Source organism: Eublepharis macularius, chromosome 3 (genome assembly GCF_028583425.1).
Source record: "Eublepharis macularius isolate TG4126 chromosome 3, MPM_Emac_v1.0, whole genome shotgun sequence".
Lineage (NCBI taxonomy): Eukaryota > Metazoa > Chordata > Lepidosauria > Squamata > Eublepharidae > Eublepharis > Eublepharis macularius.
In genome coordinates, this window is record NC_072792.1 from 181,086,269 (window position 1) to 181,147,216 (window position 60,948).

General features: G+C 47.2%; 2 protein-coding genes and 2 non-coding genes across 5 annotated transcripts; 1 reads left to right on the forward strand and 3 right to left on the reverse strand.

Annotated features, from left to right (window-relative positions):
- The first annotated feature begins 16,213 nt into the window (after positions 1-16,213).
- Positions 16,214-29,209, forward strand: SERPINH1 (serpin family H member 1). 2 transcript variants are annotated; one of them, XM_054974351.1, is made up of 6 exons: positions 16,272-16,360; positions 19,149-19,192; positions 22,441-23,051; positions 24,070-24,168; positions 25,169-25,401; positions 26,311-29,209. In XM_054974351.1, the coding sequence occupies exons 3-6, from the start codon at positions 22,472-22,474 to the stop codon at positions 26,611-26,613; spliced, it is 1,215 nt and encodes a 404-aa protein (XP_054830326.1). In that variant the 5' UTR covers positions 16,272-16,360; positions 19,149-19,192; positions 22,441-22,471; the 3' UTR covers positions 26,614-29,209. The 2 variants fall into 2 exon arrangements, with proteins under 2 accessions (XP_054830327.1, XP_054830326.1); XM_054974352.1 differs by lacking the exon at positions 19,149-19,192 and having other exon boundaries at positions 16,214-16,360.
- An 8,860-nt stretch (positions 29,210-38,069) lies between these two features.
- RPS3 (ribosomal protein S3) lies at positions 38,070-48,275 on the reverse strand. The gene is made up of 7 exons (XM_054974151.1): positions 48,196-48,275; positions 45,825-45,955; positions 45,076-45,169; positions 42,787-42,881; positions 40,754-40,941; positions 39,564-39,765; positions 38,070-38,149 (listed from the first exon to the last, which is right to left on the reverse strand). Exons 1-6 carry the CDS (start codon positions 48,223-48,225, stop codon positions 39,572-39,574), a joined length of 732 nt encoding a protein of 243 aa, XP_054830126.1. The 5' UTR covers positions 48,226-48,275; the 3' UTR covers positions 38,070-38,149; positions 39,564-39,571.
- On the reverse strand, positions 41,100-41,246 carry LOC129326824 (small nucleolar RNA SNORD15). Its single transcript, XR_008596745.1, has one exon. It is a non-coding gene; the product is annotated as a small nucleolar RNA SNORD15 (small nucleolar RNA).
- Positions 44,883-45,031, reverse strand: LOC129326823 (small nucleolar RNA SNORD15). The gene has a single exon (XR_008596744.1). It is a non-coding gene; the product is annotated as a small nucleolar RNA SNORD15 (small nucleolar RNA).
- Positions 48,276-60,948: the final 12,673 nt, after the last annotated feature.

Below are 60,948 nucleotides of genomic sequence, written 5' to 3' on the forward strand. Positions count from 1 at the left end.
GCCAGGCACATGACCCTGGTTAAATTTATAAAGTGAATGCATGTTGTCTCTTTCTTACAGATATACACCCTTACATGCATATTTCCATGGACTTGAAATTGGGGAGGGGGGCAGGAAGACAAAGTAAAAGCCAGCAGTTCTTTCTGGGAATGCAGTCTTTTTTTAAAAAAAAAATACCCATCACTCCCTTTTCCCCGTTTTACGGTTTTCAGCAACCTCCCTTCGCATGACTGCTGTGCCACACACAGAGTTATGTAACTCACATGTGGGAGACGCCACCTCCTCTCATTGCTCAGAGCATGCTATAGCTGGAAGCATCGGATTGGTTCCTGGTTTCTTTCCTCTGACTGATCCCAGAAGCTTTGCCTCTTCGAGACACACACATAGCTGGAAGGAAAAGTGGTGTGTTCCCCCCGCCTCTTGCCTTAAATTAATTTGCAAGAGTTCCTCAGTGAACTGATCTGAAATGACAAACTTTGCTGGCTTGTATCCTACCACTGTTCCACTGGTGGTGGAGGAGTGATCTCTCCTGGTCCCCTCCTGCCTCTGTTACATCCCCTTCTCCACCTGTGGGGCCTGTGAGGGTCCCCCCCCCAATCTCTAACAATACCTTTTTTGCAGGTCACAGCAGGCGGCTGTGGGGAAATAAGGAAAAACCTATAGGATGTAGTTCAAGATGGGTAGCCGTGTTAGTCTGTCTGTAGCAGTAGAAAAGAGAAAGAGTCCAGTAGCGCCTATAAGACTAACAAAATGTGTGGTAGGGTGTGAGCTTCTGTGGATCACAGCTCACTTCTTCAGATCTAGATGGGTAGCTGTGTTAGTCTGTCTGTAGCAGTAGAAAAGAGGAAGAGTCCAGTAGCTCCTATGAGACTAACAAAATGTGCGATAGGATGTGAACTTTCGTAAGTCACAGCTGAAGAAGTGAGCTGTGATTTACGAAAGCTGATACCTTACCACAAATTTTGTTCATATTATAGGTGCTATTGGACTCTTACGCTTACCTGTAGGATGTAACCCCCTGAAACATATTTCTCACCACTAACACCTTCTCATGAAATGTATAGCCACAGAGGAAGATTGGGTGCGTTTTAGGGTTTCCTTTCAGTTTTGTGTAGTGGTTAAGAGAAGTAGGACTCTAATGTGGAGAGCCAGGTTTGATTCCTCACTCTGCTTGAAGCCAGCTGGGTGACCTTAGGTCAGTCACAGCTCTCTCAGAGCTCTCTCAGCCCCACCCACCTCACAGGGTTTTGTTGTTGTGGGGATAATAATAACATACTTTGTAAACCGCTCTGAGTGAGTGTTAAGTTGTCCTGAAGGGAAGTATATAAAAGTGAATAGATCCAGAGGAGTGAGCCGTGTTAGTCTGTAGTTGTAAAATAGTAAAAAGTCCAGTAGCACCTTTAAGACTAACAAACGTTATTGTAGCATAAACTTTCAAGAACCACAGTTCTCATCGTCAGATGCATCTGATGAAGAGAGCTGTGGTTCTCGAAAGTTTATGCTACAATAAAGTTTGTTAGTCTTCACAGTGCTACTGGACTCTTTACTATTATAAAGCGAATGTTGTTGTTGTTGTTGTTGTTGTTATTTGGGGTGATGGCAAAATCTAGGAAAACTGATCATTGCTTTGTGTGGAATGGATGGCGCACCTAACAGCATGGCCCATGATGCATGACTGAGTTCCATGACAGATGAGTAAGAGACGTTGGCAAAGTTACCCGTGTGGATAAATCCTAGGAGAAAATCTGAAAATCTCCGCATTAGAAGACTGGGGTCTATCTTGAAGTTAGTATGGGGAAACTCTGTTCGTGGCAGCTCCCAACCAATGGTATACATAGTAAGCACAATATTTAATTTTTAACCTTTAATCAGTGTTTAAACAGGAGCGAAAACACCAGGAAAAGAAGGTTTGGATGAAATTAACATAAGTAAGAAGGGACAAATGTAAAGAAGCTATGAGGCCGAAGGCAGAAAAGACTTTTTAAAAACCTGAAACTGTTATGAGAGGCTCTCATACATTTATTTTTGCACCTCTGAACAGGCTTGGTAGGTTTTGTAAAAAATGCACAAAAACCTGCCCAACCTGTTTACCAAAAGTAAAAGCAGGATGAACTGGGAACATTTCTTTTAGTGCCTCTGGTCAATCAGGTTTGATAGGTTTTTGAACAAACATGCAAAACCTGTTAAGCAAAACCAGGATATACAACAAGCAGTGAGCTCACTTTCAAACTCACGATATATCTTTCAAATTCTCTTTTAAAAGCCTGTGAGTCAATGGGAAAATTCATGGACCAAAGAAATTAAATTTATAGATTGTCCAATATTAAGAATTGGTATAAAAGATTTTTAGATGGCATATTACTCCTGAAGACATTGCAAAAGCTAATAAGGATTACAGCGGAAATGTCAATATATGGGCGCAACAGTCTATTATATGTGGTGGACATGTAAGAAGGCAAGAAAGTATTGGACAAAAATACATGAAGAGATGGAAAAGAGATTAAAGTTTCACTTCGAGCTGATCCCCAAAATATGTTATTAAATATTTTCCCTAGTAATATTATAAAAATATACTGTGAACTTTTTAAAAATATAGTGACGGTAGCGAGAGTAGTATATGCAGCAAAATGGAAGGCAGAATCTTGCCTAGATGTAGCTGACTGGATGAACAAATTGTATAAATATGCGTGTCCAAATTAACTTCTTATATACATAACAGACCAATCTTAGAATTTCAGAAAAAAATGGAAAGACTTTTTGACTACGTAGCTGAAAACTAAGAAAAAACTAGAATAGTTATTATTAAAGTAGATCTACTGTAAAATTAATGTTTTAAAACTTTGATTATAAATGCTGAGTGTATCTAAGTAAGGGGAGGGAGAGGAGTAATAGTTTTGTAGTATTATTGTTCTACTTTTGTTCTGTTTTCTTAATGTATGCCCTGTCAGGACACAGAAGCATTGCTGTTTGAAATGACAGAGGAGGGTCTTTGCCTACCCAGCATTCCCCAACGGGGACTCTGTCCAGGAGATTCATCTCAACAATTACAGTCTGTTTTAAGCTGGGAACACTGGAGGAATTTCCCCCAAGGCAAGATGGTGCCGTGTGCTGCAAAAATTGAAGCAGGGCCTTAAAGCTAAAGTGGACCACAGAGGGAACTGTTACCAAGCTAGAGCTTCCTCGGTTCCTTCCAATGCCCTGTGCCAGCAGCCCAGCTGGGGCCGGCCAGACACAGATGAGTTATTTCTTTAGGAAGCCCCCGGTAAGCCATCTGCAAACTTCCGCCCAGAATCTGAAGGCGGAAATCCACACCCTTTGTGAACATCTTGGAAATCGGAGAGCAAAATTAATACAGTTTAGCCTTCCTAGCCGGAGGCCAAAAAAAAAAAAGACTCATGTACTTTTAAAAACTGTAGAAGGAAGAGAAAAATCCAGCTTGCTTTGTTCGTCCCATCGTAGGCAGGGAGGGAAAAGTAACACCACATCTGCCAAAGTTCCTCTTCCTCCACGTACGTCCCCTGGGTTTATTTTCGTAGTTGGAGAAAATCACTTTGAGAGCTCTCAGTATCTGTAATTCATTGAAATGAGGCAATAGAGATAGTGATGGTATTAAAATTGGGTAGTGATGGTATTAAAAGTGGGAAATGGAAGGGGGGTGGTTAAGCAACACCTGTTTCTGCCCTATACTGCCTTTATGTAAAATCATAGAATCATAGGGTTGGAAGGGACCTCTAGGGTCATCTAGTCCAACCCCCTGCACAATACAGGAAATTCACAACTAACTCTCCTCCCCACACCCCTAGTGACCCCCAGCTCCATGCCCAGAAGAGGGCAAAACACCTCCCAGATCCCTAGCCAACTGGCCTGGGGGAAATTGCTACCTGACCCCAAGGTGGCGATCGGCCTTACCCTGGGCATGTATGAAGGGGCCACAAGAACTAAGCCCTGATGTAGCCCTTCCTGCCCTCTGTCTCATGAGGGAGACTTAGTACATTCTTATCCCCCCTTTTTAAAACTTACAACAGTCCTGTAAGGTAGGCTGGACGGAAAGTGAGTGATTGGCTCAAGGACGGCTAGATTCAAGGACAGAGTAGGTACTTGAACCATGCCTTCCCAGACACTAGTCCAACACTCGTCCCACTATACTAGTTCTCACAGGTTCACAATTAAATGCAAACAACTACTTGGTGTGCAGTGACGATGAGCGGGATTTGCTGGAATTATTTGCGCATGTGTGAAGGCGTGCGTGTGCTTAGCATCGTGTGTCTGGGCTGATACAAAAGCGAGATCCATTCCCCACCCCCAGCCACACTTCCATTTGATACACGCCATCTCAGCCTCACATACAGTTGCCAACTCCAGCTTGAAAATCCCTGGAGAATTGGGACCAGTGTCTGGGAAGGGCAGAGTTTGGAAAGCGCGGAGAGCTCGATCGAGATGTGATTCTGAAAAGTCCACCCTTCAAGGTTGTCATGTTCTCCGGGGAAACTGATCTCTGTAGCCTAGGGAACAACTGCAATCCCGGGACAACTCCAGGCCACCCCTGGAGGCTGGCAACCCTATATGGGGAAGGTGTTTGATGTATTTCTGAAATGGCAGAAACTGAACATCTCATAAGGGGCTTGTCGTGAGGCCAGCCCCTCTGGGATTTGGGACAGTGTGTCTCCCCCCACCCCATGTGTGTGTATGTGATCAGGCTTCTGGCAACCAAGTTCTGTCACTGGGAACAGGGAACAAGAAGCCCCGCCTTGCAACCCCCCCTCCCCCCAAATCCTCTTAACCTTCTGCAGATTGTCCAGCGTGGCAGGATGGGGGCGGGGAGCCAGCAGCCTGCTGGAGAAAATGCAGCCCTAAGAAAAGCACGCCCACCCGCCAGATCGCTCCGATTTCAGGCAATTGCACCAGAAATGTATGCAGCGGTTTTAAAACAGGCATAGAGAGGGTGATGATAACGTGTATTTTTAAAAAAGAAAAACAAATTGTCCCCAGATCCCATGCAAGACTTCGTTGCATACCCTGTCCTTAAATCTCAAGCAATGCCATTTGGCGCAAAGAAGGTGTAAAAATAGGAATTTTGTTAAAAAGACAGAAGTGGCCACTCAGTTTAGCCAGGCCCCAAAAATACTTCTTCTTCCAGCTCTTATATCTATATAGCAACATATATACTGCATTTCTCTGCTAGTGTGATGTTGGGTTAGGGTAGCCAATTCTGGCCTGGGAAATTCCTGGACATTTGGGGACAGTGGCTGTGGAGCGGGGAAATCTGGGAAGGGATTTCATTAGACTCTGTGAGAGACCATAGAGTTTTCCCTCTGGAATTGCCATTTTCCCCAGGGGAACTGATTTCCGTAGTCTGGAGATCAGCTGGAATTCCAGTAGAACTCCATGTGGAGGTTGGCAGGGCTGTGTTGTATAGCGGTTAGAGTGTCATGCGACAGGTTACATCAGAACATAAGAGCCCTGTTGGATCAGATGAGTGGTCCATCTATTATTATTGTTGTTGTTAATTCAATTTCTAGCCCACCCTCCCCACAAGCGGGCTCAGGGCGGGTTACAGTAGTACATAAAGATACAAAAAACATTTTTGGCGCAATAAAATTAAAAAATCTCAATAAACAGCAAATCCCAAGATGCAGCCCCCCTTCAGACTTCCCTACCCACCATATGTAGAGGAGATTGTAGTCATTGAGATCTGGGCCAGCATTTCTGTCTCATACAGTGGCCAACCAGTTATTCCAGAGGCGCAAGAACTAGAGTTGCCAACCTCCAGATGGTAAACCTAATAGAGAGGCAACGTCAGTCCAAGAACGATCCAAAAAAACAGAGGGAGACCCCCCCCCTCACCAAGGAAGAGCAATTAAAAACTTGCACACCCATATTAATATGTATAGAAATATATAGGATATTTATAATTGCTTTTTTATATATATATCATTAAAGTGCTCGTGTGCCACAAGTAAACCGCTTGGAGTCTGATTAGATCCGGCATGTCTATGAAAAACAAGAAACTGGTTTGTTTACATACAAACTTTGCAGCCACTATTTTTACTATTTATTGTAACTATTGCATTCATTGAGATCATTGTATTTATTGTATTTGTGCAAGAGTGAGTTGGATTATTGAATCTGTGAGATATTTTGTGACACTAGCAGTTTACTTATAGCACATGAGCCCTTTATGATATATATAAAAAGCAATTATAAATATCTTCTATATATATTAAGATATGTGTGCAAATTTTTGATTGCTCTTCCTCGGTCTTCACTGGAGGTCTCCCATCCAGTTACTAAGCAAGGCCAGCTCTGCTTAGCTTCTGAGATCTGACGAGATCAAGCTCACCTGAGCTATCCAGGTCAGGGCATACAGGCGATAGGGATGCACTATAACAGAATGATTCGAGGGAACAAGATTGTGGACTACACTACTTATCTATATTATCTGTTGCCATATATTTTATTTTGCTCTCACTGTATGATCAGCATACCTGAGGGACCGCCTCTCCCTGTATGTACCTCGGAGAGCTCTTAGATCTGCAGATAAACACTTACTGGTGGTCCCTTGCTCTAGGGAGGCTCAGCTGGCCTCAACCAGGGCCAGGGCCTTTTCGGTCCTGGCCCCAACCTGGTGGAACTCTCTGTCAGAAGATACTCGGGCCCGCCAATGTCTTGTATCTTTTCGGCAGGCCTGTAAGACAGAGATGTTCCGCCAGGCATATGGTGGAGGCCAGCACTGGATCCATCAAATTAGCCTCCCTGCTGGTCTGCTGCCAGTGCGGTGGGGGGAGCATATAGTCCATCTGCCCCCCATGCCTAAGGAGTTAGAGTTTCACCAACCCACGCCTCCACCCTTTTCTTCCCTTGTATATGGTGGGCACGGAAAGGGGGAAGGGTGCCCCACCTGGAATGCTGATATTTATGTTTGCACTGAGATGTTATTTTATTGGTTTTATCTATTGTAACTTATTTATGATTGTCACCCGCCCTGAGCCTGCTTGGTGGGAGGGCGGGCTAAAAATCCAATCAATCATTATATTTTGACTTCATACCTTACATGGTTTAACATGTCCTGTTTAATACATCGGCTTCGTTTCAGATTTCTGCAATCCTACTCCTATTACGTTGCTTATTAGGTATCTCATCCTATGGATTATGTTGATTTATTATTATGTAATCCTCTTTGAGTCTCAGTGAGAAAGGCAGACTAGAAATAACATAAATAAGCAAATAAAATAAACACGTGCGTTTTGCCTAGGTTCTATTCCCATCCAAATGAGACCCACTTAGACTAGATGGGTGAAGAGGTGAACTTACCTGTCGCCCTATGCTGTGGGTAGCAAAGATCGTTTAAAAAACAATAACCCTTTACAGTTCTGTTCTGCTTTCATCATGCATACACATTAAACTGTTGCAGTCCTTACAACAGCCCTGAAAGGTAGGCCAATATAATTAGCACTATCTTTCAGTGGAACCCACAATGACTTGCCTAAGGCTTAGTGAACATATTGGGGGTGGGGGCTCGAAACTGGGAACCTTCCACGTCTCACTGGCTCAGCCGCTACGTTACATCACCTCTGCATTTTACACCTATTTTTTTAGTACATAAAACTCATCTCCATAACATTAGCATATGCCAGGAAGAAAGACACTTTGTTCCCGAAAGTGAGATTGTTTCCTGCAGAGAGTAATTTGAACACTAAACAAACGTGATGTTCAAAGGACTACGTACACATCTCTTGTTATATTTCTGACAAGCCCTATAAGGTCGGGCTGAATGTGGAATGGAGGGAATGAAACTTGTCTGTTGTAATGTATAGATGAACTCTGTGTGTAGAGCAGAGGAAGGCCACGATATTGCTCCTTCCTCTACGGTCACCAGATATGTGGAATTTGGCCCAGTCCTCCTGTTCCATATCCCATGCCAAAGGCCTGGAGCATGGAGTGAAGGCACATGGCATGGGCTCCCTGGGTCTGTGCCATTTCCAAACACATGTAGGAGAGGCAGAGGGTTCGAGTGTTGGACTAGGATCTAGGAGACCAGGGTTCAAATCCCCACTCACCCATGAAGCTGTCTTGGTGACAGGGCTGCCAGGCTCCAGGTGGTGGCTGGAGACCTCCAGGAATTACAGCTGATCTCCAGGTGATAGAAACCAGTTCCCCTGGAGAAAATGGCTGCTTTGGAAGGTGGACTCTGTGATATTACACTCCACTGAGGTCTCTCCTGCCCCAACTTCGCCTTCTGCAGGCTGCACCCCCAAAATCTCCAGGAATTTCCCAACCTGGAGCTGGCAACCTTACTCAGTGACCTCAGACTAGTCATATAATCTCTCAGCTGCACCTATTTCAGAGGGCTGTTTATAAGGATGAAATGGAAGAGCAGAAATCATGTGTTCTTCCTCGAACCCCTTGGAGGAAGGCTGGGCTAAAAATGGCTCATAGACAGGTTAGGATTTGAATAGTTTTTGGATTCGGATTCCCAGGACTGAGCAGGGGTGCCAACTCCAGAGTGGGAAATTCTGGAAGGCACTGCCTGGGGTGGGTAGAGAGCTCAGCTGACAATGTCCTCAGGATAGGGTTGCCAGCCTCCAGGTAGTGGCTGGAGATCTCCTGGAATTACAGCTGGTCTCCAGGCCACAAAGATCAGTTCACCTGGAGAAAATGGCTGCTTTTGGGGGTGGACTCTATGGAATTATGCCATGCCAAAGTCCTTTCCCTCCCCAAACCCCACTTTCTCCAGGTTTCTCCAGGTTTCACCCCCCAGATCTCCAGGAATTTCCCAACTGGGAGCTGGCAACCCTACCTCAGGAAGTCCAGGGTTCCGGGGAACCATCGTTGGGAAACAATGGACAAGATGAAGCAATGCTTGTAAAGAAAGGATAAAGCAGCTTTTTACTTTTGCACACAACGAGACAAAATTAAACAGGATTCCAGTAGCCCCCTTTTTATTATTCTTTTATTAAATTTAAAACCAGTAGCCCCTTGAAGACTAAGATAGCCTACTTCCAACACAAGCTTTGGTAAGATCACTTTATCTGATGTACGGTAAGACAGAAATGCTTTCGTTCAGACCAATTTGCATTGGTATGGGCAGGGCATTTGCCAGTCATACAGCCCCGGGTACCACAAAAAATGCAACAGTATGTGCTACTCAGCGCAATACTCTGCTACCCAAACTGGCACCCACCTGGATGTTGGCAACTGTAGGGGCCAAACTAGACATGATCCTGGAAGCTGCACGAATGAACTTCTGGATATTTTCCTCCTTTTAAAAACCAGAGGCACCGACCTCCAATTGGGATCAGGACCACATTTGAAAGGAAGGAGGGTTTAAGTCCCTGCTCCCCAGATGGCATTTTTTCTGGCCAGAAATGCCCCCACCCTCGACCTGCTCTTTCCCCCATTGGGATGAACCTACCGGCCAGGAAACTCATTGGGTGGCCTTGGGCCAGTCACATGCAGCCCGATCGACCTCACAAGGTCGTTGGGAAGGTGAAACAGTGGAGAGACGAACCACGTGCACCTTCCTGAGTTCGTGGTAGAATAAAACCACGTTAAATGAGTTAAGAAAAGAACCACAGACTTCTCCACTGTGTTGCCTTGCATATTACCTGTTGTCTTAAATATGTGCTGCTATGAGCTACCTGTGCTTCACGTGGTCTAATGTCAGCCCTAGAATTGCTTATGCTCTGTTTCAGCATTTATTCAACTCTGTATTGGATTCTTGTTAATGCTATGTCTTTGCAAAATTGTGTTCAGGGCTCATTTTGAGGGGGAACGCACAGGAACGCAGTTCCGGCAGTTCCCCAAAGAGGTCACATGGCAGGTGGCCCCGCCCACCTGACTCTCAGCCGTTTTGGCCCCGTTTTGTCCTGGATTGGGGCCAAAACGGCCCGGATCAGGCTTCTGATGGGTGGGGGGATCACTCTCCCGCTCAGCAGCGGCCCGATCCTGACCATTTGGGGCCCCTTTTTGGCCATTTTCAGCCCCTTTTTGCCATTTTGGGCCCAATTTTGGCCCTGAATGGCCAGGATTGGGTCCAAAACAGCCAGGATAGGTGATGTCAGGGGGTGTGGCATATGCAAATCAGTTATGCTAATGACACACTTCTGGTGCCGGCAAGGGGCGTGGCATATGCTAATGAGTTGTGCTAATGAGTTCCTCCAGCTCTTTTTCTACGAAATGGCCCCTGCTTGTGTTTATCTACCCTACAGCATAGTTTACGAAAATATCCTTGAAACTGACTGTACTAATCTCACACTGTGTACTCCATCTTGAGTCTCAGTAAGAAAGGCGGACTATAAATAAATAAATAAATAAATAAATAAATAAATAAGAGATAGACCAGAGATCATGTGATTGAATGCTCTTCCCCCACATCAAGAACTGTGGGAAACCAGCAGGAAGAAATGTCCCAGTCTGGGTATAATGTGAAGCTGCTATGCCAAAGCGTGCTACCTTTCTGCATGTGATGCTTCCCCCATGACACATGAAAGCTGCTCCGAGCCCAGTTTTTCCTCCAAGCTGTGTAAGTGGCTTCTTGTTTGCAATCACAGGAGGTCTTCTGTCCCTCTGCTTCACCACCACCCCAAACACCTATTTCCAAACAGTTGTATTTATCTGCAAATTACACCATGCCATCTTGACCTGGAGGTAATAAAACAGTTACAGAGAACAGATGAAACAAGCTATTTTGCTCCCAGCAGGGTGCTGAAGGCAGCCGGAGGCAAAGCAGCCAGCCTGCATCCGCATCTCTGCTAGATACGATAATAATAACAATAAAAATTATTAACCAGCCATATCGGCCCTTGCAAAAGCCAGGGAAAAAAATCCATGCAATACCTTTTTATTAGGGCCAACCAAGGAGAACGAATCATAGTTGTAATATTTTGGTTTTTGTCTGCAAACATTCTTTTAACCTTTGAGAAACATTTTCCCATTCATAGAAAGCTGCTCTGAGGGTAGAATTGCATATTGGCATGAAAATCCAAGAGTATCAAGTTCTTGTTTCCCTTGAAATACCTGAGCTGCTTAAGACAATGTGGGCACTATATCAGGACGGGGAGCAGGGAAGAGGAACCCGGCTTCGCTTTCTACCTTCCTGGCATGCGTTGGCCCCATCGGGCATGTGTTAGCCAGGACTCGCTTACACCTTTGGATTGTCTCCTGCATGGGAGAACCAGATATCTAACCTTTATTATTAAAGCCTACGTCAATGTTTCAATTTTACAACTGGTATTTTCTCTTGCTAATTGTTAATACTTGTTGGCAGATTTTACATTCCATTTATAGTTATGTGAATTGATGTAAGACTTCGATGCTGTATTATTGGTATAGTAGTATATTTAGAAATGATGTTAAAAGACATATAAAATAAATATACGTCCGAATATATTAATTGCATGTATTCTAAGGACGCGAGTTTGGGGCATTCGTGCATCCTCAAGCATCAGCAGGAATGCGAAACTCTACATCTAGGATAAGCAGATGTTTTCTTTTCCTCTGCATTATTGTTTCAAATGTTCACTATGACTGGCATGATGTTCTTCCAGGTTTCCAGTTTGGACCTGGAGAATTTGTAAAACTGATTTCAGATTTGGCACATGTACATAAGAACATAAGAGAAGCCATGTTGGATCAGGCCAATGGCCCATCCAGTCCAACACTCTGTGTCACACAGCGGCCAAAACCCAGGTGTCCTCAGGAGGTCTGCCAGTGGGGAAGGGACACTAGAAGCCCCCCCACTGATTGCCCCCCCAAACACCAAGAATACAGAGCATCACTGCCCTAGACAGAGAGTTCCATCTATACCTTGTGGCTAATAGCCACTGATGGACCTCTGCTTCATATGTTTATCTAGTCCCTTCTTGAAGCTATGTTTGAAGCTGCCACCACCTCCTGTGTTAATCACTCTTTGGGTGAAGAAGTACATCCTTTTATCCATTCTAACCCGACTGCTCAGCAATTTCATTGAGTGCCCACAAGATCTTGTATTGTGAGAAAGGGAGAAAAAAACTTCTCTACCTTCTCTATCCCATGCATAATCTTGTAAACCTCTAGTATGTCACCCACTCAGTTGTCGTTTCTCCAAACTAAAGAGCCCCAAGCGCTTTAACCTTTCTTCATAGGGGAAGTGTTCCATCCCTTTAATCATTCTAGCTGACCTTTTTTGCACTTTTTCCAGTGCTATAATATCTTTTTTGAGGTGTGGTGACCAGAATTGTACACAGTCAGGGCTGGGGCGCCCATAGAGGCCAGGTAGGCGGTGGCCTCAGGCGTGAGGGCACTGGAGAGGCGCCAGAGGGGGTGTCGGGGGCAGAGGCATGTGCCGCAGAGCTGGCTGGCTGCTGCTGCAGCCAGCCAGCCCTGTGCCGCCGCCACCGCCACACGCACTCAGCCGGGCGCAGCAGCCACGAGCCGCTGCCGGGGCGGCGTGCGGAGCGCGGAGCAGCCTCCGCCCGCCACCCGTCATCGCACAGTCAGTGGTGTGCACGCGCTGTGCACGTGCGGGTTGCCACAGGCGCAAGAAACCCTGGCGCCGACAGTGTACACAGTATTCCAAATGAGGCCGTACTATTGATTTATACAGGAGCATTATGATACTAGCTGATTTTTTTTCAATTCCTTTCCTAATAATCCCCAGCATAGCATTGGCCTTTTTTATTGCTGTCGCACACTGTATCAACATTTTCAGTGAGTTACCCACCACAACTCTAAGATCTCTCTCTTGGTCAGTCTCCACCAGTTTGGACCCCATCACTGTGTATTTATATTTGGGATTCTTGGCCCCAATGTGCATTACTTTGTACTTGGCCATGTTTAACCTCATTTGCCACGTTGATGCCCACTTGCCCAGCTTCAACAGATCCCTTTGGAGCGCCTCACAATCCTCCCTGGTTCTCACTACCCTGAACAATTTAGTGAGTGGTGCAGCTCAGTTTGCAGCTCTGATCAAATTTCAGTGCAAAAAAAAATCATAGAAAAATTCCTTTCTTTGTAGTGATTAATGCACATATGCGCTAGTGCACATCAGTAATCTGGTTATTGTCACAAAGTGCAAACAGTGGCAAACAGCACATGTATGGTACAAAAAACAAAGAGGAAAGAATGGCTGGTTGCTAATGCATCAGAGATATTCAAGTAGTTGCCCCAAATATTCTATAAATGCTCTTATTTTATTATAGGCAGAATGTAACTTATTAGACTTTGTAGTGTCAGAATGTACCGGCTCACACCCTGGAATCTGCCTTGAGTCTCAGTGAGAAAGGCGGACTATAAATGATGCAAATAAATAAATAAAAATAATTAAATATTTCCATGAAGCAGCCAAGCCTCCTGAGGGACAGTTGACACAAGAAGGAAATCCTTTTTTGATCCCGCGCAGCATGCACAAACACAGCCATGTTGTGGATTTGCAGCAGCAGTTAAACTGGGGGACAGGGGAACAGGTGTGAAGGGAAGGATCCCCGCCAGGGCTTGTGTTGACTTAATGAAATTGGAAGCTTAGATGGAAAGTCTTCAAACCAGCATGGCAAAACATCTCATGTTAGCGCAAAATATGAAGTCAAAAGGAGAGCAAAATAAAACATACAGCAACAGATAAGATAGATTAGTAGCAGGGCCCATTTCGAGGGGGAGCACGCAGGAACGCAGTTCCGGTAGTTCCCCAAAGAGGTCACATGTCAGGTGGCCCCGCCCACCTGACTCTCGGCCATTTTGGGCTCGTTTCAGCCTGGATTGGAGCTGAAATGGCCCAGATCGGGCCTGTGGTGGGTGGTGGATCACTCTCCCGCTCAGCAGTGGCCTGATCCTGACCATTTTGGGCCCCTTTTCGGCCATTTTCAGCCCCTTTTTGCCATTTTGGGCCCAATTTCAGCCCTGAATGGCCAGGATTGGGTCCAAAACAGCCAGGATACGTGATGTCAGGGGGGCGTGGCATATGCAAATCAGTTATGTTAATGAACCACTTCCAGCGATGGCAAGGGGTGTGGCATATGCTAATGAGTTATGCTAATGAGTTCCTCCAGCTCTTTTTCTAAAAATGACCCGATTAGTAGTATGAGTCCACAATCTCGTTCCCTCAAATTATATTGTTATATCGCATCTCTATTGCCTGTATAAAAAAGGCCCTCCTAATCTGTTCTCTTTTACAGTCTCTGGAAAGCCAAAAATGTTGGGAACCTTCCTGACCACGGCCATGGACTGAGATGTACCGTCCTTGAGATTTGAATACGATTCCCTCTTGGTATGTGAGAAAGTCAGGGTGGACCTAGTTCATTGCCCCTAAAGAAGTTTATTCATGAAACATGGGTCTGAATAGCCGGCCCCTTGTTGGGCTCGGAGTTGTGGCATCTTTTGTGCCCCCGGGTTTTATGGTCCTACCTACAAAGAAAATAACAGGATTTTAGACTGCTTGATTACTATTTGAGACTTACCTTTTCCAACACACCTACAGGAGAAGAAAAGATCACTTTATCTTCAAGATTTTGTATGTTATAGGTATTTACCTTCTGTGTACGGCCGACATCCTTTTGATATTGTATACGTACTTATGATGTGTGTTTTATCGATTGTTGCAAACTTGGGCATGTTGGAATGTTGACTGAATTTTGTATGAATTTTTAGAATGTGCAAGAATATTTATATGAGCACACAGGCACGTTGAATAGTTGAATGATGGTGGCGGTAGAGAATGCCCTCAAGTCATAGCTGACTTACATCAACACTTGGTAGGGTTTTCATGGCAAGAGACTAACAGAGGTGGTTTGCCCTTGCCTGCCTCTGCAACTCTGGTCTTTCTTGGAGGTCTCCCATCCAATTACTAACCAGGGCCGACCCTGCTTAGCTTCTGAGATCTGATGAGATCAGGCTCACCTGGGCTATCCAGGTCAGGGCATAGTTGAATTTTAGTATTCATAAATTCAAAGGCAGATGGCCTTTGATACCCCTTTTCCTCCGGTTGTGGGTTGCCCACTCCCTAGGTCAGTATTAACTGCATTGGAGCATTCTGTTGCCGGACTGTGGGGCAGCAGCCAGAAGAGCCCCGAACAACCCAATCTTGCTAGAGCATGGAAGCTAATCAGGGTCAGCCCTGGTTAGTACTTGGATAGGAGACCCCCAAGAACTCCAGGGTTGCTACACAGAGGAAGGTAACGAACATAAGAACATAAGAGAAGCCATGTTGGATCAGGCCAATGGCCCATCCAGTCCAACACTCTGCGTCACACAGTGGCCAAAAAACAGGTGTCCTCAGGAGGTCTCCCAGTGAGGAAGGGACACTAGGGGATGTTCTCAATTTACTGGGAAGTTAAAAATTCGTAGTCCCAACCTGGACAGCCCAGGCTAGCCCCATCTTGGAAGCTAAGCAGGGTCAGTACTCAGATGGGAGACGACCAAGAGAGAAACAGTTTGGTGTAGCAGTTAAGAGCGGCAGGACTCTATTCTGGAGAGCCAGTTTTGATTCCTCGCTCCTCCACTTGAAGCCAGCCGGGTGACTTTGGGTCAGTCACAGCTCTCTCAGAGCTCTCTCAGCCCCACTCACTTCACAGGGTGATTATTGTTGTGGGGATAATAATAACACACTTTGTAAACCTCTCTGAGTGGGCACTGAGTTGTCCTGAAGGGCGGGATATAAATCAAACGTTGTTGTTATAACCAGGGCTGCTATGCAGAGGAAGAGAGTGGCAAAACCATTTCTGCTCCATCCCTTTCTGGGAAAATCCTGGGGTCCACAGCACACAACTATAATGATTATAGGAGAAGAAAAAAACTTTACTTTCCCCATCTTAGAAAGCACTTTTCTTTTTGGTTCAGCAAGAAACTTCTTTGAATTGCTTCAAGGCCTAGCGAGGACTCCAGAAAGAGTCCTTGCAAAGGCAAGATTTGAGTCCAGTTGCACCTTAGAGACCAACCAGATTTCCAGGGTGGATCAAGATTCGAGTCCAGTGGCACCTTAGAGACCAACCAGATCCCCAGCGGGTACGCGTTGAAAGGAGCTGGGCCCTCGAAAGCGCCTGCCCTGCCAATCGAGGCGGCCTTGAAGCGGCCCCCGGCCCGGCCTCCCGCCCCTTGGCAAGCGTTCGGCGTGCCCGAGGAACCCGAGAGGCGGCAGGACCCTGCGCGGCGGCCGGCGGGAGGCGGGCTGCGGCGGAGCCTCTCGGGTGGGAGCCTCGCACTGAGCGACGCCTCCGGAGAAGTTTTTTTCCAACTTTCCAGAAGTTTCTCCGGCTGCTCTATATAGGCCCCTCCCGCGGGCCGGGGCTTTGCAGAAAGGGCAGCCGGTGGCAGGGGAAGCAGCTGCAGGCAGGACGCCCCCAGACCCAAATCCCGGCCCCAGCCTCTCGCAGCGCGCCCCGCATCTGTCGAGGTGAGGACCGGGCGGGCGAGCCGTTGCACGGGAGTAGACCCCTTCCAGCTCCGTGGGGCTTCCTTCGGAGCAGGGGCGCAGATGGGCATCGCCGGTCGGAGAGGCCCGAAGGCCGGTTCGGTGGCGCAGATCCAGCGGGCCCGTTCCGGCTGGAAGCGAGCGGGCGAGGCGGCCTTGCGCTGGAGAAGGGGGGCCCTTTGGCTCGGCGCTTTCCGCTGGCAGCCGGAGAGCTGATGGGGGGGGGAGACCGGGGTGTCGCGGGACGGGGGTTATTACCCCGGATTAGTGCACCCGGAGCAAAGGCGAGCGGCTCTTGGCTTTGCGCTTCTCCCTATGCAGACCGGAGCTCCCCGCTCTAGTTGCGCGATGGGGGGGAAAGGGGCCAGACTTATAGCGAGGGTCTTGGATAGAGGACAGAGAACAATCTGAAAAGGGTGCTCCCCCACATCTGTCCATTAATTCTTACCTCCCAGAATTGCACCGAACTGCCCGTGCAGTCCCACGCAGATTTACTCCAGTCTAAGCCCATTGGTTGCAATGGATTTAGACCGGTGTAGCTCTGCGTCGGATTGCGCTGTGCGTCCTAGCGCGCGGTGCGCCCCGAGGCGGCTCCTTATTTGGAGAGGAACGCTTGTCCTTCCTCCCCCCTCTCTCCGGCATCCTTTGAAAGGAACTAAATGCAATCTAATGGGGAGGGAGCAAGAGTCTGGTGTGCCCCCCCATCAAGTGTACCCCCCCTTCCGCGCGAGGTGCTTTGCGCCATGGTGGCGCGCTTTGGAGGCTTCTCCGTGCGCCCCCGAGGGCGCGTCTTTGCCGATCTCCCTCCTGGGACTTGGCTCTGTCTGGGGAGCGGATGCACGGAAGGACCTTGGGGCTCTCTCGGAGCTCAGGCCTCGCCTCCCGAGGGCTATTCCTGGGCCTTGGCGTCAGAAAATGCTGTGCCAGGAAGATCCAGCGGGATCCGTTTCCCTCCAGGCGGCTTCTGACGGCTGGAAACTTTTTTTGGGACACGTGGCTGGAGGGGGCCAGCTCCTGGCTTTCCACCCCCGTGCAGCTGGGGGAGGGAACGGAGTGTCAGGGCATGTCCAGGCACTGTGGTTAAGAACTTTGCATAAAAGGCTCAGTTTATTATATGCTAAAGTGATATTTAGGCTGGGGGATCTTGGAGGCGCCCCTTTCTTAAATAGTTCTAAGAGGCTGAGAGAAGGAGAAAGTTCTAGAGTTGCAATCTGGCCCCGGTTTCCCCAGATCCACTGGAAAAATATGCGAATCAGCCCCTGAGGCCTCTTTCAACTGCAAACTCAGCCTCCCTTTTCACCCTGGGAGCCGAGGGATCCCTTGCTATGGGGATCAGCTTTCAAAGGCACCATCAGAGACCAGATCAGAAATGGGCTGCGCTGGGAGGGAGGTGGGGAAAAGGGTTTCATTTCTTCTTCATCTCGAGTAAGATCCAGCTGTGGTTTGGTAGCCCTTGCTTTGCCCTTGTTTGACATTTGAGGTTCGGATCTGGGTAGGCTGAGAAATGCCACGTGCCCATTTCAAGAGCAAAATGGGAGGCCCTAGGTCAGGATACAGGCATCCCCTGAACTTGGGCTTTTGTCTTAAAGGGAGAAAGCAAGTTTCTAGCTCTCATGATGGAGTAGAAAAAAACGATGATGAGGTAATGTCAGAGACAGGCTTGGAAACAAAACAAAAAAGGGGTTTAAAAGGGGACTTGAGAGTTTCACATTCGTGCATCTACCCCTGTCCCTCCTACTGGGCTTTTTGTTGGGGGTGGGGGGGGGAGAGGTTTGCCTGTCTACCCAAATAACCTAAATTGCATGAATCCTCAGACTTTGTAATTGAAGTCCTGCAAAAATGAAGAATGAGCGATATTTATGCAGATCATGGAATTCGGTTCCTTAAACGAAGCTCTCCGATGGATTGTTTTGGGCCTTGATTGGCCTTCTGACTCTCCCATAAGCTAGCCCTTGTTGGCACAAAGAGCGGTTTGTGTCTCGAGCTTATCTCAGCACAGGTCCTTCTTGTGTGGCGCGGGGGGGGGCGTTGCAACCAAAGGGATTTAGCATGCTGTGCATTTGCATACATTTTTCTAGCCCATTCATTCATTTGGGAAAACTTAGGTTGCTCAGATAGTTGGAATGATGCCTGCCTTAAGAGGGGAATGTTGGCGAAATGGGAAGATGGAATTTGCATGTAAAAGCTCAAATGCACGGAGCTTTAACAATTGCATGGCTTAAACTGCGTGCCAGGATTTAAAAATGATACTTAGAAGGCGGATTAAATCTACCAATCCTGTTACTATTTCCCACTTTCGGCAATCCTAAAGTCAGGACTTCTGGAGGCAAAGATCAGGAATTGCTTCTCCCAAATCCGACAGTCTGGGGAGTTCCATGGTGACCACGCCTACTTCCTTAGATGGCCCGCCCCCATCTTGCTGTGACATCATTGTGCCACGTTTGCAGAGGGGCTGTCGGAGGATGCTAGCTAGCATTTGGCTTGCAGAAAACTTGACCCCCATTTCCGCTCCAAGTTTGGGAGATTCCAGAGGTTGCCCGGTTAGTCTGTGGTTGAAGTTGTGCGAGTTCCCAGTTGAAGGAACAGTTTATTTCCCCCACCATTTAAAATAAAAAGTCCCCGTCATCTCCCATCTAGACAGCAGTTCTTTCGTTCCTGCCCCCAGGATTTATAATACATGGTTGCAGTTCTTAAGAATTCCTGTTGTTCTGTTCTAGAAAAACCTCTACAGTTCTCAAGAGAACTATTTACCTATCTTGTTTTCTTTCAGAATGAAAAAGGGAAACGTTGACCACACTAAGAAAAAGTTTCAAGGTATCTTTATTAAAAAAAAAAAGAATTTAAAAAACAAACCCCCCCTTACACATCTGTCACAATTCTGCATTCTGAGATGGATCAGGGATAATAAAGCCTAAATAATTGGCCAGGGACCGGAGGCCCATAAAGTGGGTTTGCATGATAGGCTCCTGCCCATTCGGACCAGAGGTTCAAGGTTCTTCTTAGCCAACATTTTTGAGGCAGGGTCATGATTCATGGCTAGACCCATCTTTTATTAATCGTTAAAGTATTTTTACCCTGCCTTACCCTCTTTCTCCAGAGCAGAAGTGACAGTTCAGTCCTTGCAACTTCCAAAGGATGTCTATTTGTCCTTGGATCAGCAACTAGTTTGTTTTAATCCTACCAAGAAGTGGACAATTGGCTTGCTAGGTCAGAGCAAGTGTCTGCCTAGTCTAGCATCCTCTTTTCAACGGTTACCACTAAATACTTCCATGAAACTCAGAACTGGGTAGAGGCCTCCTCTACCCAATTCTGGCATTTGGAGGCACACTGCCTCTGTACATGCAGATTCCATGTACATTCTGGTAGCTGCTGGCTAGACCCATCCTCTATGAATGCAACCCTTACAGTTCCCTCCGCTGGTGGCCCTTGGCTTTTTCTGGAAAGCTTGCAACGACGACGTTCCAGCAAGCTAGTCAAACAGACAGCGCCATTGCTGGATGTTATTCATTGAATCTAAATTTGCATCTTCTTGAGGTTGATTTTCTTTTTATAGAAGCCTACCGTACTTTTAAAGCTGGCATGGGAGGTTTCCCATCTGGGATTTGTAGCTGTAGGAGAAATTCATAGGGCATTGGAAAATGTAACTGTGGGATAAGAGGTGGGTGGGGGAGAGACACTGTAGCTGCTTTGGAAATGCGCTTTGTGGCAAAAAAAAATCAGTATGGAAAAAATCAGTATGTTGATCGTATCAGTGAGCCGAAGCCCGTTTTCCCAGATGCCTGAAACATTTCCCTCTGCTGATAGGTGAAGCTGTCTATTAAGTCTATTTTTATTTCGCCCTTCCTCTAAAAAGGGTAGGTTGTTGAATGTTACAACAACCCTGTAGGATGTCCCAGGGTTGAGCTTCATGGCAGACAGAGGATTCGAACTCGCGTCTCTCCGGCCACACACATAAATGAGGGGAGTTACAAAGAAAGAGCAGAGGGACTTGCATTCCAAAATATAGGGCTGTTGCATTATATTGCATAGCACAGATGAAAATGAGGTCCAGAAAAAAGGGAGTGCATCAAAATATAGATATACATTCCTACTGCACAACAGTAAAGTTGTGGGAAATCTCCCATCCTTTTTTTTTACACAGAAAATTCCTTTAAAAAAATCTGCTTTTTCAAATCACACACCCTGTCCCTCCATCTCCTACAAAAGACTTAAGTACTGGTGTTATTATGAAACTATAAATTAACCCCAAAGTCGAGGCCATGTAATTTTCTGGGCATAATTGCAGACCGTTTTTTGCTGTGGCTGCCTGCGTGGCTGTGCTTGCTTTGCCTGTGGAATGCGCGTTGCACCACTTCAGACTCTTTCCGCCTGCTTGGCTTTTTTCTCTGCTGCTTTCTGCTCTTTGCAGGGAGCCTCTCTCCGGCTCTGCCCTTGGCTTGGTGCCCTAAAATGCCACTGCTTGAGATCTTGGCTGCTGCCCAGATGGCATCATAGAAGAACAATGCACTGGAGAGCAAGGGAATGCAGCCGGCAGGACGTTTAATTGGGACAGATTAATAGCGTTGCCCGGGGTCAGCGTTGGGGTTCCACAAGGGCAGTGTTTTGTACTCCTGATTGGCAGCTAACTGGCTCATGTTTTGAATGGAGAAATGATCAGAGGGGCAACAGCAGTGCCCTGCTCGGAGCATGCAACTGACAAGAAAGAAATGCACAGTCAAAAAGTGAGAAGTCCAAGGTACTTCAGCTGTGTTTTATGAAATGGGATCTTTTAGCTGAAGGCTAGCTACTGCCAGGGGCTACTGCCAGGGGCCTGGAACCAGAAATTTCAAGGGCAGAAATTCATGCACGAGTTGTATGAAATAAGACTAGATTGCCCAAGCCACCGGACTGGGACCCAGCCCCATTCATTTAGAAGTTAAGCACAACTTCGGCCAAGGTGTGATTTCCTAAAGAATTAATGTGGATTTACAATTGTGACACAGTTTTCTCTCTGCCTGTGCAAGGGAATTAGTTAAACAATTAAAATTTCCCATGAGCCCAAAGCACCCTGCCCGGAAGGAGGTTGCCTGCTGCAACTCTGCCCTGATCTACCCTCTTACCATTTGGCTTACTCAAGACAGGAAGGTTTGTCTGTAGATGCTGGATGTGATCAGCTCATTGAATTGCTCCTGCTTTGGAGGTTGCCTGTTGTGTCTCTGCATGCGTCAGTTCAGAACAATGGGCTGGATCTTGCCAGCTTTTCCACTGGGACAAGAGGAGGGAAGGATAATCCTGTCTGATTCTGCACTGAAACCCTGTCCTGTATGTTTTTTTTTTTACTCACATATTTACCCCCATATTCTTTTTGGGCATCAAAAGGGGTCTCTTCTCACCTGCAGAAACTTTGGGAGGATCCGACCCAATGGTGCATGTAGAAACACAGGCAGTGTGCTTCCTTGAGGAGGGATAACTCTTTTTCCTGCTATCTGTTTGAGTGCCAGAGTCAAGTCCTGCTTCCAATTTCAGTTCAGAAAGGGGGGAAAGTTCAGCCTTGCTTTAACAGTTGGAAGAAAATGGATTAAAAACTCACAGCTTTCAAGGAATCCAAGAGCTCCCTCTTGGGGCCATATCAGGAACTGCAGCCTGGCTTGTCCAAAGTAACTGCAAGAGATCAGTAGCTCAGCGTTGGCCTTGCAGCGAATGCAATCACTCAGAATATAAGGATCACGGCCGTGGCTCGGTGGAGGAATACCTGCCTTGCATGCTGAAAATTCCAGGTTCGGTCCGTGATTGTCCATGGAGCTTTGTGCTCATATAGTGCCTGAGCCACATAGCTGTTCGGCACAGGTTGCAGTAAGATGCCACGTGAGCAGAAAACCCCAAAGTGCAAGGGCTTCTCCCTTACCAGCATTGCATTGAAACTAGCTCTGTTAAGCCATGCTGGCTTTCTTCCAACGTGTCTCTTTGTAGACACGTTCCAGTTTTCTCTGCCCACGCAACACATAGCCTGCCCTTTACTTCAACAACAACAACGGTGGAGTGTTTCCAGTCCTGCTTGACCACATGCTTTTTCTTCTTTGCAGGCTCAGGTTGTCCCCCAGTCCAACAGAAGCCATGTGGATGATCACGCTCCTCGCACTCGGCGCTCTCGCCAGCGCCGTGCCCTCCGAAAAGAAACTGAGCGATAAGGCAACGGCCCTTGCCGACCGTAGCGCCAACTTGGCCTTCAGCCTCTACCAGGTGATGGCAAAGGACAAGAACATGGAGAACATCCTCCTGTCTCCGGTGGTGGTGGCTTCTTCCCTTGGCCTCGTGTCCCTTGGTGGCAAGGCCACCACGGCCTCGCAAGCCAAGGCACTGCTCAGTGCCGACAAGCTAAACGACGACTACGTGCACAGCGGCCTGTCCGAGCTCCTGAGCGACGTGAGCAACTCCACGGCCCGCAACGTCACCTGGAAGATCGGCAACCGCCTCTACGGCCCCAGCTCCATCAGCTTCACCGACGACTTTCTGAAGAGCAGCAAGAAGCACTACAACTACGACCACTCCAAGATCAACTTCCGGGACAAGCGGAGCGCCCTAAAGTCCATCAACGAGTGGGCAGCTCAAACCACCGACGGCAAACTGCCCGAGGTCACCAAGGATGTGGACAAGACGGATGGAGCCTTGATCGTCAACGCCATGTTCTTCAAACGTGAGTGGAACCTGATGGGCGGAATTAGGCTTCTGGGAGGGATGCCTAAATTGCCAGCAGCAGGGCTTTTTTTCAGGGGGAATGCAGTGGAACGGAGTTCCGGAACCTCTTGAAAATGGTCACATGGCTCGTGGCCCTGCCCCCTGATCTCCAGACAGAGGGGAGTTTAGATTGCCCTCCGCGCAGCTGAGCGGCGCGGAGGGCAATCTAAACTCCCCTCTGTCTGGAGATCAGGGGGTGGGGCCACCAGCCATGTGGCCATTTTCTCCAAGGGCAACCCACTGAGTTCCACCACCTCTTTTCCCAGAAAAAAAGCCCTGGCCAGCAGTATATGTGACTTTGGTCTGTCACAAGCCGAACATGAGCCAGCAGTGTGGCGCAGCTGCAAAAAAGACTAACGTGATTGTAGGTTGCATCCATATCTAAGTCATGAAAAATAGTTGTTCAGCTGTGTGCTTTACTATTCAGACCTAAGGCTGCCAACTCCGGGTTGGAACCTTCCTGGAGATTTTGGGGATGTGTTTGGGGAGGGGACGGAGTCCAGCAGACATGTAGATGCCATCCAGTCCATCTCCAACTGATCGCTGTAGTCAGGAGATCAATTGATCTGCTGCTGCTGAACACGGATGGTCTATTTAACTTTTCCATCTCCTCAGCATGGATAGACTCGTTCTCCCCGTACTGGATCAGCCAAATATACATGGTGCGCCTAGTTTTCATCAGTGCAAAATAATAATAAATGGGAGATCCAGCCTCCTATGCAATCCCCAGCAACGGGGGGAAAGGAAGGAGAGAAACCTCTGAATTAATAAATACATTTCTGGCACATTGTTTGCTTCTGGGATTTGGCTTCTTCAAAGGCCCAGTTTGAAAACACATCTAGGAATGTGGTGGATAGACAGATTTTGCATCTGTTATGCTGTGTCTTAAATGCTTGGTTGTTTGAGTGGGGGATGCGTGACAGGACAACCTTCCTGCTATTAACTGGTCTTCCCTTATGCCTCTTCTCTGCTTGCAGCTCACTGGGATGAGAGGTTCCATCACAAGATGGTGGACAACCGTGGCTTTATGGTGACCCGTTCCTTCACCGTGGGCGTTCCAATGATGCATCGCACAGGTAAGGGAACCGAAAAAGGAGGCACGTTTATTCCTGGGTGTCCACTCTTGGTGCAGGGAGAACTTCCAGCAAAGAGAAGGTCCGCACTCCCAGAATTTCCACAAACCTCTGCCCGTCTTCAGTAGCCAGATTGCTAATGCCAGAGCAGAGCCCCGTCTTAGTCGAATGGAGCTACAGAATCCATCCCTTAGTCTGGGAGCCCCAAACAGAGACAGCGATGAACAGGAAAGGGTGGCAGAAGAGCTCCTAGCTCAGAGCTCCAACCCCGACTTTGGTTTTCAGCATCTCCTCCTTCACACCCCGTTTTGCTGTTTCTGTTAATCTTTTGTATGAAAAAACCAAATTCTGCAACAAGCGGGTTAAATTCTGCAATCTATGAATTGGGGAAATCGGCATCTCTTCTACATCACATTAATATCAGGGCGGGGGGAAGGTGCCACAGAAGAAGTTGAAGCTTGGCCAGTTGAGAACTATAAAACATATAAACACAACCAATGCGAGTTTCCTGGGGGGTGCCAAATGAAAAAAAAAGTCTTCCCCGGCTGGTGGAAGACAATGATAGAGGGAGGGAGGCAAAATCTCCCTGGGAAGGGAAGTCCAAAGCTTGGGCACCATGATCAAAAAGGCCCTTTCATGGATTGCCACATGTCTAGCATGGTTGGGGGCATCTGGTTCAAAGCCTCTGAGATGATCAGAGTGGTTGGGTAGGTTCATATGGGAGAAGGCGGTCCTTGAGGTATGCTGGCCCCAAACCATATAGGTCTTTCAAGGTCAGTATTAACACCTTGAATTGGGCCCAGAAGCAATTTGACAGCCAGTGCAGATGAAACTGGAATTATATAGTCCCTAGAGCCCATTCCAGTCAACACTGTGGTTACGGCACTTTGTACTCAGAGTTGCCTCCTGACAGCCTTCAAGGGCAGCCCCACACACAGCATGCTGCAGTAGTCTAGTCTAGCTTCATGGAGACATTTATGTAGCAAATGCATTTCTTTTAAAGGCTTGTACCCATATTTCAACGATGAGGCGGAGAACCTCCAGATTGTGGAAATGCCCCTGGCCCACAAGCTGTCCAGCATGATCATCATCTTGCCAAACCACGTGGAGCCTCTGGAGCGAGTGGAGAAGATGCTGACCAAGGAGCACCTGAAGACCTGGATGGGCAAGCTGAAGACGAGGTCGGTGGCCATCTCCCTGCCCAAGGTCAGCCTGGAAGTCAGCCACGACCTCCATGTAAGTATCTCGATGGTTCACTTCAGAAGGTTCCATTCCACTGCTTGACTTCTCACGTGGCAATCTTGGCCACCCACATTTCCAAGCCAATAGACAGTTTCTCACGTGGTCTTCCTTAAGTGTATTCTTTGGCCTCTAGACATTAAATTAAGGCTAAAGACCTGCAGTCGGAGATTTGGTATTTGAATTTTGGCATTCCTAACAAACCAGTGTCTCCGTTGTTACGAGGTCATGTGATGTGCCTGAAGCTCTACTATACCATTGGCTGAACTTGTTGTGACATCACAGAATGTTCTCAAGGGTAACGGGGGAAACTAACAGAGCACAGGAGGAGGAAAGAATGAAAAAGGAATTTTTTGTGGATTCTTGTCTTCAACGTCGAGTTCCCCTCTATAATGGTCCTTCAGTCTATAGATCCTCACAAGCGGTTCCCCAGACTTGCTTTTGCCAGCCCTCTGCCTACTCCATCCCACTTCTATGCCTGAGCCATCATATAACCTTTGTCTTCTTTGACCACCTAGCGTTGCCTGTTTTTGTACTGCCTCATAGTCCCATGAGTTTTCCCCAGTAATCCCTCCCCAATTGCGAATCTCCCATGCTGTCTCCCAGTTGTGTTCCCATTTCCCAGCCACAGCCCCCTTTCCTTCAGCTGCCTTACTTTCTTGCAGTTACACTTGAACACATTCCTTGACATCAGAGCAAGTTCAACCAATCATAAAGTGGAGTGTCAAGCACTTTCTGTGACCTCATAACCCTTCTGCCACTGACTCATTAGAGCTTTAGATACCGTTTAATTGCTGGGAGCACTATTCAGCCATTGGACAACTCACTGTGATGTCACAGAATGTCTTGCAGTGCTAAAACAATGCTACTTTCTGGTATCTCACCACGTCTGTTCCTCACTTCCAGAAACACTTGGCTGAGCTCGGCTTAACCGAAGCCATTGACAAGAAGAAGGCTGATCTGTCCAAGATTTCGGGCAAGAAGGATCTCTACCTCGCCAATGTCTTCCATGCGGCAGCCCTGGAGTGGGACACAGAGGGAAACCCCTACGAGGGTGACATCTACTCCCGGGAAGAAATGAAGAACCCCAAGCTCTTCTACGCCGATCACCCATTCGTCTTCCTCATCAAGGACAATAAGACCAATTCTATCCTCTTCATTGGCCGGCTAGTGAGACCCAAAGGGGACAAAATGCGCGACGAGTTGTAGTTGCGAGCGTGTGGCCAGATTGGGTGGGAGGCGGGGAGGGGGTTGTTGGGTTTTCTGTATGAACTAACTGGTGCTATGTAGGACCACAGAGAGTCGACTCTAGCCCCTGCCGTTACCTCGCTGGAAGCAAAGGGGGTGGACAGTCGGTCAGCGATGCAGTCCCTTGAACAACTGCAAGGGATTTTGACCCTGCCCGTCATCTTAAATACTTTACACCGTATCTTGCTTGCACGTGGTTCCTGAGGCTGTTGTGAATCCCTGAGGCTGAAAGCCCCACCGAAATGGTGCAAAATACATGAGGAGGAGGAGGGAAGAAGGGGTTATGAGATTGTTACCTTGGCAAGGGACAGTTCCTTAGAAAGTGAGAAACCTTTTAAATCTTGGTGTGAAAGGGGTAGCAGTGTAAAAAGGGGGAGATCACACTCTTTAAAGAGATGTATAAATTCATTTGTAGGGAAAGATCAGATCTTCACCCCCTCTAAACTGTATACCCATTCAAATCCATGGAGATACTTTCACTGGACACACAAGGGTAAAGGGAACGCTGTAGTTTTATGCCACATTGCTCTACAAAACCACTTACATGTCATAGATCCAGAGGAGTTAGCCGTGTTAGTCTGTTGCTGCAAAATAGTAAAGAGTCCAGTAGCACCTTTAAGTCTAACCAACTTTATTGTAGCATAAGCTTTCGAGAACCACAGCTCAGATGCATGTGATGAAGAGAGCTGTGGTTCTCTAAAGCTTATGCTACTTAAATGTCAGATATCTTGCTGCCACTGTACATCGCCCAACCATATGAGCGTAAGTTGGGGAGTCACACTCCTTAGTGTCTCAGCTTTTTGGAAGCGCACATTTTTCCTCTGAGGCACCATTTCTCCCTTAGGAGGTCTGTCCACAGACACCCATTAACTCTATTCTGTCAGGCTCTGTAGTTTCCATACGGCTTGATTAAGGCAAGACAGGCAGTACTCTCCAACCCAGACATCTCGTTTAGGACCTCACCCTGCTTCCCAGATTCTTGACAAATCTGCCTGTGCTGTTAAATTGACCTTTCTGTGAAGGCAGCAATGCGCAGGCATGTGAACATCGGTGAGGATCCGCCCTGAAACATCTCCATGTTACCTGCTTTCACGATTTCCACAGCTGGTTTTCACATACCCCTCTCCCCCACCCAGCTAGCCTTGCTAGTGGTCATAAGTTAACTAAGAGATCAAGTTTTCCTCCAAAGTGGCCATTCTGAGCCTCGTCTCCCAAGGCTGCAATATGGGGGTAACGGTTCTAACCTACCTTGTAAGGCTGTTTAAAGATTGCAACCAGATGATGCGTGCCAAGCGCTTTCCACCCTCAAAAGCACTGGAGCGATGCTACTTTAGAATGCATCTTCTCCTTCGTAGCACCATCTGTGGCAGCTTCCCTGGGCCAGGAAGTGTAAAAGAGAAAACACTGAACTTTATATGGGCTGAGTTTGCAAAGCGGGTATATTTAGATCCCAAAGGCATGGCCTAGAACTTTTGAGCAGGAAGACTCTCCTTACAATCGGAGCGGCCTGTTCTTTTATCATTCCAAGTTATTTCAAGTGTGGAGAGGGAATTCTTGCCAGGGACAAATGCCAAGGGCACTTCCTTAGACCATCGGGTACCAGGTTGGAATTGTGGGATCGTCAGCTGGGGAGGGGGTAGAGTGGATGGCTGGAGAAGCACGCCTGCCAACTTTTTAACAGCTTTGCTGGGGGTAGAGTAACTATTAGCATTCCTCTGTGCTTCTTCACCCCGCATTTCGGATATTCGATAGAACACACATGGCTGCAAGCAAAAAGACCTTCCAAATCTGTCAGCTCTTAAGTTGGATGGAGGCACACACCCTTAAAAATACTCAACCAGAAAAAAATTCTGGTAAACTCCATCCCTTTCTCCGGGTTTCTGTGGGAACATGGGGGAAGCAGCAGGGGGGGGGGGTTGGGTCATAGCTCAGTGGCAAAGCACATTGTGTGCACGTTGAAGATCCCACAGACTCGTGAAGGAGGAAATGTTAGGAAAGACCCTTTACTACCTTGGAAAACTGGTACCACTACAGAGTAAATGGCACCTCAGTAGAAGCACTTGTTTAAATGTTGGTTGGCAGACTCTTATCTGATGTCACAAGTGTTCACTGAAAGCGCAGACCATACACAAAGCACTGTATGCGTGCTGTTGAATGTCCTCTAGCTCCAATATCAGGAGACTTTGAGGTCTCCTGCCCGCCCAGGGTATCACATGAACCTTTCTTGCCGGGAGATTAACCTATCCGGTAGCATCTGCAAGTCTTCGCGTTTGCAAGCAAGCCAGGGCGAAGGGACATCTTGCAAAAATATTAAGACTATGCAAAAAATGAAAGTCTTAAATCAGCCACCTGGGAACATGATGGCGTGCATGCCAACGAGCATAGTGGAATAATTTGCCATCATGCCAGTCCTTTTTGCTGGGTGACGGTAGGGCAAGAGCAGAGAGTATATGGGGAGATGAGTGGGGTGCAGATGTCAGATGCCTTCTATATTTTGTTGTCTTTGTATCTCAGACCTTTGTATGATTTTTTGCAATAAATGTTTTTTGGAAAACCCGATGTTGCCCGTTACATAGTCCAGCCTTGGCCGAGCAGGAAAACAAGTCAGGGCTGCAAACATCTCTGCTCAATGTGTTTCTTAATCTCTACGGGCAAGTTGGCACTTAAGAAATGGGGAAGTTGATTCATGGAAAAGGGGGGGGGGTTTACTCTGCTGCTTACCTCTACAACTTTCTTATACCTCCATCTTCCTTAAAGCCAGATTTAGCAAAAAGATTAGTTAATTGCCTAGAAATTTTATTTGAAAAATCCAAATTGCATCTGCATTTGAATCTAGTGGCACGTTAGAGGCAAACGAGATTTATCAGGGTGTAAGCTTTCGAGAGTCAGAGCTCCCTTCTTCAGACAATTGGTACCAAGATTTATGATTTCAGTCCTTGGAAAAAGTAGAAAAGAGCGAGTCCAGTAGTACCTATAAGACTAACAACATTTGTGGTAGGGTATGAGTTTTTGTGAGTCACAGCTCACTACTTCAGATAAAGCTAGATTGTGAGTCCATCTATCCTTGTATCTTAGTGAGTCAGAAGCCAAATGATAATAGCCGTCGAATGACGGTGGCAGGCAAGATTGGATAAAGTGGGGTATGCAGAGGGGTGGTGGGTGTGGAGAAATCGGCATTGGTAATGAGACAGGAAGCCTAGGTCTCGGTTTAGTCCAGGTGGCTGCATTACCTTGAGCTTCGTTACCGGTTGCAATTCAGCAGTCTTAAAAATAGGTACGCTGAACAAAGATTAGAACTGGTAAATAGATCCCCTACAACCACCCTCTCCTGTAACACCACCATGGAATCCCGAGGGGCCCACACCTGCTCACCAACCGCATTGCTTGCAATTTTTAACCGTACTTTTGAGTACTGAATGAGCAGTTCCGCCTCCTGCCAAGAGAGCTGAAGCAATATGGGAGGAAGCAACAGCAAATGACGCACATTCTAGGCAAAACATTTATGGCATCGTACCTTGCCTCTCTCCCCCCAATGGGGACACAAACCAGCTTACACCATTCTTCTCCCCTCCATTTTATGCTCACAAGCAGCCGGAGTGGTAGGTGAGACTGAATGTGAAAGGCCAGCAACTATCTGTGACAGAGTTGGGATTTAAACTGGGATCTCCTAAATTTTAGGAAAAAATCCTAAACACCCCCTTCTCTATGCTGCCTCTCCCCAACAAACCAAAAGCAACTGTGGTTCCCATATCCATATTAAGCATTTCATTTCGATCTTTTTGTCATTATTTTCTCAAGTAACAGATTCTACAACTATTGCATGGGAGGTCTGCAAAACTCTGGATGTCCTTCCGTTACTCTGGCCTTCATTTCAACCTCACAAACGCCACTTGAGGCATGTATGTTGTGGTCAGAGAATCTGAACAGGACCTGTTCACACACAAGCTGGCTACGTTAAGATGGAGCAGGGGTCACTAGAGCAGTGGAAGGAGGTAGCTGTGAAGTTCCTGCATTGTGCAGGGGGTTGGACTAGATGACCCTGGAGGTCCCTTCCAACCCTATGATATGTGGATACTTTTATTACTGATGACCAGTGTGGTGTAGTGGCTAGAGTGATGGACTGGAATCTGGGCAACCCAGGTTTGATTCCCTGCTCTGCCATGCGAGCTCACTGGATGACCTTAGCCCATCACACACTTGGCCTAACTTACCTCACAGATCAAGTTGGGCAGCCGTGTTAGACTGTCTGTAGCTGTGGAAAAGAGCAAGAGTCCAGTGGCACCTCGCGAGACTAACAAAACTTGTGGTAGGTAGCTCTTTTCCACTACCTCACAGGGTTGTTATGGGGATAAAATTGAGAAAAGGGGACTTACCAATGTAAGCCGCTCTGGGTCCCTTCTGGGCAGAAAGGCAGGCCAAAAATGAAATGTATTATAGATTAACTTCTTATACTTCGCCCTTCTCCCTTGTGAGAACCCTAAACTGCTTACATTGTCCTCCATTTTATCCTCAACTGGACTGAAGATTGCTATGCCGAATGGGTAACACCTCAAGGTCACCCAGCAAGCTTCCATGGCAGTCCAGGTATCCAAATCTTATTATAACTGTGCTCGTATACCGCTGTTCTAGACAGGTATGTGTCCGGGGTCTGTGTCCCAGCCCCCAGACTTGGTAGGAGGGAACAGCAGGTCACCCGGGCTGATGGACAGACAGAGGGGGCAGCCAGCAGCCAGCAGGTCAACTGGTCAGCCAGCAGACAGCAGGTCAACTGGTCAGCCAGCTGACAGCAGGTCAACCCGTCTGACTGGCAGGCAGAGGGGGCAGCCGGAGGACAGCAGGTCAACCCTTCCCATGGGCAAGGGGAGCCAGAACCTGCCGGTGCCAGGGGCAAGGGGCAAAGGCCCAGGGCCTCAGGAGGCAGGGGGAGACAGAGAGAAGCCAGCGAGTTCCACTCCCCTGAGGAGGGAAGGGGGACTAAGCAAGGCAGAAGGGGGCAAGGGCAGAGGGATTGGGGGCCCAGCAGTCACCCACCCAAAGACCTTACCTGAGGAGGAGAAGCAGCAGCAGCCCCAACAACCCAAAGCCACGCCCCAGCTAGAAAATAGTAGCCTGGCCCAGGAGTTGCCAAAAGCCAAGCCACTCCAGGTGCGGCTACTGGAGGCACTCTGCAGGAAGCCCTGGGCAACCAGCCAAGGAGCCGCAGCTGGACCCACCTTCAGCCATCAGCTCAGCCAGGGAGGCCGGGTTACTAGCCAGGGGACTGCAGCTGGACAGGCCTTCAGCAATCAGCCAAGGCAGGGAGGCTGGGCAGCCAGGGAACAAGGCACAGCTGGTGCTGGTCAGTGGGGCCAGATCAGCTACCCCAGCTGCAACTGCTTGGTGCAGCCCAAGACCAGGCTGGAAGAGGGGTGGGACAGTAGAAGGAAGCCCTATAAAAGCTGGCTGGGAAGAGCCCTGGGGTGGTGGGTGTGAGTGAGGAGTGATGATGTGGAGTGAGAGCAGTAAGATGCAAGGGTGGAGGCTTGGAGGAGAGTTCTGGAAGGAGGAGATGGAGGACGCAGAGGGTAAGCAGGCCAGGTTGAGCAGGCCAGCGAGTGGACTGAGAGGGAGTCTGGGTGAGGTATACCGCCCCTCCTTCCACAGAGCAGGGTCCTGCAGAATCCCTGGCCCCCCTATGATGTCAGGAGCAGACCGCCCAGTGCCACGCCCAGCGGCAGCGGCGGCAGGCCCTGACAGTAAGTGCCTCACCCAGAGCGGTGAACAAGTTAGTGTTATCCCTATAATATAGCTGGGGAGCTGCGGCTGAGAGGAGGGGCTGACCCAAGGCCACCTACTGAGCTCATGGCAGTAGCGGGAGTCGAACCAGCAGAGTGTTGAGTCACAGCCCAACCACTTAACCACTGCGCTACAGCATCTCTCCAAAAATCTGGAATTCTCCGGTTCAAGTCTGACACTCTTAACCGCACACACGCACATTCATGGGTCAGTCCTCTTGGAAAAGAGCAACTATAGAATAACAACCATGCCATCTTTGTCCTGGCATGATTCTGAGTTGTGGAAGAGGATTCTTCTTCATGGTCTTGGCACATCATACTGATCACCAGTGCAGAGGCAGAATTCAGAGACTTCTAAAGATTCTCTGTCCTAAACCCACAACTCGAGACTGAGCAGGCCCAGGGGGGAGCAGCTGTACCTCCCGCTCAGTTCTCTTCCTCCAGTATAGCATTGATTTGGAACCTTTGACTAATCGTGTTTTTGCATCCAAACGTGTGTGACCAGCAACACTACAAAGGTGAACACAATTTTGCTCACCAAAATTGAGCCACTGCTGCCAGCACTGAGCCACACCCTGGCCCCTTCAACAAGCCAACAGGGAACACTGCGAAGAGGCCGAGAAAATTCTTACAGCAGCCCCCAACTGACTAGGATCCCCTCTGTGACTGAGACAAGCATTTATAACCAAGCTTGCTGGGTATGTAGCCTTAAGTTTACTTCCCCTACCCGCTGTTTTTAGTTCAGGATTTTTGTATTTGTTGCCTGGTAGGGTAGAATTGGGGGCTCCTAGTTCCAAGTTTCACCAGCACAAACTACAGCAGCCACAAATGTATCATAGGTCAATGGGAAAGTATCTGTACTGGATGCAGCATCTCCCATCAAAAGCATCAAGTAGATCTGAAAGACGGGGCCTCTGGAGAGCTGCCGCCAGTAGACAACATTGATCTTGGCACAATCAAAGGTCTGTCATTAAAGTCAGTCTCATGAGTTTGTGTGTTTTATTCAACGTCACCTGGGCTCAGGAGCACATGGTCTGCAGCTGCTAGAGGAGGTAAGGGCTTTTTGCCTTTCTTGGCTGTGGTGGGTTAAGCTGAGAAGCTAAGGGTGGTCCTCTCTAGCTTTGGGGCTTTTTGTGTGTAGTTTTGTGTTGATTTGAGTGTAGTTTTGAGGCTGAGTGTGTTTGGGCTTGATTGTGTTTGAGGGTGAGTGTGTTTGTAAGGCTGCTGGGGGTTGCTGGAGTACAAGCCACACACCCCCTTTGTGCTCACCTCCTGTGCTTAGCAGGAAGTGACCTTTTGCATTGAAAAGGCAACTGCTGGGCAGGGGCGCGAGCCTTTGGCGCGAGCCGAAGGGCGAGAGCTAAAGGGCTCTTGGCCTGTGGCTCTTAGCCGGGGGATCATAGCCGTTTTCTTTCCTCTTAGTGTGTTATTCCTAAAACAGATTAATGAAGTCAGAATGCCAGCAGGGGGTTGGGGGCTTTCCAGTGTATTGTACTGAGTGTCACATGTATGACTATCTGCCTTCTGGTCAGAAGTCCTGGATGTGTGCTCGCTGCAAGGAGCTCCTGGTTCTCAGGGAACGAGTACGTACCCTTGAGGCCAAGGTGGCTGACCTGGAGAAGCGGAGACAGTTAGATAGGCACGAGGACAAGATTCTCAGGGACAGGATAGATGTGTCCTACTCTAAAAATGGCAGCGTTCTTGGTGTCAAGGAGAATGAGGATCTTGTGGAATCAGGGCACCGTACTGAGGATAAGGGGAACATGCCCTCAGAAGGGACCTCTTCTTCAGTTGGTGAGCAGGTTTCCTTTCGCATCAAGGAACCATCCCTGGGTGGGGCGGGAGGGAGGCTCTTGGTAGTTGGTGATTCGATCCTTAGACAAGTAGATAGCTGGGTGGCACAACCGCGTTCTGACCGTATGGTGACTTGCCTGCCTGGTGCGAAGGTAGCGGACATTACGCGTGTTATAGATAGGCTGGTAGATAGTGCTGGGGAAGAGTCAGCGGTCGTGGTCCATGTTGGAACCAACGATGTTGGGAAATGCAGTCGTGAGGTCTTGGAACAAAAATTTAGGCTGTTAGGCAGGAGACCCAAGGCCAGGACCTCCAAGGTAGCCTTCTCAGAAGTGCTACCTGTTCCACGCGCAGGGCCAGAGAGACAAACGCAGATCAGGAGTCTCAATGCGTGGATGAGACGATGGTGTAGGGAGGAAGGGTTCAAGTTTGTTAGGCACTGGGATTCTTTTTGGGACAAGCGGGAGCTGTACAAGAGAGACGGTCTCCACTTGTCCCGAGAAGGAACCCGGCTGCTGGCACTTAAAATCAAAAAGGTGGCAGAGCAGTTTTTAAACTAAATGCTAGGGGAAAGCCGACAAGAGATAAAGTGTCTCTGGTTCAGGATGGTTCATCTCAGAGAGATGAAGGGCTAGGTATAACACTTCTACAGGGAGATAGATTAGAGTTGTCAACTGAGATGGAGACAAACAGTGCAGATGACCTAACTACGTCTCGAGGCAAAGTGTGCCGGGGAAGTTACAGGTGTTTATATACAAATGCTAGAAGTGTCCGAGGTAAAATTGGGGAGCTGGAATGTTTAGTGTTGGGTGAATCCATAGACATTGTGGGCATATCAGAAACTTGGTGGGATGAGGAAAATCAGTGGGACACGGTGATTCCTGGATATAAATTATATCGGAAGGATAGGGAGGGAAGGGTTGGTGGTGGGGTGGCTCTATATGTCAGAGAAGGTATACATTCCAGTAAGATTGAGAAGGTAACTGAATTAGATTCGCTTCTGGAAATGCTATGGGTTGAAATTACGGGCCCAAATGGAAACTTAACTGTGGGAGTTTGTTATCGCCCTCCAGATCAGAAAATAGAGGAGGATTATAAAATGATGACAGGATTAAAGATGGCTGCTAAACAAAAAAACTGTGTTGTAATGGGTGATTTTAACTACCCACACATTGACTGGGCCAATGGGTGTTCGAATCGGGGGAGAGAAAGTGAGTTTCTAGACTGTCTCAATGACTGTGCTATGGAACAGATGGTTACAGAACCTACTAGGGGAGAGGTGATCCTGGATTTGGTCCTCAGTAATGCTGAAGACCTGGTGAGAGATGTAAATGTGATTGCACCACTTGGGAACAGTGACCATAATGTTATTGAGTACAACATACGTATAAATAGGAAATTGCCAAATAAGACCAACACAGCCATGTTTAACTTCAAAAGGGGTAACTTTTCTGAGATGAGGGGGTACGTGAAGAAGAAACTGAAAGGGAAAGTAAAAAAGGTCAAAACACTTGGGGAATCTTGGAGACTATTTAAAACTACAATCCTGGAAGCTCAAATTAAATATATACCGCTGGTTAGGAAAGGCACAAATAGGTTTAGGAAAAGGCCAGCATGGTTAACAAGCAATGTAATAGAAGCTGTAAAAGGTAAAAAGGATTCTTTTAGGCAGTGGAAAACTAGTCGGAGTGAGGTTGATAAAAAGGAGCATAAGCTGTGGCAAAAAAAGTGCAAGTCTGTGATCAGACAGGCAAAAAGGGAATATGAGGAGCATATTGCAAAGAACATAAAGAAAAACAATAAACAATTCTTTAAATATATTAGAAGTAGGAAACCAGCTAGGGAGGCCGTGGGGCCCTTGGATGACCAAGGCGTAAAAGGATTACTAAAGGGTGATAGGGAAATGGCCGAGAAGCTGAATGCGTTCTTTGCTTCTGTCTTCACTGTGGAAGATAAGAAGTGCATGCCCACTCCGGAAGCACTGACTTTGGGAGGGGTTTTGAAAGACCTGAGTCACATTGAGGTGACGAGAGAGGAGGTTATGCGACTGCTAGATAATTTAAAAACTGATAAATCACCGGGCCCAGATGGCATACATCCAAGAGTTCTGAAAGAACTCAAGTGTGAACTTGTAGATCTCCTCACAAAAATATGTAATCTGTCATTAAACTCTGCATCTGTTCCTGAGGACTGGAAGGTAGCTAATGTTGTCCCCATCTTTAAAAAAGGTTCCAGGGGAGATCCGGGAAATTACAGGCCAGTCAGCCTGACGTCAATACTGGGTAAGTTGGTGGAAACTATTATCAAAAATAAAATTAGTGGGCACATTGATGACCAAAAGCTGATGAGGAAAACTCAGCATGGGTTCTGTAAGGGAAGATCTTGTCTCACCAATCTGTTAGAGTTCTTTGAGGGAGTGAACAAACAAGTGGACAAGGGAGACCCGATAGATATTGTTTATCTTGACTTCCAGAAAGCTTTTGACAAAGTTCCTCATCAAAGGCTCCTAAGTAAGCTCAGTAGCTATGGGATAAAGGGCCAAGTCCTCTTGTGGATCGAAAACTGGCTAATTAATAGGAAACAGAGAGTGAGTATAAACGGGCACTTCTCACAGTGGAGGGTGGTGAGCAGTGGGGTGCCACAGGGGTCGGTATTGGGTCCAATGCTTTTTAACTTGTTTATTAATGATTTGGAATTGGGATTAAGCAGTGAAGTGGCTAAATTTGCAGATGACACGAAATTGTTCAGGGTGGTGAAAGCCAGAGAGGATTGTGAGGCACTCCAAAGGGATCTGTCGAGGCTAGAAGAGTGGGCATCCATGTGGCAAATGAGGTTCAATGTAGCCAAGTGCAAAGTAATGCACATTGGAACCAAAAATCCAAAATATAAATACAAGTTGATGGGGTCTGAACTGGCGGAGACTGACCAAGAGAGAGATCTTGGAGTCATGATAGATAACTCACTAAAAACGTCAGCACAGTGTGCGACTGCCATAAAAAAAGCTAATGCTATGCTAGGGGTTATTAGGAAAGGGATTGAAAACAAATCAGCCGGTATCATAATGCCTCTGTATAAATCGATGGTGAGGCCTCATTTGGAGTACTGTGTACAGTTCTGGTCGCCACACCTTAAAAAAGATATCATAGCACTGGAAAAAGTACAGAGAAGGGCAACTAAAATGATTAAAGGGTTGGAACACTTTCCCTATGAGGAAAGATTGAGGCGCTTGGGGCTCTTTAGCCTGGAGAAAAGACGACTGAGGGGAGACATGATAGAGGTTTACAAGATAATGCACGGGTTAGAGAAGGTCGAGAAAGATGTGTTTTTCTCCCTTTCTCACAATACAAGAAATCGTGGGCACTCTATGAAATTATTGAGCAGTCGGGTTAGAACAGATAGAAGAAAATACTACTTTACACAAAGGGTGATAAACACATGGAATTCGTTGCCACAGGAGGTGGTGGCAGCTACAAGCATTGCCAGCTTCAAGAGGGGACTGGACAAATATATGGAGCAGAGGTCCATCAGTGGCTATTAGCCACAGGAGATAGATGGTATTCTCTTTGTGGGGAGGTGGTGCTCTGTTGTCTTGGTGCTGGAAGGAAGGCAGTGGGAGGGCTTCTGGTGTCCTGGCCTCACTGACAGTCCTTTAGATGGCACTGGATTTCTAGCCACTGTGTGTGACAGAATGTTGGACTGGATGGGCCACTGGCCTGATCCAACATGGCTTTGCTTATGTTCTTATGTTCTTAACGTCAGGTACTAAAAGGGCGATTTAAACTGGTAGGTTCTAAATTTTGGCTCAACAGTATCTTGAACTCCAGAAGAGACAGAATAAATATGAAGTGGTAACAGATGGACTTTTCTGATTTTATTAAGAGATTTCTTTTTACAAGACACCAAGCTCTTTGCACCAGATGCTGGAAAACCTGCAACAAAACCACACACACAAAAAATATGGTCAGTCTGGTTGCCGTTCTATTGCCACGGAATTGTGACTGTTGTGCGAATCAATGGTGAAGTGTGATTAATCTGAACAGCTTCTTGGCAGGAAGTTTCCAGATCGGCTTTGTTTCTACTTTATACTGAATAGATCTTGGGGCCCACAACCCACAATATGCAAGTTCTACAAGCATAAAGGACTTTGCTTTAGACACACAAAGCATAGTGCAAGTAACAGCCCTGCTCAACTGGCAGTCCTAAGGATCCTACCCTGGACTTAACACTACCTTCTTACTCAGACTATAGAAGTGGGAGGAAGAGGGGGCATCTCGCATCCCCCCCATTTCTTCTTTCCCAGGCTCTGCCCTTTCCTTGCTTCTTTCTCTCCTTCCCACCCACCCCCAGGCTACTTTACCTGCCCCATCTTCGAGCTTTCCCTTCTTCCCTATCACTTGGAAAAATCTGGCAGAACTGCACAGTGGGCCAAGCTGTGTGGGCAGTGAGTGTCCAGTGGCTGCTATCAGGCTTGCCCCCAGAGTCTTCCCCCATAAGGGTCATGACAGTGAAAAAAGATGGGACCTTTCCCAAGGCTGTTTTGTCTGCCAAGCCACTCCCCGGGCTGGGTTCCAAGCCAAGGTTTGGCCGGCTAGGTAATACCCTACAGGTTGCCTAGCAACCCACGAGATGGCCCCGAGATCTCAGAACACTGTTCAGTGGGCATTCTTTTGTTAATTTACAGGTGTTGCTTTCATTTTGGAGCATTTTAACCTCCCAAGGCATTTTTTAAAAAAAAAGAATTCACATTTTTCTGCAAATCTCAGGCTTCCCTTTAGGGCTGTAGAGCAATCTTCCATGTGTCCCTGGTTTCATTCTGTGCATTGTTTAAATCTACACTCCAGAATTAGTTCAGAATTAGACATACTGTTTGGGCTGCGGCTGCTGAAACCCTTGCCCACATCCAACACCACAGTATCAGGAAGAACGTTCAATTAGCACCCTTTCCTGACCTGCTAGTTTTGGGTGCTGAAGTTTTATTACTAGGCCAGGACTCAAACATACAACTAACTCTCTATATCCGCAGACTGCCATGGTGCCCACTGCAGCGTATGACCTTGATGCGTGGTGCAATGCAGTGCGCTGGCCTTGGGAGCTTTACATCTGACGCTTCATGCTCTGGAAGCGGAGCACTGACACCAGGGCAGTTAAGGTGAGAGATGCAGAATCTTAGGGCAAACCACCACTCACGACACTCGATAAATGCAACCGCAGCAAGAACAAATGCAAGAAAGGCAGCTGGCAAACCACAGGAATGGTTATTTATATAGCCAATCCCCAAGAGGAGCTTTTGCCGTGTTACGCTTTTCTACAGGACCCCATCGCACCCCAAGAGAAACCACTCACCCCTCGCTTTATGCAGTGGGAACCGGCTGAGGCATGGGGGGCTGCTCTGGTTTCGTGCCTTTCTGCTCTGAGATGGGGGTGGTGGGCAGGATCTCTTCCTTGGGCTCCACAATGCTGACGTGGTCTGGCAAAGGCTTCTTGGGCCCAATCTTCCCGCTTGGGTCCCAGGGCAGCATAATCTTCACTTTAATGCCCAGCACACCTAAGGAAACAGGCATCGAGAGCTGAGCCGCCTTTGAACGATCACAATTCTTCTGAAGGGACAGTGCCGAGTAGTGGTAAGAGTGAGAGACTACAATCTGGGAGACCCGAGTTTGAATCTCCACTCTGGCATGGGTGACCTTGGGCCAGTCATACACTCTCAGCCTAGCCTACCTCACAGGGTTGTTGTGAGGATAAAATGAAGGGGGGAAGTTGCAAGCTACTTTGGGTCCCCATGGGGAGGTTATAAAGTAAATAAATTATTAATTTAATGTCTAGCCCTTCCTCCCTGTGAGCGGGCTCAGGGTGGGTTACAACAGTAAGTAAAAATACAAGGAGTAAAACAGTAGAAACAGTGATCGCCAAAGGACACAAGTTTCAGTAAATCGGTGGATATAAATTCCAGCATCCCAAGATGGCCCCTTCACTCTTCCCCGCCCACCTAACAGAAGGCGACTTTAAAAAGAGCGGAGGTCTGAGCTGGTATCATTCTGCAACGTCACGTGTGCGGCAGAATATAGCTCCTCCACTAGTGGGAGAATGGTAGGGAGGCTTATTTGATGGACCTAATGCCAGCCTCAACCTTATGCCTGGTGGAACATCTCTGTCTTCCAGGCCCACTGAAAAGATACAAGATCTTGGTGAGTCCAAGTATCCTCCACCAGTTCCACCAGGTTGGGGCCAGTACCCAAAGCCAGCCGAGCCTCCCCGGGGCCAGGGACCACCAGTAAGTGTTTGCCTGCTGATCTAAGCACTCTGCGGGGTACATATGGAGAGAGGCAGCCCCTCAAGTATGCTATAAATAAAAACTGTGCTGTTGCAACTTGTTCAATTATGTTATTCAAGTACTTGTGCACTTCTTCCTACCAAGGGAGGAAGAGTGACCGGGCCCTTTCTCAGGAAGACTGAACCAGCCTGGACTGTGCAGCGGCAGCCTTCCCCAGACACAAGCCAAGAAGCTGCCAGGACTGCCTGCCCCACAGACTCACCCTGCCTGAGGAGGACATGGCGCACAGCCGTGTCGACGTAGTAGTTGACGGGGTCCCCGCTGTGGATCATCAAGCCGTCCACAAATTTCATGGACTTTGCTCGCTGCCCCCGGAGCTTCCCCGAGACGACCACTTCGCAGCCCTTGGCCCCGCTCTCCATGATGAAGCGGAGGACACCGTAACACGCCCTAAGAAGGGAGGGGAAGAAAAGCCTTCAGGCTCCGTGTAGGGGAGTCCTGCCTGCGCATACCCCCCTCAATTTCTCCACAAGCCATTTAAGCATAAGCCCAATGCCAGACTGCAGCAGTAGTTTCACTTGGGACAGCAAATGCAACGCTCAGCTCTCCCTTCTCAGAAATAGGCTTCCAGATCATCCAATGGAGAAGACACTTGCCAGAGCATCCCAGCACAGCCCCACAGAACGTGGCCCTGAGCTGGTTACTCCGAGCAGGACCGTGTCCATTTCTTATTCGTCATCGTATCATCACAGAAGGGAATTATTTTCATCATACGGAATAGTAAAGAGCCCTGTAGCAGCTTCAAGACTAACCAACTTTATTGTAGCGTAAGCTTTCGAGAACCATAGTAAAGCTGCGACTGGACTCTTTACTATTTTGCAACTGCAGACTAACACAGCTAACTCCTCTGGATCTATTGTTCAGAGTGCGTCTCCAAGGCGGCCAAGGAATGGACAACTATTCAATTTTAAGAGCGCAATGCGCTGAAAAGCCTTCCGAGTGCAAGGTAGATAACATTTTGAACAAAGAGTGTTTGTTCAGTGCATCGGTTGTAGCAAAATGAGAATCTTGATAGCAAGCACATTAACAGAGCAATCTTAAACCAAGTTACACCTAAGTCCACTGATGTTAAATTTTACTTATTTAACTTGGTTTATGTAATGGGACTCACTAAACACTCAAGGCAAATTGCAGGATAAACAGAAAGAGTGAACAGACAGCATAAGATAAGCAATGGACAATGAAATAGGACTAGTTTTACGGAATCAGGGAACAACGTGAGCCACATTCTATCTACAGAAAGGTATACTGTAAACAATACATAAAGTGGGTTACAAGATGTAAGATAATGCAGTAAAAACAGGCGATACCGCCAACAAACATTGCAGCCAATTACAGTCTTATTCTTTTCTACTATTCTATTGAAGATGCCTTCTTCAATAGTATTACATTAGTATTTTCTACATTTTACAGAATGGTAGCTTAGAAGGGCATAACTGTCTAAAACATTTAATCCCTGCCTTTCTTCCTTGCAGGAGCAAAAAGCAGCTTACAACACAACAATTTAAGAAGTGGCATACGTTTTCATTGATCAGAGCACAGTTAAGCCACAAGTCTTATAGGATTTTTTTCTGCAAATAAATGAAACACCTACCACTTTTTGGAGGTGCATTTTTTTTGGACATTTTGGATCTCTATCCCATGAGCTCATGCCAGAATAAATGGACTTTAAGGTATTGCAGAACCAAGATTAAGCCTTAAACATCTCTCTCCCCCCCTTTCTCTCTCTCACACACATACACACACACAAGAGCTAACTCTCAGAATTATTAGATGAGTGCCAATTGCACAGCTGAAGAGAAAGTCTATTCGGTAGCCCCAAAGAGGCATAACCTATATCTTTTTCCACTAATGGAGAAAGCTCTCCAAAACCCAATTCAAGGGATCAGGAGAGGCGGGGATATTCCTTATAGCAGAAGGCAGAGAAATCAGCCCTTTTGTTCTGCCTTGTTAAGTGATGGGCCCGGGAGGACGTAATTAATTGCTTGAACAAGGGGACCAGATCTCTGAAAGAAAAGGGAATATGGGAAGTTATAAGGAGCACTGCTAGAGAATAAGCTTAAGAGGATCCAGCATCCAAGTTCCCCATTCCTGTCACCTGCATGTATGCAGGCTTGTGACCCACAAGGACCAACCTACCCAAGCTCAGTTGCTGTGACCTGCCCTGGATCCTTCAGACGCAAACACATTAAGTGGCAGCAAAAGCAGAGAGCTGCAAGTAAGCCTGGTACTTACCTACGTACTGCCAGCCCCCCCAGAAGCTTGTAGCGCAGGGACTCTGCCTGGGCGATGGCGCAGAGGCCTCTCGTGGCCACCTTCTCGGCATAGAGCTGAAAGAGGAACAAGAGTTCACAGAGGGCTGCTTTCGTGGATGCTGTCTGTTTCGCCGCTCGGAGGATGAGGTGACTTTAATGTTGCTCGAGACAGGCTTGCTGCTCTGAGTGAAACTCCTTGTCTTTTCTCTATGGTCCTGGCCCCACGCATCCCTTATGCTGGTGACGGCATTCCCTCATGTCCAGGGAGCCTTCCTTGGAGGAAACAAAAAGCACCCAGAAGGCTCCTTTATGACACAGGAAGTGCTGCCATCAGCACAGCAGATCAACGGGACGCAGTTCACTGCATTTTAATACTGGAAGTTGTCGCAGAGCTTAATTTGAACGACAGAAGGGCAGCTTTACCACATCAACGGCTCTCACCCGCCACCCCCATACTTACATGCTCAGAGAGGAGTCACAGAAGCCTTTAAAGCAGCTTGAGGGGCTGTCCTCCATTCTCCACAGGCTGGGCCAACTAGGGCTCTGTGCCTTGTGAAGATGCGTTTTAACCAAGTGGTTCCAAACCGCAACTGCACTGGGAGATCTGAACCATCCAGACACTTCCGGGTAGGAAACGTGTTGGTGGCAAACTCTACCAGGTGACTCTACGTGTTTTGGCCCGTTCTTGGAAAAGCATCATTCCAGGCACGCCTAGCAGCAAGGAGGCAAACGGACTGAAAACTAACAGGAAAAGGCCATGGTGAAAATAGGCAGAACTGGATGGCAAACGTAAGGCGTCACTATACAGCAACAGATGTAGCCTGCCTAGCTCACCAACAGACCCCCTTTGCACTCTTAATTCATCTCAACATGTAGCAGAGGTGCTCATATACAGAGACCATAACTACATTTCATATGAAGGCAGAAACTCCTGTAGCACCAAACTCACAGAAGAGAATGCCCGGATTTCCTCGCCACCCCTACTCAGTTAGATGCCTGAGAAAGAGTCAGGCTGCTCTACCCATTACTTAGTGATGGGGTGCAACAAGTCAGAGCCAAAGCAATTAAACTTAAGCTACTGGGAGACTAGGGGTTGCAGAGAGAACTAATCATTTAGTAGCCACAGGTCATTGTAACATAAGAGAACATGACTGACATAGGCACATGTGGGCAGAGAGGCTAGGAAAAAACTTATGGGATTGTAACCAGGGAGGATAAAAATCAATGATTTTTTTTAAAGCAAAAAAATCAGATTTTTTAAATAAAATTTTTGAGGAAAACTCTACCTAAAGATAGTTTTCTATTTAAGATACATTATAGTCCAATGGTTATCATCATGAAATAAGGATTAGTTTTTAATTATGTAGCAAGAGGCTGCATATTCATGCAATGTTTAAATTTTTTGGTAAACGAATTCTATTAATTCATTCACAACGTCATGCTCTTCCAGAGGTTTCTGTAAGATTACTGGGCAATTTTTCGGTCTAGAAGATATTATCACAGATGCTCAGTTTTACAGTTCTCAAAACTGTGAATTTGTGTCTGGAGAGATCACATGTCTCTTCTTCACAGCAAAAAGGTTATAAAATAGACATACACAGTTGAGAAAAAGACCTCAATCCCATTGTTCCTTTCCAAATCTTTGTACACAGAACCAACCCCCTTACCTCTTAAGTGCAAAGTTTCAAAAAATTCAATGAACAAACTATTGTTGGGAGTAGAATAGATCTGCACAAGAAGCTAAGCGTGAGGAGTCTTTATGTAGAAAACCATTTTAAATCTAGTCTTACTTATTAGTGATTTAAATCACAATTTAAATTGATTCAATTTAAATCAAATCCTGCTTGTAACTTTTGCTCAGTTATCTGCAAAGCAGATTTAGACATGCAAGTCCTTTTAGTGACTGGTCCAGGGGGAAAAAGCAGCCGTAGCACAGATGAGATCTCAATCCCATACTTTTGAGATTGAACCCTGAATCTCTGCTTATTGAAGAGAATCTATTTTCATCTAGTTACAAACGCACAAGACATTTTTATTAAAAAAATGTACGGATCAGTTCAAGCCAGCTTCTCAGTCCCTTCTCAGACAAATGCCTCTAGTTCATCCAATGAGCAAGACACCCCTGCCGGAGCACCTGAGCACAGCCCCACAGAACGTGGCCCTGAGCAGGCTACTCCGAGCAGGACAATGTCTCTTTCTGACTCGTCATCGGATCATCACTGAAGGGAACTTAAGAGCAGAGAACAAGGAGGAAAGGAACCACCGTCACCTCAACACTTCCTTCAGGAAATCCGAAGCGCTTCTGCACGACGGCGGTCAGCTCACGGATGCGGCGCCCTTTCTCGCCCAGAACATTTTGAGTTCTGAAAGAAAGCAGAATTATAATTATTTCTCTAAAGTTGCTTGAATTTCTCCATCTTTTACATTCAACGGGAACCCAGAACACAGGGACAACAAGGTGTGTGGGTGTGAACAAGAGGAGGGTTGGGCAAAAAGCAGCACTTCCCCTTCTTCACAGCTACCACAACTGGAGATAAGTACAGTGTGGTGTGTTAAATTAATGGAGCAAATCATTTCTTCACACTAGTCATTATTCTATGTAGGGAGATGCCCTCACACCATAAAACCAGTTACAGTATGCTGTACATTAGACAGCACCTCATTCTGTTCTCTTTTTACCTACTCAATCTTTACAAAATAGCAGTGGTCTCAGAAATTTCAGAGCTTAAAAAACTGAAAGCCAGCTTCTTTTTAAAAAGGGAAGAATATCTGGCATTTGCAAAATAATTTCACAGATCACGGCAGCCCTTAGAGCCGATTCCAAGATTCGGGAAGGGATCGAGGCTCACTTTCAGCATGCATGCCCCTGATGTGCTTGCCTAAAGTTTGAAGTATGTTTTCTGTTCAAGGATCTTGCTGAGGATTTTGCACAGTGATGTGCAAAAGATACACTACTCTTCCAAAACTGCGGCTTTGCATAACCAGGCTGCATGCAAACTGGGCGGGCAGGCACATCACCTGGTTGCGAGAATGATGATTTCTGTCCTGGTTGGGGTAACTCTGACCTCCACTCCAGAGTAGCCATCTTCTGCCAGCTCCCGAGTTAGAAATTCATTCAGTTCAGCTTTGAAGATACCATCAGCCACAAACTAAGGAAACAAGATCAAATCAGGTTACATGAAGCCACTGAGATAGGAAATTTCAATTCCAGCAGCAGCTTGATCTCAGAAGGGGCCAGCAAGAAGTCCACTAATACCTGCTAGGCCTAGATCCAGAGAAGTTAGCCATGTTAGTCTGTAGTGGCAAAATTACTAGAGTCCAATAGGCGCACTTTTAAGACTAACCAACTTTACTGTAGCATAAGCTTTCGCGAACCACAACTCTCTGTCAGATGCTGCACCTGACGAAGAAAGCTGTGGTTCTTGAAAGCTTATGCTACAATAAAGTTGGTTAGTCTGAAAGGTGCTGCTAGGCCTAGATCAAGCCGGCTGCACCATCAATGCAGAGCATAACTGGACCAATTCAAGATTATCAGTACCCACAAGCCTGTATATGCTAAGAACAATACACAGTAACCTAGGCATTCACAACAGCACAGAGACTGATTTTTCAGGCATGTCCTATTTACAATTGAAAGGAACACAAAGCGCAAGTTTGTGACTGAAGCATCTACTGAGGTGACTGCTGATCTGCTCAAACGACTCTGAAAGCAACCATACCTGGTAAGGGGGGCACAGCTACAAGCTGTGCTTCCAAGCTGTTCCAAACACTCGAGCAATCCCCATTATCAGTTAGTGTCCTATTCCCTGAACAGCTGTGTACAAGGCAAACTATAAGGCTATTCCCTGTACCAAAGCAAACCCGACAACTGCTCAGCGTGTACTACTGAGAAATACACGCCAGAGCAGCACCATTAACCAAGCCATGGGGTCTTTATAAACCACCCTTTTAAATAACTGTTTGCCTGGCACGTTAAGGTTCTTCTGGGGAGCAGGCAGAATGCTCTACTACTAGATTTCCCCCCCCCCTCAAATATTCAATGAAATGCTCGTGGGCCGATTGGTAAGGCTTCTCCACAGACCCTCGGTGGAGGGGAAAAAGGATCTCCACTCAACGGCAGTATGAACACAGAGCACAAAAAGTGCTCGTTTCCAAGATAGCAGGAGATCATGATGCTACTGGATTACCTGCAACTTTAGAGATCCAGAAGAATGCACCCTCCCATCAAAACCACCACAATTTTAAGCTTCTGGGCTCTCACCCCACACAATACTCGAGAACCTTTTCACCCAGGCCACTTAAACAACCAGGGCCCTGCAACTAATCTCTTATGTTTGTAAGAGGCTTATGACAATGAGGTCCACTGGACCCCCACCCCATGCACATTTCCACATCACCTCCTGGAAACCATTCAGCCATGTGTGAAAGCATCCCTGTAGACACAAAGATACAGGACAGATGAAGCATATCACACCACAGCAGGGGAAAACACCAAATTAAGAGAACCCTTGCACCACCCTGCAAGGCTACATCTTCCTGCTCTATAAAGGTTCCAGAAAGGATCAATTATTAGTCCAGAGGGTTGCGCAAAACCCCCCATGTTCTGGGATACCTGATTCTCAGAACTGGTTTACACATACAAGAGAATGAGGCAGCAGGCAGACTGCGCTGCTGCAGACAGCAGTAAATAGGCAAATATATCCCTGCAAGAAGAAAACTAGCACAGCAGGGGGGGGGGGAAATGCAAAGGTTCTACCCCACTCTCTTCGCTTGCTGTGATAACATGCAGAGGAAAACTAGCACCAGCAAGAAAAATGGCAAAAGCTCCACCTAGTTCTCTTTGCTTGCTGAGCTAAGGTTCTACTTGCACAGAACTTTCTCATACAGGGAAGCGTTCAACAGGCGAATCTCCAAGTTTGAAGCGGTGGCGCCCCCTCTCCCACCAGCTAGAGCAAAATTAATAGATGCTGAAGAGGAAACGAAGCAGAAAGAGTACGGCTTGTCAGCGACAGAGAAGGCCCTCGCAGGCCACCGTAGCGCTGGCCCTTTGCACGAGTCAGGACGGCAGTTCTAGGGGCCTCACAGGCCTGAAGCCGCCCCAATCCTTCTGTCTTTCTTGCCACAAAGACCCTCTGACATCCCAGCCTGCCCCGCGTCACCCATCCTCTGCCCTGCCGCCATGTTGTTTCAACCAGGCCCAGACGGGCCCTTGCCGGAGAAAGGGGGAGGCCTCAATCCGCCTCCATCCGCAGCCACCGCCAGCCCCGCAGCGCCACGGCCACCTTCAGGACGCGCGGCTCTGCCCGCCGCTTCTCATTTCAGCGGCATTGCCAGCCCCGCCGCTCCCGGTCCTGCCGTTTTTGAGCGCGTTCCCCGCCACGGCCCTCACCTTTCGCTTCTTGGAGATCTGCACCGCCATCTTGAGCCGGGTGAAAAAGAGACCGCTTCCGCCGCCGCGGAGGATTATAGGGCAATTCTACCGCCGCCTATTGGTCTGGGGTGATCACGTGAGGGTGAAGGGGCGCGATGCATAACGGGAAACCTACATGGCGTCTAAGGCGGTTGGTCCTTGACGCATGGAGGGAACGGCGACCGCCTTCTTTCCACTTCCTATTGGTCTGCGTAGATCACGTGGGCGCACGAGTGCCGACTGGGAAATGTAGTTGTTTTTTTAAAAGTTTAGCTCTAGGAAACGTTCAGAAAGCATAATAGTGACGTGATTTCAGATGAGAAGAAAAATAATAATGGGAAATAGCAGAGGGTATTAGATTATCCTCATGGAGCTTGCGGGGACCAGTCGCATCACTCTCTCTCTCGGGCAAGCCTACCTCACAGGGTTGTTGTGAGGAAAAATGGAAAACTCTGTATGTCGCCGTCAGCTCCTTGGAAAAACAGAGGGATAAAAATGCGTTACAAAGATAGCACACCAACTCACAAAACTATGAAATGGGGTTGCCATCTCCAGATTAGGAAATTCCTGGAGATGGGGTGGGGGGGGAGAGTGGAGTTTAGGGAAGGCATGGTTTGGGCAGAGGAGGGACCTCACGAAGGAATAATGCCAGAGAATCCACCTTCCTGTGGAACTGAGCTATCTGGAAATCAGTTGTAATTTCAGGAGATCTCCACCCACCACCTGGAGGTTGGCAACCCTAACAAACACCAACCCACACTTGGAATTAGATCCCATTGGGTTGCCAGCTCCAGGGAGGGACATTCTGAGATTTGGGGAGAGTTGATTATCTTCTATCTGATAAGAATGCCAAAATTACCTATCGAGTAGCCAGACACTGATGATATTCAGGTCTCGGAAATTATATTGTGCTCTAACTAGATCTTCATTTCAAATTGTTTTCTTTGTTTGATTGTATGCCTTGAACTTTTGTTTTTAGTGTAACTGTGTTATATGATTGGTCAAATTACTGGAATGAATGGATGAATGAATGGTTTGGGGAGTAGAGCCCAGGGCTACCCACCCTCTGGGTGGAGACTAGACCTGATCTTCAGGTCAAAGAGATCAACCCCCTTGGAAAAAATGGCTGCTTTGAAGGGTGGGCTTTATGGCATTATACCCAGAAGAGGTTGCTTCCCTCCCCAGCTTCCACCCACAAATAGCCAGGAATTTCCCAGTTCAGAGCTGGCAACCTAGCGGAGTCTGGGGAGAGCCGAATTTGTAGATAGGAGGGGCTGTAGAGGCTGTCCTCCGAAGGTGCTAGAGTTGAGATATCTGGAATTTCTACTGATCTCAAGACTACAAGGATCAGCTCCCCTGGAGGAAATGGCTGTTTTTGAGGGAGGACCCTATAGCATTATAACCCTCCCCAAACCCCACCCTCTCCAGACCCCACCCCTCCCCTGAAGTCTTCAGGAATTTCCCACCAGGAACTGGCAACCCACAACAATCCTTCGAGGTAGGTCAGGCTAAGAGCGTCTATTTGGCCCAAGGTCAAACAGCAAGCTTCCTCAGCAGAGTCAGGATTTGAATTCTGGTCTCCTGCAAGTCCCTAAACTTGCTTGCAGGGCTGGTCCACTGCCCAAGTGACCCAGGGCAGCGTATTTTGAGGATGGCGGCACAGGAGGAGGCAAGGCAATCTCTAAGGCCAATGGGGCTCTTCACCCAACTGGCAGTGGGGCAGCTCTGGGAGGTGCACCGATTCCCAGATTAGCCTTCCCCCCCCCCCCGTATGTAAGGTGCTAAAGTATGTGGAGGGGCTGTGGCTCAGTGGAAGAGACTCTTCTTTGTATGCAGAAGGTCCCATGTTCAATCCCCAGTGTCTCCAGTTAAAAGGACCAGACAGCAGGTGACGTGGAAGACCTCTGCCTGAGACCCTGGAAAACTGCCGCCAGTCTGATGGTCTGATTCAGTATAAAGTAGCTTCATTTGTGTATCTTGAACCAGCCTCATGGTGTGTGTGTGTGTGTGTGTGTTATGTGCCATCAAGTCGCCTCCGACCTACAGCGACCCTATGAATGAAAGACCTCCAAAACGTCCTATCATTAACAGACTGTCAGGCTATGGATGACAGGATATGGTAAACAGGTCTCTGGGCCATTGCAACGAGAAGTCCAAGCTCTTGGTTAAATGGTTTTATTCAGAAATCCAGTTTTTCCATATATATGTCCATAGATTTACTCAGAGGCAAGAAAGCATCCAAGCAGTACACACTTCGATGTATTGTCGAAGGCTTTCACGGCCGGAGAACGATGGTTGTTGTGGGTTTTCCGGGCTGTATTGCCGTGGTCTTGGCATTGTAGTTCCTGACGTTTCGCCAGCAGCTGTGGCTGGCATCTTCAGAGGTGTAGCACCGAAAGACAGATCTCTCAGTGTCACAGTGTGGAAAAGATGTAGGTCATTTGTATCTACTCAGGAGGGGTGGGGTTGAGCTGAGTCATCCTGTAAGAGTTTCCCAGGGTGTGGAATGCTAATGGCGGGAGGCTTCACTGCATCCTGAGGAGGTTCTTTTGCATATGGATTGGGGCTTGATGTGCTCATCTTCTCTGCAGGGCTATTGTCGGGGATAGAATGTTTTGTTAGCCTGGTGTTTTTCAGAACTGGAAACCATGCTCTGTTCATTCTTAGGGTTTCTTCTTTCCTGTTGAAGTTTTGCTTATGCTTGTGAATTTCAATGGCTTCCCTGTGCAGTCTGACAAAGTAGTTGGAAGTGTTGTCCAGTATTTTGGTGTCCTGGAATAAGATACTGTGCCCTGTTTGAGTTAGGCTATGTTCAGCCACTGCTGATTTTTCAGGTTGTCCAAGTCTGCAAGGAGAGAAATGCCATCAAGACCCTCAATGCAGATCCAGACATCATCATTCTACCAGCTGATAAAGGCAATGCTACAGTGATCATGAAAACAGAGGAATACTGGACAACACTTCCAACTACTTTGTCAGACTGCACAGGGAAGCCATTGAAATTCACAAGCATAAGCAAAACTTCAACAGGAAAGAAGAAACCTTAAGAATGAACAGAGCATGGTTTCCAGTTCTGAAAAACACCAGGCTAACAAAACATTCTATCCCCGACAATAGCCCTGCAGAGAAGATTAGCACATCAAGCACCAATCCATATGCAAAAGAACCTCCTCAGGATACAGTGAAGCCTCCTGCCATTAGCATTCCACACCCTGGGAAACTCTTACAGGATGACTCAGCTCAACCCCACCCCTCCTGAGTAGATACAAATGACCTACATCTTTTCCACACTGTGACACTGAGAGATCTGTCTTTCGGTGCTACACCTCTGAAGATGCCAGCCACAGCTGCTGGCGAAACGTCAGGAACCACAATGCCAAGACCACGGCAATACAGCCCGGAAAACCCACAACAACCATAGTACACACTTCCTTGCTAGGAATAGGAACTTGAGAAAAGTACAGCTCTAACTACTCAATCATTTCCCCCCTCCCAAAACTGCAAGTTTGCGCGGGAAGGAGTCTGGGAACTTCTTCTGGAATTTATACATGGGCTAGACAGGACAGAGAGGCATAAAAGAAACGGCCGCATTTCAGACAGTGCAAGGTCACTTCAGTGAGCCTCAAAGAAAGAGACAACACAGCTCAGGCTGTGAGAGAGAGAAACGAAAGTGATGATTATAGCATTTGCAAAATGAAATCAAGACACAGTATTAGCAATGGTTTAACACCTAGAACAATGACATGGATGTACATGACACAGACTTGCTCAGATCCTGCAAACTGGAGGATGTGGCTTCCTTTATTGAGTCAAGCCTTCTCATTTTAGGTCCTCTTCCTACTGCTTTCCACTTTTCTCAACATTATTGACTTTTCCAGAGAGCCTTGCCTTCTCATGATATGACCAATGATAACCTCAGTTTGGTCATTTTAGCTTCTCCTGGTGCCTTGTAATTGCCAATTATCAAGGCACTGATTTTGAGCCAACGACTGCCCTTCCAAGTCCTGTATTGCCTGCCCAATGTGGAGACAGGGTTATAGTTACCCAGGGCTTTTTTTTCAGCTGGAACATGGTGGAACGGAGTTCTGGAACCTCTTAAAAATGGACACATGGCTGGTGGCCCCGCCCCCTAATCTCCAGACAGAGGGGAGTGGCACGGAGGGCAATCTAAACTCCCCTCTGTCTGGAGATCAGGGGGTGGGGCCACCAGACATGTTATCATTTTCGCCGAGGGTGATTTAAACTTTTAAAAACTCTCCCCTTTTTCCAGCTGACCCAACATGACATCATTGGTCCTGGGAGCATGTGCGCACTTTGCACGTGCACATGTGGTACCAGGGGCACCACCTCCCACCAAGAGTTACCCCCTGTGCTGGCAACCCACTGAGTTCCACCACCTCTTTCCCCAGAAAAAAACCCTGTAGTTACCCATTTGACTACCAGGACAGAGAACTGATTCTCCAGTCTGAAAGAAGTCTAAACGCCAAAAGCGAAAGGATGTACATTCCACCGTGCCTGAACCATTTTGTAACATCCTTGGCTTCCTTTTAGCTAGGTTAGTTTTCAAAAACATCCATGGAGGCAGTGCAATCAGCATGCCTTCTCTAGAAAGTAAACCAAATTTGATTTTAAGGTTGCTTGTGTGGCCAAGGAGCTCCTGACAGCCATCAAACGTAGGGATTATATGGGAGAAGATCCAGAGGAGTTAGCCGTGTTAGTCTGTAGTAGCAAAATCAAAAAGAGTCCAGTAGCACCTTTAAGACTAACCAATTTTATTGTAGCATAAGCTTTCGAGAATCAAGTTCTCTTCGTCAGATGCTACTGAAAAGCACAACCATTAAAAAAAGGACTTTTTAAAAAATGGCGGTTTTGTGGAGTGACCACATGAGGGCAGGAGTTTCCTACCGAATCAGCCGACCCCTTTGTTTCAGGCCAGCAAAGCCTTCCAGGAAATCCCCGGGGGGGGGGGTCCTTGCTGCAGTGGTCAGTGGTGGAACAGCAGCTCTGAAAGATGCTCCTCGCTACCATCTTCTCCCTGCTAGAGGACAATTTTGGCAGGGCCTGTTCAATGTATTCTGCGTCCCCCAAAAGCAAAGTTATATGCACCCCTCTGCTTCCCAGCAGCTGTTGGGTCTGGGAAGTGACACCCTTTTCCTGAAGCAGAGGGGGCCTGGAGCAAGCCAGTCCCCTGAGTATCAGCCCCCTTTTCACTGTGCTGGCCACAAATAGTTATGGGGGGTGGGTGGGGGAGTGGCTTGGCCAGAATACTGGCTCCAAGGAGACGTGGATGTCTGGACTTCGCACAGCAGGTAGAATCTTATATGCACAAGTGCTTTGCTCATATTTGAAAGGCCTCCCTGCACATAGAAAACTAGTGTGACAGGGGGAAGGTTTCTAGCCAAGCTTTGAGAAGCTAGTTTTCTGCATGCAGGGAGGGCTTTTTCTCAAAGGGAAGTGGATTCAGTAATAGGAGCAGTCTGAAACAGGGCAGCTAAGGCCCAGATGTATTTCACTGCTTTCTGTTTGTGTTTTGCTCGCATAGGGGGAGGGACTGGAACTGGTGCACCTTAGAATATTGTCCAGCAAGAAGTGGGTGGGTGGTAAGGTTGCCAGGCCCGGGTTGGGAAATTCCAGGAGATTTTGGAGGTAGAGCCTGGAAAGGGTAGGGTTTGGGCAGGGGAGGGGCCTCAGTGGGGTGTAATGCCATAGAGTTCACCGTCCAGAGCCGCCATTTTCTCCAAGGGAACTGGTCTGTGTTGCCTGGAGATCAATTGTAATTCCAGGAGATCTCCAGCTACCACCTGGAGGCTGGCATCCCTAGTGGGTGGGAAATACTTAAGTTCGTCAAAGTACAAGTCCATGCGAACAGCATTGGTTGTGGATAGAAAATTCTAGTTCGGTCCCAAATTCTTCCATAAAAAGGACTGTCACTGAGTCAAAGCCTTGGCTGTCAAGATCTGTCTTGTCTTCTCTGGCCACCTAGATGAGACTTTTAACTGGAGATGCTGAGGATCGAACCTGGGACCTCCCGAATGCAGAGCAGAAGCAAGTCTGCTGGGCTGAGCAGACAACCAAAGTGGCAATAATCACAGACCCAACTACACAACAAGTAAATAACAAAGGCCCCCAAACAACTGGTCATTCTTCGAACAGTCCGCTCTGTTAATATTCTTTGCTGTGCTGCCTGGCTTTCTCTTCTGCCAGCACACATAAGGGTGCTTTCTGTACTATAGGCTGGTCTTTATTGACCAATCAATATCCCGCAGAAAGCTTGCAAACTGCCGGTCTAGATCAAGTTATAATATATGGGGTTTTAGCAATGTAACAGCAGCCAGAGCTGAGGGAATCGAAGATGGGGGTGGAAGTGCTTTTAAGAGCCTCGCTTGGGGATTTTCACAGGCGCAGCTTGTCGGAGTGGGCTGGGAGACAAAACACTGCATTTGTTGAAATCTCCATCTCTGTCCACTTGTTAAAAATACAGAGGCACTGCAGAGTCCTAAGCCAGGGCAATGAGACCTGAGTTCGAATCTCTGCTCTGCAATGAAGCCCACTTCGGAAGGGATTTTTTTGGAAAAAAAAGTTTTATTTTAATTTTCCAATATATTAACATAGTGCAATAACAAAACTTACACAACAACAAAACTATTATTTAACACTATTCCTAACATTATTGACAATATTTTTATTACACATGGAATAATGTTTTAAATGTTTATTTATAATGTTTTTATTGTTTTAAACTGTATGTTATAAATTGTATGTTGTTACCCTGCCCTGAGCCCGTATGACGGGGAGGGCGGTCTAGAAATGTAATAAATAAAATAAATAATAAATAATATTAATCTTAACATTATTTAAAACAATTGTGAAGGGCCGCTGGCAGCCACCCTGGACTGTGCCATGGCTCTGTACATGGATTTTCAAATATTTATTATAGCCTGCACTGACAATGGCACCAGGCTGTTTGTATTGTTTTTTTGTTTTTTTAGATATGTATATGGTTTTAATTGTATAGTATATGTTGTAAGTCGCTCTGAGCCCGTTTGTGGGGAAGGCGGGGTATAAATTTGATAAAATAAAATAAAAATAAATTATATTCTGCTTAATAAAATACAAAATTAGTATATTTCTTCAGCAAAGAAATGTCCATAGAAGCATAGTTTGAAGTGTAATTTTTTAAAAAACCAGAAACCATTTTTCTATATAACTTGATTGACATGTCGGGTTGTCCATTATTGCTATTTGTGATGAGATTTTATCTGCAACCCTTCCAACACCTGGGGCGGGAGGGACATTTTATCCCTTCTCCATTTCCATCCTCCGTCTCTCATTCCTTGTTTTTTTTTTAAAGGTTTTTTTGAACAGCATGGGGTGTTTTTGTGTCATATGCAAACATGACTAAGGCCGATACTGAGATACCTTTTCCAAATGCAAATTCACATCCCTTTCAGAGGCATTTAAAACACGTTTTGCCACTGAAAGGTGGATACTTCTTGCAAAACTGGTCTTCTTTCTTAAGGTGTAAACAAGAGGTCATGATGAGCAAGGGATACAGGTCACAACCTTGCTCCCCGGCAGGGTTTCTGTGCTTTTAACAGGCAGAAATTCAACAGGTCAAATGTTTCCCATCTCTTCCCCTCTTAAAACAGCTGCCTGCAATTGCAACTGGTAAAAGCCCAAGAGGCTTAGCATGATAACCAAGACAGAATTCGATCAGGGTGTGCGTTTCTTCAGAGCAAGCAAGCAACTTCATAAAACCCAGACAGCCCCCCAATCTTAAACGACTTCTCACTTACAATCATGAATCGGCCAGCAGAGTCACCAGCACAGGTACCAGGCCCTGCAATAGACCCAGATGCCAGCTCTGCCCCTATATCTACCCAGGGAATACAATTACAGGACCCAATGGCATCAACTACACTGTCTCTGGCTCTTACAGCTGCTCATCCTCCAATCTGATATATGCCCTCATGTGCCAACAATGTCCTTCTGCTCTGTACATTGGACAAACCAGCCAACCTCTACGCAAAAGAATAAATGGACACAAATCTGACATTAGAAATGGAAACGTCCAAAAACCAGTGGGAGAACACTTCAATCTACCAGGACATTCCACCAAAGACTTAAAGGTCGCTGTGGTTCAACAGAAACCTTTCAAAAACAAAATCCAACGGGAGGCTGCTGAATTGGAATTCATATGCAAATTTGACTCTGTCAAGCTGGGACTGAATAGAGACTATGAATGGTTATCACATTATCACAGGTAACAGATTTCCTTTACAGAGGTGGGGTCTGGGGGAGCCCAGTGACGCCTGGTGTGGGCTTTTGGGGACCACAGTTCTCTTTGTCAGATGCATCTGGCAGGGAGAGCTGTGGTTATCGAAGGCTTATACTACATAGTAATTGGATGCTTTCACTGCTACAAACTAACATGGCAAACTGACTCCACACCAAAAGGAGATGTTTACATTTACTAGCAAAGGAATGTTTGGGTTGCCTCCCCGCTAATTGCATCCCGTCCTCTTGTGATATATGTCCCCTTCTTTCTCCCCTCTCTCCCCTCCTCTTCTGTATTTGACCAGTTCGGATCATGCATCTGACGAAAAGAACGTGATTCTCGAAAGCTTATGCTACAATAAAATTGGTTAGTCTTAAAGGTGCTACTGGACTCTTTTTGATTTTGCTACTACAGACTAACACGGCTAACTCCTCTGGACATAAAACCCAGCGTATCTGTGGGACCGCCTCTCCCTATATATTCCCCGGAGGACTCTCCGATTGGGAGAAAAACAGCTATTAGTGGTCCCTGGTCCCAAGGAGACCCGCCTGGCCACGACGAGATCCAGGGCTTTCTTGGTCCTGGCTCCTACCTGGTGGAACACTCTGTTTACTGAGACCAGGGCCCGGCGGGATTTATTGTCTTTCCGCTGGGCCTGCAAGAAAGAGTTGTTCCGCTAGGCTCATGGCTAAGGTTGGGCCTCTGCCGGCCTGCAGGGGGAAGGGAGGAAATTTAACGCGCCCCCCCCCTGTGAAAAACTGCCCACCACAGTATGCGTGCAAAATATTATAAGTTTAAATGGTGTTTTAATATTTATACAGATGTAATGTTTTAAATTGTTTTTAAATGGTGTTAGCCGCCCTGAGCCCGCTTGCGGGGAAGGGCGGGATATAAATATGAAATAATAATAGATAAATAATAAATAAACCAGCAGTCTTTTCTAAAAACATTTGACAGCAACAATAAGACAACGTACAACATTGTCGCAAGGCTGGCCGCTCCTGGAAAAGCTACGCACGGCCTCCAGGAGATGGCCATATCCTGGCACTGGGAACCATCCACAGGAAAGGAATTCTACTGACTGATCTACACTGATTGGGGTACTGTATTACACAAAGTGTGTGTGTGTGTGTGGGGGGGGTCTAAATCGGGATATTCTTGGATATAGGCCTCCCCCTGGATTCTTGGATCCAGGTGCTGCCAACAGCATGTTTGATTACCTGTCGCAGACCCACTAACTACGCCCCTTCGTGGCACAGATCAATTGAGCTTTGTAGTGCATGACACCTGACTGGGCTGCTGCAATGCATTTTACATGGGGCTGCCCTTGAAGCTGTTCAGAAACTTCATTAGATTCAGGATGAGGCCAGACTGGAATTACGTGTAGGCGGCAGAAAACACCATTGTTGTCCAAACGCCTCAAGGATCATGGAGGGTCTGGTGGAACGGCATTTCCCATAAGGGTAGATGAAAACAGGTCTGTGCAAAATGACATTGATAACACAGATGGCAACATTTTCCAGAAACAAAGTGTTATTTGACTGGTTGGTTCATTCTTTATTTATGTCTTTGGCTGCTGATTGAATGCAGCAATGAAGTTCTGGAGGCAAGGCGTACTAAGATGCCCATTAGGCTGTGTGAGAACGCACATACATAGGGTTGCCAGCTTCAAGTTGGGAAATTCTTGGAGATTTCGGGGGTGAAACCTGGAGAAAGCAGAGTTTGGGGAGGGCAAAGGACCTTGGCATGGCATAATTCCATAGAATCCACCCCCAAAGTAGCCATTTTCTCCAGGTGAACTGATCTCTGTGGCCTGGAGACCAGTTGTAATTCCGGGGGATCTCCGGAGGCTGGTAACCCTACACATACGTGAAATGACACTGTTTTCACTGTACTGTAAAGTCTGAATATATGAAAAGCAACCCACTGAACAGGCTCGAGATTCTCACGAACAGCCAAAATGCCCAACAAAAAACCGTCTCCCAGCTTGCAACCGGTGAGCAGAACGTGAACTGTACCGGTGGGTGTTCAAACATCTCTATTCCAGACTTTCTGTATTTTATCCATGAGACCCGAGCAGGAAGCAGGCACCAGGATACATATCAACTGGCACCGTGGTGCCCTTGGGTTCCACATTAGGGATAATTAAACAAGGTTTTCCAGTAAAGCCAGTGTCACCCAGTAGGTATCACACCTTGAGCCCGGCACTCTGTCACATTGCACAAAATCTCCAACCACCAAATTCTTTTTTGAAAGGCCGCTCTAAAGATAACCAATAAACCCCAAAGCATTTTGCTGATACTGCTGTTGTTCTTGGGAGTAATATTTTGCTTTCAAATGGCCCTTCATCAGGAAAAACCCAGAAAGAGGGGACGAACACTCCCCATAAACTGTCCGCCCCCAAGCTAAAAAGCTTTCAAATTCCTTCAAAGAATTATTTCTAGAGCTTTCAAGAATCCCAGAAGGGCTGAAACCTGAGAAGATGGTTATAAACAAAGGGAGGAAAAGGACCGAGGGATGAGTGGCTATCCTCCGAAGTGATAAATTGTGTCCTGACAAGGAAGAGTCCTGCATTTTTAGCCAAGGTTGGTTATTTATTAAGAGCACCTTTTCCCCTCTGGTGCTGTACACTACAGGAGACACAAAAGCAGGTAGCACCTGCTGGATCAGGGCCCAGGGGCCGAATAACCCTCCCTGTCTATTGTAACAAGGGCTTTCCGGATCCAGTTCTCAGGACTGAAAAAGATCCTCCTTAAAGAGAAGCTTAGAAAAAACAAACAAAATGAAGCTAACAGAACCAACTAAGTGCAAAATAGCCTTCCAAATCTGTACCTTTTTTTTTTGTTCATGTTTTTATCCCGCTCTTCCTCTGAGGAGCTCAAGGTAACATACATGGATTTCCCTTTATTTTTAGCTTTTTACTTCATTTATACCCCACACCCCATATACCTTTTTCCCCAACGGGGACCCAACTGGTTTACATGGTTCTTGGCCAAATCCACACGCGCTCACCATCTGCTTATCTTGCGCAGTCATGGCAGTTGGGTTCATTCCGCTACCATGCTGTGCATCATCACATTCACCCTCCCAGAGCGTCTTCGTGGCGCAATCAGTTCTCCACATGCCACTAAGTAAAGCGTTATAGTGGGTGGTTCCCTCCTCCGTCGTCAGCGTTGACGGCGCACGTCACTGCCCTTTTTTTTTCCAAAAAAAGGTTAATTTTGCGCTATACCAATATTCCAACTCTTATGTAGGCAGAGCCAGAGAAAAGCCAGAGTATTTATAGGGGAGAATCAGGTTCCATTCAAAGCCGAGAGCCGAAAGTAACTGATGGTAAGATAAAGGACCATCATCTGTTTCTTTTCCTGGGCAAACCGCTGCTCACTAAAGTAGGTTTTGCGGTATACCAATCCTTTATTGTGCAAATGCTCTATGAAAGCCCTTTTTTAAAAAAAAAAAGGGTCGGGCAAAAAGATGTCTGCATTATCACGTGGTACAGAAAGGAGGCGCAATTGTGGCGCGGTGATGGCGGGGAACACGTGGAATGGGAAAGCGTGTGAGTATCTGCTTGAACAGCGCTGTGGTTGCGAAAAAGGCGAGGAAACAAAAAGGAAGTGTGGATTCGGCCCTCCATTTTATCCTCAGAACAACCCTGCAAGGCAGGTTAGGCTGAGAATCTATGACTTAAGTATGACCTAGTGAGCTTCTATGGCAGAGGGAAGATTCAAACTTGGCCCTCTCAAATTCTAATCCAACACTCTAACCACTAGACAACACTGTCTCTCTCAATATCCTCACAATAGGGTTGCCAGGTCCCCCTACCCTCCCGGTGCTCATCTTCTCTTCGCTACTTGCGCGCCCACTTCTGGGAAGTGACATCATCGTGCAGGTGCAGGAATGCATTGTGCTTCTCAGTGGGCCAATTTGGGCCCAAATGGACCCGATTCGGCCTGTTTGGGGCCAAAATCGGCGCACTGCAAAGTGCAGGAGTGCTCTTGGGGTGGCGCGATGATGTCACCCCCAGAAGTGATGTCGTCGCGCTGCCCCAGGAGCATACCTGGGAGATCTGTTCCACTACCTTTCTCCCTGCTGGCCAGGTGAGTGGGGGTGGAAGGTGGGAGCAGGGGATCCCCTACCCCCACCAGAATCCTGTAATTCCTACCTCACAACAACCCTGCAAGGTAGGTTTGCCTGGCCTGAAGTCGTCCACTGAGCTTCAAGGCAGAGTAGATGCGAACCCATGCTCCCCCTGCACTATATTGTGCTGGTGAAATGGTGATGGGTATTTTGAGGACACACGCTCTTTGGATTCCACAGGGCTGTTGTGACTTTTGGGGCAGCCCTTGACTTGTTCGCTTGCTTCTGTGCCCCCAGGAGTTTTATTGAACCCGTCCATTGGCAAATAGAAAGACTGTGGCAAAGCCACCACAGAGCCTTGGCCCAGCCTGCAAAAA

Bases quoted from the DNA above. Each gene is read 5' to 3' on its own strand.
- SERPINH1 (XM_054974352.1), top strand. From the start codon at position 22,472: ATGTGGATGATCACGCTCCTCGCACTCGGCGCTCTCGCCAGCGCCGTG. The intron at 24,169-25,168 runs GTAAGGGAACCG...TTTCTTTTAAAG, and splicing joins TCCAATGATGCATCGCACAG to GCTTGTACCCATATTTCAAC. The intron at 25,402-26,310 runs GTAAGTATCTCG...CCTCACTTCCAG, and splicing joins AAGTCAGCCACGACCTCCAT to AAACACTTGGCTGAGCTCGG.
- RPS3 (XM_054974151.1), bottom strand. From the start codon at position 48,225: ATGGCGGTGCAGATCTCCAAGAAGCGAAAG. The intron at 42,882-45,075 runs GTGACGGTGGTT...TTCCTCTTTCAG, and splicing joins TTCCTGAAGGAAGTGTTGAG to CTCTATGCCGAGAAGGTGGC. The intron at 39,766-40,753 runs GTGAGTCTGTGG...CTGTTTCCTTAG, and splicing joins CCATGTCCTCCTCAGGCAGG to GTGTGCTGGGCATTAAAGTG.